At 39.9% G+C, this 64,388-nt stretch overlaps 1 protein-coding gene across 3 annotated transcripts; it reads right to left on the bottom strand.

The window, feature by feature from the left end:
- Positions 1 to 3,722: 3,722 nt before the first annotated feature.
- On the bottom strand, positions 3,723 to 36,166 carry RAI2 (retinoic acid induced 2). Of its 3 annotated transcripts, XM_044442562.1 has the most exons (4): positions 35,874 to 36,166; positions 12,185 to 12,305; positions 7,527 to 7,659; positions 3,723 to 6,695 (listed from the first exon to the last, which is right to left on the bottom strand). In XM_044442562.1, exon 4 carries the CDS (start codon positions 6,588 to 6,590, stop codon positions 4,926 to 4,928), a length of 1,665 nt encoding a protein of 554 aa, XP_044298497.1. In that variant the 5' UTR covers positions 6,591 to 6,695; positions 7,527 to 7,659; positions 12,185 to 12,305; positions 35,874 to 36,166; the 3' UTR covers positions 3,723 to 4,925. The 3 variants fall into 3 exon arrangements, with proteins under 3 accessions (XP_044298497.1, XP_044298496.1, XP_044298495.1); XM_044442561.1 differs by lacking the exon at positions 7,527 to 7,659; XM_044442560.1 differs by lacking the exons at positions 7,527 to 7,659; positions 12,185 to 12,305.
- Between the last annotated feature and the right edge of the window lie 28,222 nt (positions 36,167 to 64,388).

The raw sequence follows: 64,388 nt of genomic DNA, 5'->3' as shown, positions 1-64,388 counted from the left end.
GAAAACCTTGGATCACCACTACATGCTCAGACACCTAACCCAAAAATGGAAGATTTGACATCGTCCAACAGTTAATAAAGAACATTCTGTGTCTGAGTCTTCAACAGAGGATGAACTGCTCCTATTGTGAAGTAGGATTAGATCAAACCCTCATGTGAAGGATTAAGTCACAGCTCCCACTTTGGCAGTCCTCCCATCCCATCAACCGCCTCAACAAGACAGAATAGCTAAAGATTTGAGCACACACACCAATATCCTTACTAGTCCTAGAAGACTGTCCAGGTCCTTCAGCACAAGCTGAAAATTATCTATTATAGGAAAAGCAGCTGCAAAAAGTACATCAACTGCCTGTTAATGAAGTTGGCAAACATAAGAGTGGTTTATCCATGAAGTGGCTTACCAATTGGTCCCAATGGGCTACCAAGTCCAATGTTCCACTCCAAAAAATCTGTTGGACATAACTGTAGAAACAACGGTTGGAAAAAAATCCATTTTCTTCATTGCTACATTATCCAGAAAATGTGTGTTCTAACCCTGTTTGTTCCTTCATGGATCACTGCCTTGTGGCGAAGGGGCTTGTGTAGCTTAATGAAGCTATGAGCTATGCCGTGCATGGCCACCCAAGACGGACAGGTCATAGCAGAGAGCTCTGACAAAACATCATCCACTGGAGAAGGAAATGGCAACCCACTCCAGTATCTTTGCCATGAAAACCCCATGGACAGTACCAAAAGGCAAAAAGATACGACGCCGGAAGATGAGCCCCTCAGGTCGGAACATGTCCAATATGCTACTGGGGAAGAGCAGAGGGTGAGTACTAGTAGAGTCCAAAAGAATGAAGCAACTGGGTCAAAGCCGAAAGGACACTCAGTTGCTGATGTATCTGGTGGTGAAAGGAGAGTCCGATGCTGTAAAGATCTATACACCATAGGAACCTGGAATGTAAGATCCATGAATCAAGGCAAGCTGGATGTGGTCAAACGAGAGATGACAAGACTGAACATCGACATCTTAGGAATCAGTGAACTAAAATGGACAGGAATGGGTTAATTTAATTCAGATGACCATCAGGTATACTACTGCGGGCAAGAATCCCTCAGAAGAAATGGAGTAGCCTTCATAGTCAATAAAAGTAGGAAAAGCAGTACTGGGATACAATCTCCAAAATGACAGAATGATCTCAGTTCGAATCCAAGACAAACCATTCAACATCACAGTAGTCCAAGTCTATGCCCCAACCACTGGTGCTGAAGAGGCTGAAGTTGACCGGTTCTATGAAGGCCTACAACACCTTCTAGAATTAACACCCAAAAATGATGCCCTTATCATCATGGGGGATTGGAATGCTAAAGTAGGAAGCCAAAAGATAACTGGAATAACAGGCAAGTTTGGCCTTGGAGTACAAAATGAAGCAGGGCACAGGCTGGTAGAATTTTGTCAAGACGATACGATGGTCATAGCAAACACTCTTTTCCAACAACCCAAGAGACGACTCTACACATGGACATCACCAGACGGTCAACACAGAAATCAGATTGACTATGTGCTCTGCAGCCAAAGATGGAGAAGCTCTATACGGTCAGTAAAAACTAGACCAGGAGCTGACTGTGGCTCAGATCATGAGCTTCTTGTTGCAAAATTTAGGCTTAAGTTGAAGAAAGTAGGGAAAATGCTCCAGGTAGATGGTCAAATAGTGACAGATTTTATTTTCCTGGGCTCCAAGATCACCGCAGATGGGGACTGCAGCCAAGAAATTAAAAGACACTTGCTCTTGGGGAGGAAAGCTATGGCAATTCTAGACAGCATACTAAGAAGCAGTGACATCACTCTGCCAACAAAAGTGTGTATAGTCAAGGCTATGGTTTTCCCAGTTGCAATGTATGGTTGTGAAAGTTGGACCACAAGGAAGGCTGAGCGCAAAAGGATTGAGGCCTTTGAATTGTGGTGCTGGAGGAGACTCCTGCGAGTCCCTTGGACCACAAGGCGATCAAACCAGTCCTAGAGGAGATCAACCCTGACTGCTCTTTAGAAGGCCAGATACTGAAGATGAAACTCAAATACTCTGGCCACCTAACGAGAAGGAAGGACTCACTGGAGAAGAGCCTAATGCTGGGAATGATGGAAGGCAAAAGGAGAAAGGGACTGCAGAGAATGAGGTGGTTAGATGGAGTCACTGAAGCAGTTGGTGTGAGCATAAGTGGACTCCGGGGGTGGTGGAGGACAGGAAAGTCTGGAGGAATGTTGTCCATTGGGTCATGATGGGTTGGACACAACTTCTCGACTAACAACAACAACAACCCTGTTTGATTGGCTCAGTCACGAGTCCCACTCCAGTACTGCTGTAGTCATCTCTCCATTGATTTCATTACTGAAAGATTTTCTGAAAACAAAAGCATTACCTTGATTTTATGGACAGAGGACATTGATGAGCGATCTTTATAGCAAACTGGAACAATTGGAGCAGGTTCTCAATAAGGCTATCAGCCATATTGGTAGAAAAATTTCCCAATACCATCAGGAAAGCTTGAGATCCGTAAACCTCTGAGGGTGGTCCACTGTAGCTGGACCCACATATTTTAACAGATTGGTGGCAAGTCTATACAGTACATCTTATCTTTCAAAGAAGGTTCACAGTGTCACTCTTATTTATGGCTCAAACAGTTAATAAAGCTACTAGTATGAGAACAGTGCCTCTGAATGCAGGTGATGTACCATTATCTACAACGGTAATTTAATTATTTATTCATTGTATGGTTTGCCTTATAGCTGAAGCTCTAAGAACCATAGATAATAAAAACAAAGCCAATGATGAAACACATTAAATTGGGAAAAAACCAGTGATAATTTATAATAGTTCTAAAAGAGTGATTTAAAAAAGTGTTGGCAACCTGTCTCAAAGACCAAGTACAAAGTAGAGGTGGTCTGAGCACCAGCACACAGAAAACCTACACCAGATAGTAAACTTTTTCCCTTTCCATTCCCCTTCTGCCAATCAGCTCATTCTTCCATAAAGCTTTTCTCTCTCTCACTCACTCTGGATCATCACCCATACATACCTTTCCACCCCAGCTCACCACCTGTAAACACACACTCATTCTCTCACCCTTCCCCACACACCTTTTCTTCTCAATTTCCTTGCAGCAGAAATAAAAAAGAGCACTCTTTGCAAGATGTCCCAAGATCTGCTCTAAACCCTTGCTATCGCCTGCTTTCTCACATACATGCAGCCTTCTACCCACTCACTTGTACAAGCCCACAGCCCTCCATGCTTGCCAGGTGGCTCCAACTGACTCCCCGTATCTCTTACCTCAGGCTTCCTACTGCCTCCTCGTACAGCTCAGGTGGCTTTTTCCCGCCCTTTCTTGCTGTGCCATTGTTCCCCACAGCCTCAACCCAACTCACGAGACAGATGTGGTAAGAATAACCTTTCCCTTCTCTTCTTGGTGGCTGGGTGCATCAGCCTATAATTGCCCAACATCTGAATTCCCTAATAATGTTTCTGAACCTTGTATGTGTCCGGCAGCCATCCAGAGAAAATGAAGGTGACAGAGGCTGGCAGCTCTCTCTCTGCTTTGAAGCAATCCCAGCTGCCAGTAAAGTTTTTAACAGGGAGGGTACAGCAGCTCAGTGAACCCCCCCACCCCCTCCACACACACTTTACAGGCTTACAGTGGCATGCATAGGCACCATGTTGGTCTAGAATATAAAGATGGCATTGGACATTACTATTCAGAGATTTTATGCTGAAATTTACCTTGTACACAGTATTGCTAAGAAACAACAGTAAATCTGACTGAAGCATTGGAACCCATTTTACAAGAAACTTTAGACTGACTTAAGCGTTTGGGAAGATGCACATGTATGAAGCAACAAAAGGAAGGGGTGGTCTTAGAGAAATGTTTCGCATTTAAAAAGAAGCCACAAGGATTGAATCCTTGCTATTTGTGAGGATGTCAAGAGGACTACTAAATGAGTGGGGCCTGGCTACAGAAATATCACACTTTGAATTACTGGACTATTTCTTCTGGTTTTTTAGCCATTACAAACAACACAATATAGTAAGTTTAAAAGCAGTGCACTTACCTATACACAAATCCATCTGCCACCATTTGAGTAGGCAGCATTTATGTTGAAAAAAAATACATGATTAACCATTCTTCCCTTCCACTGGCATAAGAAATCGCAAAAATCCAAAATGAAAATAATGACTAAAACATCTCAAAGTCCTATTTTTGCATTCAAAATAATCCATGTAATCTGAACAGACTTTTTCATAGGACTAATTACTATAAGGGTAACACTTGTTGGAGTTCATAATGAGTATTAGTATCATTCATTTTGTTTTAGTAAACAGTTCAAAGTGCATTGTTATTAAGTGTGGGGAGAAGCACCTATGATGCAGATCTGAAAATAATTTAAATTAGCTTGGATTATTTTAACAGCTGAAGAAATAATATAGGTGACTGTTACAATTTTTAGACTTGTGCCACAATGAGTGCAAATTATAATAGTACAAAATACTGCAACCAAACTAGCACATACAAACATTTATTCTGAAAGTTTCATTCTACTCACCATTGCTCAGAATTACATCATCAAAGCACTTTATGGCAGTGAAAATAGCTCTTCCCCCTCTGACTCACTCATCCATTATATTCCATTAAAGCTGCAAAATGTGCAATCTGCTTGAAAAATATGTTGCTTTTTATTCACTTTTCATGAAAAGTCAGAACGAAATAAAAGGGCGGGAGCTGTTGTACTGGGAAGATATACCCAGTTTTCCCCTGCTGTCTTCCCTACCCCACCCCACCATCCTCCATCTCCAAATAACTTAAGGATAGTTTAAAGTTTTAAATGTAATTTAAAATGAAGTGCATCTCTTTATTCATAATAATTATAGTTAAAACATTCTAAAACCTCATAAATTACTTTCTTGGAAAAAAGGCCGCAAGCCGCTGCTTTTTGATTGGAAGAATATGTATTTCCTGTGAGTTCATTTTCTTTAATTTGACACTCCTATTTTTGATAGGTTTCCTAAGAGCTTCTCCATTATCCCGGGCTTCTGGCTGGTTCTTCACATCGTAACACTGCAGCACGGAGTCCTGGGGCATGTCCCTTTTGAAGGAAAAGTTTTTTGTGGAAACCCCCGAGAGGCCTTTAATCTTGCCACAGAAAATAGTAGGGACCGCATCTTTGACAGAGACTATCACTTTGGCAGTCTGCGAAGTACTCACAATTTCAATGTTATTGCCAGCTGAGGGTTCACAGGGTGCTATACTAGTCTGCTCCACCAGCCACTTGGGCTGCTGTCTCAGGAGTTCAGATGAGCTGCTACTGATGGCTCTGCTTTCCACCTTTGCTGAGGACTCGTGGGGTTTTGAAGGAACAAAGGGTGAAGCAGCTGCATTAGGAAGCGTTTCCACTGCAGAATGAGAGGAGCCATCCAAAAGGGATCCAGAATGAGTGGTACCTTTGTTTTCAGGGCTGCTTCTCTTCCAACAAGAAGTAACTGACAAGTCCAAAACACCATCTTCAGGTGAGAGCTGGGAACTGTCATCGTTTTCCTTAAGCAAAGGGGTTGTTTTCATTGACAGGTCAAGGACTTCATTCTCATTACTCATCTTGATGACAGTGTGGCGATTTAGCTGGGAAAGACCCCGGTGGTGGATGAAATCAAGTGGTTTGCTTTCTTCTTTCTCCAAGGGAGTCTGGGTGCCTTTGCAGGAATGCAAGATGAATGAAGCAGCTGGTTTAGAGCAGTCAAGGTTGGCCTTAGATTCAGTGCTATGGGGCACTGGGATGGGGATGGGGATGGGGACTGGCACTGGGACTGGGAGAGGAACAATCACTGGATATGGTACCAAAAGTGTGGCTGGGGGGACCAGAGGAGACAAAGGGGAACTGAAGGGTTGTGGAGGGACAGAAGAGCAGTCTGGGGGCGGCTGGTAGGGTGATGAACCTAAGGTGCCTTGTGAGGGGAAGAGGTCCTGTAGAACTGCAGCAAATCCTGGTGTCTGGAACAAAGGAGGCAAGACAGACTCCTGAGCGGGATTGGATGGCTTCTGATCTAAGAGCTGTGGCTGCCCAATCTGGGCAGGAGAGCCTTGGAAGAGGTTGCTGTGAATGGGGTTGCCAGCACAGGGATTGCTCTGAGGTAACACCAAAGGGGAATTTAAATGCTGAAAGACATGCTGTTCCAGGAGGACAGGCAGTGGTACTGGACCTTGAGTGGTCATGACGTATGGAGTGTTACTGTTGGGAGTAATCTGGGGGGCAGTGCTCCCTGCTACTTGCAAATGTATCGGTAGGACCACTGGACTGTCCCCTAAACAAATTGGCTGCAGTACTGTGGCAGCAACCTTGAGAGCTACCCCGCTTTGGGACTCTGCTGGTGGAGTCAATATTGATGGAGCAGGGACAGTTACTAGTGGCGAAAGTGCTTTCTTCATCAAGTCTGATGAATTTATATTCCATGCTTCTGCTGTTATCAGTTGGGCAACTCCATTTTCTAGTTTGTTGTTAGCTATAGCTGAGGGTGAGTTGGTAACATCCATGGGCAGGTTTTGTGCATCCTTATACAGTTCTTCCATTTTACTGGATTTCTGAGGCTTTGCAGAATTGCAGTTTACATAGCTGTCAATGGCATCCACTTTATCTCCAGGCTGCCCAAATCATCCACATCAACACTATTCCGCCTGCAAAACAGAGACATGTCTTCAGTACTGCATAAATCTGTTGCTTAAAATAATACTTGCAATTTTTTCAAGTAAGTATCACCAAAACAGAATGTTAAATGTTTCCACATTTTTGGGACAAGAGGTTGTTCTATCCTACTGTGCTCTTCCTATGTATATAGAATATCCATATATACAGAACATATATCTCTGGAGTGTTACATGGACAGTCCTCACAAACTCAAAGTTAGCTATAAACAAAGATAATTTAAAGACTGAAACAGCTACAGACAAACACTAGAACACAGAACAAGAATTCAGGCTGTTAAACTTTTAAACAAAGCTTCATGTAATTTTCTCATTTGACAAAGGGAAGCAGTGGCAATGTTTACACTCAAGAAGGGCCCAAAAGTGAGATGTCCTAAAAATAACCTATGATAAAATGATGTAATCTGAATTTGGAAAGCTTCACTTAAATCAAAACAATCACATAATTTCTGCTTTTCATGCTGCTAAGGACTGCCAGTCTGAGCAAACTGCTTTTGGATACATATCAAACAGGACCACAGAACCCCCAAAGTTCAGCAATGCACACACATATTTTGTTCATGTGTTCATTTTGTAGGCTTTGTGTCTAGCCAGGTTTAAAGGGAAACTTGCTCTGCAGAATTATAGATATAAAAGGAGACTTCTTTTAAGCAATTAAATACAAAAGACATAAGCAATTAAAATCAAACACTGTGCAGCATATAGTCTGTCAGACTGATGTTGAGTGCACTGATGACACCAAAAAGTACTTTTCTGCTGTAAGCCATAAGAGATTTAGCACACCACTGAGAACATTTTGCTCACCTGAAAGGCAGTAAATAGAAATCATTCTTGCCATGAAAGCTTCAACACTCAGAGATACTAACAGTGTCAGATTCTCCTTCTGCATGTCCCAGCATGTCCAGAAGGACTTTCTAAGCATGCGTAAGATTGTATCCTAAAAGGATATTATTAATGCAGTTATGCACAATATGTTAGTTCCTCACATTTTGACCCTCCATCTACCTTTTGTCTGGGAACAAAATGTATTGCCACTGTCATATGAATATACCATTGACAGATTGTTTGTTTTAGTCTGTCAGATAATAAAAACAAATACATAATCCATACTGATGACATTCACTAATAATCTGACTGATATGTACATTGACAGACATGACAAAACTTTCCTCATTCAAAATTAAATCATTTTCTTTACCATTGGATGATTCTTAATGAAGAAGTCAGTCAAAACACTTTCTTCCAATTGTTTAATCAACCACTTTACTGTGCAATTACCCTATATAATCTTGCCTTTTTGTTAATAAGCAATCTAGAGGAAGAGTCTTTAAATATTTTGAACGTATTTCTTTTGGAGGATTTTTTAAACTAATAAAACCTAACAAGGATGGGTTGGGATGGTGAAGAAGCCAACTGTAACCCTAAAACAGGTCTGGGTTGCTCAATAATTCCCCAATGAACTACCTGTACATGTAACAACAACCTACAGCCTGCAGCTGCTGCTCAAATATTCAAAATGGCAACTATTTCTGCAACAAGAAGCCTCCTGAGGGAATGTGGTTTCACATTACACATGGATCAGGTCAGTTACCAGGTATACACAACAGACAAACCATGTTAATTACCCATGGTAACTTGTTAGCTACTCTTGCATGTATTGATCACATTCCAGTTCTTTTGCTTAACTACCAGCACTAGGTATGGATTGTTGTGACAGCTGAAGTCAGCTGAAGCATGTATACCTGGCTGGCTGGGTTGGCTGGCTGGTTGCCTAGCCTTGCCCAGTCACCCACTCTTGCTCAGTTCAGAGATCACAACAAGCCACATCTGGTAAGGGTAATTAGTGAACTGAGTTAGCATACAGCCCGCACATGCAGGAGTGGGTTTACAAGCCACTACAGTTTGTTAACCTTCCTTGTGTTGTGCAAATCAAGCCAGCATATTTGAAGAACTAACACCAGTCTTCCACTGACATGGTAAAGAGAATACCCTAACATTTGGAGCTCTGCTAAGAAACTCTTGGATATGCCAGGCCAAATTATCTACAATCTGTTTCCCTAATTAACAATTGAGAACCCTGAGTTCTTGTTTCACCTTCCAAATAACCTTATCATGTACCTCTCTAGAGTCAAATACACCGTATTCAGAATAAGTGCAGTTGCAAAACCATTTTGTTCACCTCAAAATCCAGCAGCTGCCCTGGTTTCAGTTTTCCAAGACTATTGGTATTCTTCAACTTCTGAATCCAAGGTCCTCCAGTTTTGTCTGAGCTTCCTGGTACACGTACTGTATGAGCTACATATGCATGTGTGTACATGCACTCTCTGCCCTGAATAGCCTGATGTAATACCCGCTGTGCCTATTCATGGATGTGGTCGGCAGGATGCTATGGCTTGGCACCCAGTTTGCACCACTGTAACGTGATCCTCTTGGGTGCAACTATGCCATTGCTTGGGAATGTCGGCTGCACCAACTTCTGAATTTACTCTGCCATCTTTGCTCCTTCAATGTGCTTTTTGATACCAGTCAATTCAGTATTACTAAGCTATTTCTCTCTCTTTCACCATCCCCCTGTCCCCCTTAGTAGTTCTTTCAGTTTCCATTGCCTCCTTCCCCCATGTACTAAACCATCACAATATGGTTGCCATTAACACGCTAAGTCCTCTCCTCCTCCCCCAATCTTTGAAAACTCCCCATGAAAACTGATAGGAAAGTTTAAGAGGCCCGCACTGAGCAGTGTGCCCCAACTGCTCATCAGGGCCAATTACAGGGAGCACACAAATAAATTGGTTATATTCTTTTAAATATCAATGTTCTGGCCAGGGTGGATTTACAGGCTGGCATTTCTTACCGCATGTGCTAGCTATAAATTACACAGCTAAAGAACTTTTACAAGTGGAGACATCTGGGTGAACCTATATGTCTCCTTTCCCCCTTCCCTTGCAGGATTTAAAGGCCATTCCTGACAGAGGCCTGGGCCAAAGGGCAAGAACCAAAGGGCTCCTGGCATATGGAATCCCTGGGTAGAGCATGCTGGGCAACTGGAACATTGCTGCCAGAGAGATGCTTTTCATCTTTTGCTTCCAGAGCCTTCTCTGCCTGCTTGAAGAAAGATAAAGCTGAAATGCATACTTCATGGCCATTCAGCTCAATGCACAGCAGCAAGCAGTAAATAACAGCAGCAGAGGGCAACAGTTTCAAGAACAGGGAAGCCATTGCAGACATTCACCTGCTCTGTGTTAGTTATCGCACTGAGGGCCAGCACTCAAGGGGCCTCCCAGGCCATCTAGTCTGAGCCACGGCTTGAGTCTGCTCTATTCATGCAATCCCCAACATGTGGTTGTCCAATCTTTTCTTGAACACACTCACTCATGGAGCCTCAACCACCTCCCTTGGAAGCCCATTCCATATCCCAAGGGTTCTAACCATCAGGAAGTACTTCCTGACATCCAACCTGAAGTTGTTGTTATTGGAAGGTATATCTGGGAATTCATTGGATAAAGTCAAGGAAGGGAAGGGGATAGCCCTGTTAGTTGATCATGCAAGGGGAAGCTTGGCACAGGAGAAAGCATTATCAAAATCTGCAGTTCAATGTCATCCGTTTATTCATAACATCCAAATTTCCCCATCAGAGTGACAGGTTAAAAATGAGAACACTCACCATTGGTGAGGGATCTGCTTAGTCAGTTTTACAGCATTTTGATGCACTTAACCACTGTGGCACCAAGAGTATTGGACAGAATCATCAGTAAGGGGTGGTAGAAACTTCAGTAACTCAACTAAGATGGCCATGGCAGTGCTATCTATTGAAAAGAATGCACGAAGGTGCCTATGCTGATTTACATATGCTCTAAGGTCTTTCTCTGTGCTTTTTCAAATGACCTGTCTCCTTTTTGTAAAAAGGGACATATGTACAAGGGAGAGGAGAGCATTTGATTTCAGAAAACGAACAAACAAAGAAAGTGCAGGGAGAAAGGTTCATGACAGGGAGGCTACAGGAGGCAAAGAGTATGTGGGCAAAAATCCAGGGGCTTCAGGTGCAACAGAGATTGTCAGGGCCTATGTGTCTTTATTTCCGCAAATGTCATGGGCAGCAGGAAAGGTGGAGTAGATGGCCTCATGGAGATTCAGGTCTCCAGCCTTAGTGGGTGACCAGGTCCACATTGCATCTGTAACACAGGCTAGTTCCCAGGAACAAGTTGCATTTTCCTTCCTTAGCTTAGTTCTGAAAACTTCAAAATCCCATTGCTGATGTATAAGAAAACAAGCCCAAGTTTACAGTTAATTGCTAAAGTTTTCCAAAAACTGTACCTTTTTTAAAGGAAGACGTAAAACTTGTTTTGCATAGAAGATGCACCTACTCCCTATATGTGATGTGTTCTATGCTACAGTTGAACTGGTGGGTTCTTGCGTATTGCTGTGCATGGAGGACCATGCTTTTGGGTGGTAGCCAATTAAGGCTTCCCACCAATAAAACAGCTTCCTTCAGCAGAACAGGGAAAGGAGCAATTCACCCTCTCCCACACACCTCAATTCACTTCAAAGGGTTTAGGGACCCTCCAGAACAACGTTGAACGCCCCCAGTGAGTGAGAGGAGAACAGGATAAAGTTTTGCTGCATCAGCAAAAATTCTCTTCTGTGATGTTAGATTTCACCCTACAAATGAAGGGCTTGGATCTTCCAATCTCATTAGCACTGATTCTATGACAAAACAAAAGCTTCTCTTTTTCAAGTTCTCCAACATATTTAACATATAACAGCACTACCCAAAAAGATGAAACATAAGGACAAGCGGCAATGATAGAACTCTTTTCCTCTACATAGTCATGCTGGATTATGCCTAGAGCGAAGTATAATTATTTTATAGTTTATATTTTAAAAGAAATGAAATGTACATTAATAGTTTTTTAAACTGTTATTGGGTGCTTATGATGCATGCAAAAGACAGAGATGAATGAGTTTCTAGTTCATCTTACTCAATGAACACACTATTGTGCAACATACACCATTCACTCATGTCTTAACTTACACATTTGTTTAATTTTTAATTTCTTATGGCAATGAAAACAGATCTATGAATACTGTTAGGCATCCCATAATGGTAATGACAGTACTTAAGTGAGAGTACTGTTCAGTGATAAATGTTATTTCATTGAAAGCTACATGGAAATGCTATTACAGAAAGTGGTGATTAATCCCATCATGCATTTGGCTACTGATCGTAGTTGTGCAATTAATTCATGTAGCACAGTTATGTGCCATAAGTATAATCACAGGTTTCAAATCAGTGATATCACAAAGCATATTCTAAACCCCGAAAGGCATCCTAGAAAAAAATTTAGATTATATGAGATATATGTCTTTAGTATTGTACATACTTGTGGAAAATTCCATTGCTCCTTAATCTGCATTACTCTTTTTTTTAAACTCTGTCTCCCAGGAGTAGCAGTGTTTGCACTTACTTCAAGGACAGCTGTAACATGCACGATAGAAGTAGTGAAGTATCTTGGGAAAGGAGCTGATGACTATAGAAGTAATCCAGTAATCAGGATGATACAGGCTGCCAGAATAGCCTCTCAGTCCCTGAGAGAAAGGTAGCAAAATTTAGCAACCCATGCATTTTATCTGTGTCCTCAGCCATGCCTTTGAGACAGCAGTAATAATCTAGAACCATATCTTCAAACAAGGCTGGATGGGAATGAGATAAACATTTTTATAGGCTTAAAAATCCATGCTGTTTTATACTGATCATTGGGAAAGATTCTAAAGCTACTATCTAGTAATCCCACAAACTCCAGCAACGCAGGCCAGGAATGAGGGCCTCCTGAGTTGAAGCCTAAGCAATAAACAGAAATTAACTTTTCAAACACTGGTACATTTTACTGAGAATTTCAACAGCTGGATGAAATTGGCAGGTGCGTGTTTATTTTCAAAATGACCACAGCTGAAATAAGGCACTACTGAAATAAGGTTGGTCATAAATAAGACCTGCAAAAATGCAATACACATGACGTTACTGGCATTCCATCCACCATGCCCCACATGTTGCGCGCTAAAGCATGTGTAGCGTTTATATTTGAGGCTCCAATTGTTTTTTTTAAGGTCTAGTCATAAATAAAAGCACTGTATTCAGAGAAAGGCAGCATTCTAGTCTGCAGGCGATGACTGGTTTGAAACAATTCATCTTTTTAGAAATCTAGAGGTGATTATGAAATAGCAAAGATGAGTCGCCCAAACCTGTGATAGACTCTGCCAGGTAAAGGCCTCTAGGTCATGAAAGTTTAGGTCATAATGCCATTGTTATGTTTCAAGGTGAGTTCAAACAATAAAATTGAAGAGTTTTATTTAAAAATATTCTGTTATTTGTGCAAAAATATATATTTATTATTTGAACCCTCTGTGGAAGTTCCTGAATAACTGGAGAACTCACCACCTGAATCTTTGCTATTATTCAGTAAGGAAAACTAAAAGGACTGGTATAAATGTAATCTATAAAGTATGTAAAATATGACCTCCACTGAAATGGCCCCCATTGCAGTCACACAAGATACCTGCTGGATCAGGCACTTGGATGACCCACTAGTGAAAAACCTTGTTTATTTTTATGAGAACACACTGGTGGCATTTGGACAATCAAATCCAAGTCAAGGATTTTTGCTAACACTTTGTTGATACTTTTCTCCATAAAAGTTCTCCATAAGAGGGAAGGAAGCCGTAAACCATAGCTTTGCATTATGTCCAGACTGAGAGCTTTTGTTAATGGTTTCCAAACCAGCCAGCATTTAGAAGACAAGTTTAATTAATGGTTTCATATACTGGTTGGTTTGGAATCCAGTAACTATAGTTAATTGGTTCAGCCATAATGGGAAGCTATAGATGACTACAGTATTTTGTCTTGTTCACACATTCACCTGTACAGAAGCAAAGGGACAGTTTGCAGGTACATGAAGTATGTGCAGCTTCTGAAGTCAGGATTTCAATGTCCAAAGTGAGTGGTTTCAGATATTCATGGTCAGTGTGTTTTTCTTATACCTGAGTTTGTGAATTCCTTCTATCTACATGAAAGCCAGTGTGATGCAGGAGCACTGGGTTCTAGTCTCCGCCCAACCATGGAACTAACTGGGGGACTTTGGGTCAGTCACAGACTATCAGCCTAACCCACCTCACATGTTTGTTGTGAGGATAAGAATGAGGGGAGGAGAATTATGTAAGCCACCTTGAGTTCTTTGAAAGGAAAAAAACTAGTGAAGAAATTTAATTAAGGAAGTTGTCTAATACTAGTCATTTCTAGTTGAAACATAGACACCACAATAAAACCCCTCCCTGCTCTTACAGTTGTTTCCAGTAGCATGATACTGTTTTATGTATTATATAGAATGTGCTAATTATGGAAGTGAAGTATTTCTGAACTCACAGGTAATTTCAAAACATATTTTGATATCTATATCATTCTATCTATCTATCTATCTATCACTTACTTTTCTGTGCCAATGGTACACTTAAACTTAGTATCACAACCAAGACATGAATAATTTTGTAAACACACAAGCTTTCCTCTCCTTCTTCCTTCATCTGAGCTCTGCTTACTAGAAAATTCTACATAAATGTTAGGAATGGCAGGGGTGCGGACGGAGCTGTCACATGTTCCTGAAAATTAGACAAGTCTGAATTAAACTCCATACCCATGTCTTTCTACTTCTGGAAACGTAAGACGTGGGTGAACAATATGTATCCCAGATGAGGACCTGCATCTCCCATGATACCTCACTCATTACTACACTAGTCTGGCAGGTGAGAGTTGCAGTCTAACAACATTTGGAGATTTAGCAGTTGCCCAACCTTGTTATAATTAACCTGGGTCCCTGGTTCTATTCTCAGTACCAGGTCTCAGCTCTGGAAAGTTACACTGCTTGAATGAGTGTCTCATGATATATCCTGAAGGCTTCCAACTTACTAAACTTACTAGGGCCACCAAACCAGTTTTACAAAAATAAATTGTGCTCTGCCATCACCTCTCATTTTAGAAGTTAATTACTGTCCACCAGATGGCTTCACCATCTGGAGTGGCATCTGTCTGCCAAAGGGATAGACAGGGATTGGAGCGTGCATAAATTCATGTAGTGTATCTAGAAATTTTAGCATGTTTTCAGGTCCATTTCTCACCACATCTAGTAATTGATACAAATACTGTTGAGAAGAAAAGCTGATGTAGGTATGCCTATGACTCATGTTTAGGAAACCAGAGGTTGTTTATCAAAGCTGGGATATGTCTTCCTGCTCAATGCAAGAGGCTAATCACATTCTTAGCACCATAGCTTAGGTCTTTCATGAAGATATCCTGGTGATAGTTCTGTTTAGATGATTGCTTTAGGAATGAGAGCTTAGGAGGCGCATATAACTATGCTGATATTATAAGTCATTTTATACTGAAAGTTGATATTCTCCTAAGGGAAAATGAGTTTTAAACAAATTGTTCTGTTTATAATTAAAGGGTCCCTACTCACAGATGATTAAGCATCATTTTTCATTGATATTACAGTCCCCAGAAAAACAAAGAAAAATGAGCTATTATGAGAACATAACACATCAAAAACAAATAATAGTGTTTCGGTTTTTATATTGTAAATAACGATTGCATTTTGTTTCCTTAGTAACTGTTGTAACTTATATTTAAAATAAAAAATAATGGAAACTTTTGGTATACATTTTGTGGTTTCTGTAAATCATCTTTATCTGAACAGTTGCAGCTCTCATTATTCCTATGGTTAGAAATTTGCTCTTACTAGCAAGGCATTGGGACCATATCCTCAACTGTTTCCACCTCCTCCACCTTGATTTAATAAATCAGTTCCCCATTTCATCATCTTTTGGAGTAAGTGGCAATGGATTCAGTGGATATTACTTTTAATTAGACAAGCATAAGATTGCTCTGTGGATCACTCATTCTGCTTCCGTCATGGGACATAAGAGTATTTTAAATTCTGAGATTTGGAAGAGTTTTGTTTAAAGAAAAAAATTCAAATGCAAAAAAAAAAAAAACCCACTAGCATTTTAGATTTAAAATTTCAGTAGTATGGAATTGCATACTCTGTGTTACAATGGCTGGATTGTACCTCTGGCATCGCTTTTATAATTTTATTAGAAAGAGTTAAACAATTGGACCTCTCAAATCAAATAAGCTCTCACACTCTATAAAAATGCATATTTTTCTCGAGAAATTCAACTGTCATCCATTTCAGGCAATCTCCGGTGTGACAAAGGAGGCAGATTTTTCAATGGTAAAAGCTATTTTAAATTTTCAAAAATTTAAAGAATGCTTCAGAAAAAAATGGCAGCCACTATTAGAGCTATGATTCTCTTCTCCCAACAAAAAAATTAATCATCCAATATTGCTAAATCAAAATGATTGATTTCAAATTATGTGACAGCAGCTGAAAATGGATCTTTTGTCAGTTTTTTATAGCTTGGAACATGGTACTATCCCATAATAATTAGTAAAGTTTCTTATGAAAGCAAGCAGTAAATTATTTTAATGGAAGTGTTTAAGAGCACCTAGTGGATGGACTGAAGTTTGCTATCATTGTTAAAGAATTTCTGTTGTTTACATCTCTACTGACAAACCTTTTCACTGGCATATCAAAATTACTGACATTAGCATACCTACATAATCTGTCAAGATGACCAACTGAATTAAATAATTACAGCAAAGGAGATGCAAAAAAAAAAAAAAAGTCAGCCTTAATTTGGACATACATAGACTAAGTTCTTAAAGACTAAACTGAGATTAGTAAAAGAAAACATATACCATATAGTTTTGAACTCAAGCACACAACAGTTTAAATGATTTTGATATTTGTTTCCTCAGGTTTTACCCAGAATAAAATTCAAGCCTAAACTTTGTTTTACCTCAGGTTGGGAGATGGGCTCCCATTGGGTTATACGTAATAGTAGCATTCACTAGAGCAATGTTTCTGCTGCTTGCCGAATTTCCTTAAGCACCAAATCCAACACTAAAATTTATACTCTAACTAAAAGAATTCTATGCCAGCTAGCACTCACTGTAGCATGAAGATTTAAAGTGATATTTCTCCTGAAATGCATAGTATTTTATATTAAATTATCTTAATTTTCAGTAGAAAAAGAAAACAAGGGCAAATGAAGCTGAAATATTTTTCACATACTGGAATTTAAATGTACATGGTTCACTTGGATATTAGAGTGTAAAAATGTGTATGCATAGAACTGTCAAAGGAAATCTCTTATTCCCTTTCTATATAATGCTCATTATGAAGCTTAGGGGGAAAGAGAGGCCTATTTTGAGCACTGTCCCTTCAAGATATCTCTTTCAGTCAGTAATTATTTTCTGTTGAGAAGAGAAAGAAAGTCATATTAAACACCCTTTTCCGCTCCTGTCAGTGTACTTCCAGAATAGTTAAAGGAAACATACAAAAGCAAAAATTACTCTGATTTGTAAAATCAAATACATAGAAGGAATATTTAAATATAAAACACTGCTTCCAAAACACAGGGCAAGCTTGAATGCTGAATTCAATGGCTACAGTCAAGTACATTTCTTGCACACAATATATCACTTTTTTTTTATCCTCACACTGAACCACGTCATAGAAGATTACTAATTTTCTAAGTAATAAATAACTATGAATCCTGTTAAGCAGCATTTTGCATTTGTTACATAAGAATTCAATATAGTCTCATCCCACAACCCACATACAAGCACAGAAAAGTATGCTTACCAAACAAAAACCAAAAACTATGGCCAGTACCAAATACTTTCACCATAGTATCTGAGTACCAAGATGGGTTTGCTTTTCTTACCAGCTGACTCATACAAAAAGAACATATTTCTATAAAGAACACTGACATCCATGTAAAAATGAGACACTACACAAGCAAATGTATTACATTTTTATCTGACACTTTTCCTAGGATCTCAGGACATTTTAGTCTCCAATTCACCTCATCAGGTGGGCTTGGTGCAAAGTCACCTAGAGAGCTCCACAATTTTAGTCTAAGGTCCACACTGTATCTACTATACTGACTTGAAAAAGAGATTCCAACACTGTGAAGAATCAGTTTCCCCATTTATTTGAAATCATGTTCTGTTTGTGTCTATTTGTATCTTACGACAATAGAATCTGAACAATACACATGCCATCGCCTACTTCCCTGTGTGTTATTAATACTTAGTACTAGTCGTAACAACTATTGTTCATCTAGTCAACACTACAAGTTGGTAGCAGCGGTATTCATGATTGTTATGGTGGTCAGTGGTAAAAGTACTACAAAAGCATTAATATTATTGAACAATATACTGAGCAGCTGAGAGGAGAACAGACTCATGGCAGGCAAAGTCACCAATAGATGGAGAAATTTCCCTTCCAGGAGTCCTCACTCTGAATTGTGGAAGATGTTTGAGAATAGTTATAGGACTGCTTGTGTGGAGGGAAGAGAGCGAGAGACAGCAAAGTCATGTTTGCATTCATTTTATTTAAGAATCCACTATTGCAACAAATTCTGATAAGACATGCTCTTTCCCAACTTCTCTTCCTTATTAATGTAGTAAGATGCTAGCAGGTACTGAAATAACCATGATTTTCTTCTGCTGAAGTATAATTACTTCAGGACCTGATCTTGTGAATCCCTGGAGCCCAACCATCAGTAGGAAGAGCTACTCAGCATTTCACAGGGTTGGGCCCACTACTGATGCAGGAGAAAGCAGACAATTGCCTTGCAATTACTTGGATGTTCTTGTCACAAGAACATTAGGTTACAGAAGTCATATTACTATGATCTAGAGTTAATTACTTCCAGGCTATAAGTAGCAGCTGAAAAACCAGAAAGGAATAAAAGTGTAACTGTCATGTTTTAAGCCAATAAGTGCGGATCACATAACAGGCACCAACTGTGATAAATATTAACTCCAGTGAATGAAGAAAGAAGAACAGATCTCCTCCCTACTCCACAAAAAATATGCTTTGTTTTTTTGATGAATAATTGCCTTTAGTTATTTTAGAAATAAATACCATTTGATCAATTAGACAATGTGTAGCTTGTCCATCTGTTCTGTTTCTTCTCTTGCAAAATTAAATGTGATGCCAATGAAAACAAAGACAAGGCTGGAAACCTTGATATTTAGTGTTGTACGCTTTCTCCTGAGAGGTTCCATGTCTGTAACGGCTGCCTGCCAGGAAACAATTTAACATCCCTAATATAGTTCTCCCTAGCATATAGATCCATTGTGGGCAAATAAGCACCTATAAATTTTTCCCAATGAGATATAACACAACTTTAGATTAGGAAAACGTGGGTATGAAAAGAATTAATCCCCCCATTGTCATTCTACTCCTTCAGGAGGTTGTTTTTTTTACTTCATGTCTTTAAAAGAAAGATCAGTATAGCCATGGGTCTCCCACATCTCAAATAATGCGGACCCCAACTGACTAACTTGGTTGGAGATGTACAGCACATTTGGATACAAAAGTAATGCAGGTATGGATGGACAACGGCTACAGATCTGAGTTGGATGTAGATGTTGTCTATCTGCACCACATCATTTCTAATGTGATGCTCTTGTATATTCTGATCCACTCTGCAGCCCGGCTAATCGTGTGAAACTGTGTGTGACCACAGCTGGATCTGGGTGAAAAATGTACCAGGCAACCCTGATGCCAACAAGAATACCTGCACAGCATGGCAAGACAAGGGACAACTGGAAGGTGTTCTCTTCCCCCACCCACATTACATAACAATGGCTATTGCAGAAAAAAAGCATGAAGGAGTAGAAGGTAATTATATTTCTGTGAACTTTTTTCACACTATAAAATAGCAACTGTCACAGTAAAAAAAACACAATCTTGGGAAAATTTGATGGTACACTGTTCCGAAATAGAGAAGGGAAAGGACAACATTTTGACACCAGAAAGAAATCTCTAACATTGCTTTCAGTTTTGCCAAAACCAGAAAAGTGCAGTTGAAAAGATTTGCAACAAACCAGGATATTAAACCAACTTCAAATATTCTGGCTTGTTCCAAACCAGTTTCCTGGACTTCACAAAAACGGAAACTATTATCAATTAGAGTTTTACTGGTGTGTTAGTTCACAAGGCAAAGGAAAGAGCTATGTGACCAGGCAAACATTTTGTTCATATTGTTATTCATTTAAAGTGTTTCCTGACCTGGGCCAGCATACTAATTTTATATAGCTACACTTGCTTTGTATTGTAAATTCTAACCTAGTTCATGTACCCCAGAAACATACTATAGAATTAGTGATATTGGTATTTAATAATCTTGATACCATTTTTTAAAATCCAGTGGAAAAAAAGGAGGGAAGTGCTCTGATTACAGATGCACATTATTGTCTTTCAGCTAATTTTCTTATACTTGTGACACAAAAATTGCCTATGTGCAGAAAGGACAGATTAGGTATGAGAGAACATTAACCAGCTGATCTTTTTTTCCCCGGTCTCACTTATCGCCACCATGAGTACTAACTGCTTTTATCAAAACCAGACTTGTGCCTGTTTGAACAAATGATTTAACAAACAATGGCCTTCCTCAGTCCCTTGAACCTTCTGGGCAGTATATAGGCAGTTTCTTTCAGATTGTAATATACGTGCTTTGCTGGCATTATCAAGAGTGTTCTTGTATTGGCCAAGGTCTTCTATCCTCTGTTTTATGTTCTCATAGAACAGTTTAAAAATCCCTACTTCCATATATTTCAGAACAACTGCATTTGTGGGTTTAACTATTTAACTTTCTTTTCAGAAGCTTGTGCTCTCTATTTAAAATTATAATTCTATGGAAAAGTGATGCAATAAGATGATCTTGACTAATTATTTATGGCCATGTCGCTGTAATAGTGACATATTCAATTATTTGGCTGTACTTTTGGCTTCGTTTTCATCTGTGACTGTGAAAGGTGGTTGTTGTATTAACAACAAATCTGTCAGTACACTCAACTACCTTCTAGGCAATTCAACCATCACATTTTGTACCAAACACAATCAGGTTATCAAGCTATCTGAATAAATAATAAGTAGTTAACACAAAGGTAGGACACATTATTGTGAGAAAAACAGCATCCCCATCACTTTTATACTGCAACTCTTGCCCAAAAGACAGATCTGGGAATCTGCAGGTACAAACATCTTTATTGGGGTTCTACTCTGCTCCCCTTCCAGCATAACTCAATATGTTAAAATGCAAGCAGGAAACACCTGGAAGTAGTTTGATCAAGGTGACTTCATGCAGGAACATCATACTACTGATTGGTCAGTTTGAATTTTCCCTTCCTCTTAGGAAACTTGTCACCATCCACAAAATAGTCTTAAGTGCAAAATCTTTCTTCAGTTGCTGGCTGGGAGCCAAGTTTTATTTCTTTCACACAGACCCAGGTGGGCCTTTCCTCTGCTTATCTGCAACTTGCTTGAAAACATTACATTTCCTGGAAAGAGTTCATAGTAAAGTCTGTGTTTTGTTTTCTTTATAAAAGCAACTGTTTGGTTGTTTACTAAATACGTTTTTGGAAGCTGAAGCTGATTAATGTATTTTGCATAGCTTGGTTTGGTTCTATTAATGCACTAGACTTGTTCCATGCAGGTTTCATGGAGTTTTAAGAAGAGCCTGTAAAAATATCTTTTTTTCCCATAAGACTAAACAGCAAGTTTGAATTTCCTGCAAATTAAGTGTCAGATTCATTTTTGCAGGCGGTGGTCACAAATACTACATAGTAAATAACAAAAGATGTCTTGCAGCATATCCTGCTTTAAATGACTGAAAGTTCAGACTCCCATCCATCACAACTGAAATCCTATTGCTTGACTAAAATTATCTGAACTTGGACCACCACTTGAATTTTGACCCAGACCCTGCCCTCCTCTGTTGCACCATGCAACCTCTGCTCAGGAAACAGTTGAACAGAGAATAAGAAGCGTGTGGCTGTAATGTAGCTACATTTGTAATAAAAGGGAAGAGCAGAAAGAAAAGCGGTCCCCCACCACTCACTTTTTACTTATATATTCCAGCAGTCCAGAGAATGTAACCCTGAGCTAGAAGAAAATCTTCCTGCCCCTGCCCTATAAGGACATAATCTTGGAGTAGAAAGCACAAAGTAATAGCAACAAAAGTTCCATATCAAAGTGCCAGAACCAAGGATTTGCTGCAGATCCAGTTGATCTACATATCTTGATCACTATTGATCCTGATAATCGGCTTGCCGAAATGAAAAGTTAATCTCCTAAGGATTATGTCTCTGTTTAGGTCTGTTTCAAATGAAGCTATTTAAAACAATTTTATAAGAAGAAACAAACTGAGTTCCAATACTGGATTGTCAGCATTCCTTTTGCATCACCCTCAAGTATTAAAGATACTGACAACCGAAGCCCAATTAAATTGGCTTGGAAGCATATCTTTTAAAAACACATGCATATCTTGTTGCAATTTTCTTAGAACTTACTTTGCCTCTAGATATTCTCCAGTCAATGTTTGCATGTTTCCTGTCTATATATTTCTTCCTGAAAGTGATTGTGTGCCAGTGTTAGGCTTACTTTTGTTCCTGTTGTTAAATGTGCAACACACCCACAGGTGTCTATGCTTCCTAATTTGCTTGCTGTGTGTGAAGGCTGGAGTAGTAAAGGAGAAAAAAGGATGCGAAAGTTATCAATTAACCAAGGCTTATTCAAGATTAGAAAAACTCTCTCTTCCAAATGCAAAAAAGCAGGGAAGGTGGTTCTGCTTGTGGATGTTGGTGTATAAGTGAGCAGGAACATGCATTTTTTAAAGTGGTGAAAGGAAGGATAGACTCATCTAATTTCAGTACTTTTACAATAAAGCAATCCCATGGCCACTAGACAGCATCCCAGGGGACCAAGGATGCGATGGATCTCCTCCTCTGAAGCTAGAGACAGAGCTCTGAACTACTCTTAGCCCCTGTATGCCCTGTTCTTGAGGTTGGAACCCCAACTTTGGGAAGAGACAAATGGGTGTGGCAGGGATGTCTTGGTGGGCTAGGAAGAAGAAGCCACAGATCTAATGGATCAAACAACCTCTCAGTCCTCCATTCATGCCTCTGTCTTAGAGAAGATATTCAATGAGCTCTAAGGCCTACTGTTGTTATGCGCCAACAACCCCTCCAAAATGTCCTGTCTATGACAACCTTTCCTCAACTCTTGTAAAATCAAGGCTGTGGCTTCCTTTATGGAGTCAATCCATAAAGCCTGATAGCAAGAGCCTGGCAAGATGGGAGCTTCCAAGAACGGAAAGCTTTGCCATTTGGACTTCCCATGTATAGGACTGCACTGTTAAACGCTTTCATCGTATTTGCAGAAGAAGCATAGCACTTCAAACTACTTCTTGTCATTTCCACTTTTTTTTATACCCCCCACACCCAACCGAACACAAATAGTACTACTTCATTAAGAGAATCTCTTGAGAATTGCTACTACATAATATTGTGTTACTGATTGATTGATTTGATTTATATGCCTTCCGATTGGCCATAGGCTCTCTGGGCTGCTTACAATATAATCAATACAATACCATACAATACAATACAATCAACAAGTACAATAAAATTAATACCCAACCAAGATAAATAAACAATAATGATAATTAAAGAAAATAAATTAAATTAGATAAATTGAGAAGGGGGTACAACATGAAGCTAGTTAAACAACCAACAATACAATAGTAACTGTATAATAATAATAATAATAATAATAATAATAATATCATCTATAAAATCGTACAATTATGAAGTTATAAAATTGGGTTGATGGGGAGGACCTATGATTCTATAACCCTTCTGCATACAAAAATCCACCTATAAAGTTTTGGCAGGAACCAGGAACTAATAACTTCACAGAGTACAATTTGCATAGATGAACACTTATATTAAAATAGAAACACTGTCCTCTGCTGTAATTTCCACTATAATTCCATTTGCCATACTTATTATCTCTTTAATAAACAACAGCGAGTTCAGCAGCTTTTTATTTAATTCAAAGTCATTTCCCCCTTGCCCACATGAATCTTCTTCATCTTAGATCTTTCTGTGGCTGTTATAAAATGTGAAAATTCAGATTTTCATTGCTTAATCTTTGCTCCAGGCCATTATTAATGGCTATATCAACACAAGCCATGGTGAAGATCTTTGGGTAACCTTCCTGCTCAACTCTTTTCACAGCAAGAGTTCACCATGACTACCTTCTGCCTAATTCATTGCTGACTTCATTTCATGAAGAACCCGGATTAGTTTTAAAAAATTAATGACATTATTAAACTTCTCGTCAGTTGTACTGACCAGTTACAAAAGTAGAACTGACTTTACTGTGCACATATTTCATATATGACTTTTACAGAAATCACGTCTTAGAAACTTCCTTACTCACAAGACTAATACTGTGCTACTCATTCTCATGTCCTCGTATACACACAAACTTATCTTGTATATAGACACAAAACCAGTATAGACATTGTTACATTAAAGGCATAAATGAGAAAAAGTAGTTTAGCAGTATCCTATCAAGGTTATTTAAGACTTCCTGGCTGATGATACTAGGCCGTCCTTGACGATTCATTGGTATGTAAACTATTGAATTTTTCTGGAATATCTTCCATAAACACTTAAGTTTGAAGATTTCTTTCCAGAAAGAATATTCTTCTGCATATTCCTACATAGTGCACAAATGACACTCTTTCAAAGGCCTTCCCAGTAATTTGGCAGACTCTCAGTTTTCAAATCATTGAGCATATTATTAGTTTTAAACCTTTTGATAGCATTTCTCTCTTTCTTGACAGCAATCATAACCACAACGTAGTGCTGCCATCATTTCACTGCTTCCCTGCATGGCAAGTCCCTGAATATTCCATCCACATTAAATAACCAGATGGTTGGCAAAGGAAGAGCTGCCCTCCTTTGTAGCAACCCATTGTCATTTCCCCTCTGAAGAAATTCAGCTACAATCAAACCACCCACCCACCCAAACACACATGCCTGCATGCACAAAACATGCAGTAGGGCATTCGTATTGGAAGTTTATTTCATAATCAGATGTGATCATCATTAGGATAGGGCTGAATACCCAACCCACCATTTCTCATCTGGAAAATTATGCTTCATGAAAAGGTAATACTATAATGCCTCTTTACTTTTAATCCCACACTAGTTCCTTTCAGCTTAACTGGAATGATTCATTCTGGAGTACTAACCCTGGGTTTATCATGTACCAATAAGAGATAAATATGCAAGGTATTTATGCCCACATGAGCATTTATTTTGATGAGTATTAGCATGCTTCAGTGGGCTGAGATGAAATCTCTCTCTTTCTTGAACGTTTTTGGCAAGCTGCATTACAGTGGTTCTCTACTGAGGGAAGCCTCAAGTTCAAAACTCCCAGGCTTGAGAAGTAATGCATACAGATGAATGGTTAGATATTTATAAGCAAAACATTCCGACAATTTCCTCTTTCACTGCTCAGTGGAAGAGCAAGCAGAGGATTACAGGTTCAATCACTGGCATCCCCAGACAGCACTGGAAAAAAATTCCTCGCTAAGCCCTTATCCCCTGAAAGCTGTTGCTAATCAGTGAAGTATACAGACAACACTTGGTTAGATGCACCGAAACATTCCTATATGCAGAGCAATCTTTGCCCCATGAACTAGAGGATAAACATATTTACCTATTTCAGTTGTATGTCTTTAAGTACATTACAAATGCCCCATGCATAAAGTTGCTACTGCTTAATATGTGAGTATAATATTGTGATAATCAACTGTTCACCAAAGACAGGTAAAATGACATCATATGCACACCTAAGAACTTTTGCACATGCAAAGAACATTGCCAATTTATGTTTCTAGTATATTTGTGACACAGTATGAGTAGCTCCTCATACTGTGTCAAATACTGCACTGGATGGTCCCCTGCATAAGCACCTTTTCTACAAAAGCATGTTTTGTTTTTGCTAACAGGAACAACAACATCCATACATATGTCTAATATATTAAGCTAATTAGAGAGGTATTTAACAGCATTCATTGTAGGGATATTTAAGGCACAGAACTCTCAGGGAATGCTGGGAACTGTAGGAATCTTTTCTTATTCAACATGTATATGACTGCATTCTTATTTGTATAATTGTATAGTGGAGAATCAAAGGGTCAAGCGAAATGCTTTCTTTAATGGGATATATTAGTAAATCCTGTTTATACTGAGTTTATAAAAAGGCTGAAATATACAGAATATTTACAGCAATTCTATTACTTATCTGGTTTTCAAAAAATGTCCTTTCCCAGAACAGAATGTGGTTTTACACAGGCAGATTAGGCCAAGGCATTTCACAGTGGTTAGTGATCAATTCTGCAGTGGGTTTTCTGTAGAAATGCAGCTATATATAGTATATTCTGAGTGCATACACCAGACTAGAAATAGAGACAGAAATCTCCAGTGCATTATTTGAAAATTAATGCACAAGTGTCATCAAAGAAATTAAAAACAAGAACTTCACACTTGACCTATATGTAACACACAAACATAGTACAGAGGACAAATAGTAAGAATTGCAAAAGACTAATTATGAGAAAATACAAATCATTTTTTGCATATCTATATGTATATATTGAGGCAAGTGATCTTTCCAACTGCTAAAAATATTTCACAGTAGGTTTCCACTAACAGTCATACACTTACTAGAGAAAAAGAAAGCAAGCTTAAAATTGCCCTAGGTATTAAATAATATTTATTGCCACCAATGCTGAATGACATTATATTGTGAGAGGACATTGCTAATGAGAGAACAATCAAATTGCAATAAAAACATTACAGCATTCCCACATCAAAACATATATTGTTTATGTCACTACGTTGTGTGGCTGTTTGTCCTTTTCTGCTCTACTCTTATTTTGTAACCATGTCACTTCTTTTAATACCATCCTTCCTTTCCCACTTACATCTTGCTACTGACAAGTTATTGCCTTCCCCCAAGCCATGCTTCAAAAGTGCTTACTTCCCTTTAATAGTAAACATTTAATGGGCAGAATACACGCAATAGATGTTTGGTATTTCGAAAATAAACATTTGCCGGTTTCTAAATAACTGTCTCAACTGCTTGTAATATTTTCACCAGAAAATCTCAGAACTTCTAATAATTATATGATTGCTAATATATTTTGTATCTACATGGATTCAATCAAGTCAAATTCCTGGATATGAACCAAAAAGCTGTCCTCCTTTACTAGCACCAAACTATGTTAGCATTACGAACACCTCTACTATGTCAAGCATACTGAAGTGACAGAGGATCATAAACATGCAAGCTGCTGTATTAATATGCTCTGATCACTGAATAATTCATACTAAACTGCTGTGCAGAAACAGGGATCTTATTGCTAAAATTTCCTCTCAGAGAAGGACATTTTTTAACCCAAGAAACATAATGGAATATTGGACTGTGCATGCAACCGTGTAAGTCCTACAGAACTACTGTCGCTTTAGATGTTCTTGTCTGATGGATGAATATGCATTGAGATACCAATGCCTTCCTATACCAGTTTATTTGGAACCAGGGAACTGCCTAAACAGATGACTCCCTGGACTGCACAAGCTGATTCATGCAAGGATAGACTGAGGAACAGCGTCCTGATTCACTGATGCAGCACATGCTTTGCATATTTAAGGAGCTGAATTCAATCCATGGGATATCAGGTAGCAAGGATCCTACAGACATCAAATGTATTGGCCAAGAGTCACCAAAACTGTAAGACAAACTTCACTGTAAATGCCAAATACCAATCTGCATTATGAGACTGCCTCTTCAGTCCTTTGTGCAGAGCCTACTTGAATGGAGATCTCTGCTCGCAGGAGGCAGTATTGTGGGAGGTCACTAGTAAGAAAATGCCTGTGCAAAGAGGGGCACAAAAGGAAAGGGTGGGGAGAATGAGGGCAAAATGACCAGATCAGCATCTATCTATTTTAAACAGATGCACAATACGGAGAGTTTCAACCATAGCTTACTATGTTACTTAGGTTACTTAACATACTTACTATGTTACTTACATTGTTTGTTTATACACATTTTTATAGGCTGCCTATAACTGCTGAGGTCTTCTTAGGCTTACAGTTTACTATGGCACATAGTTTAAGTAGTTAGTAAGGCCCAGCTAAAGGGAAGTAGCATTAATTGGAGCACCGATCATCACTGCAGCCACAGTAAGGCCAGAAATAAAAGGAAGAGGATAAAATGTATGCTGGGGGAAAGTGCCTATGTTCCTGAGGCTGGATGTGATATGGAACCCACAGTTTTGAGGGAGCTAATGTTATATAGGTACTAGGTCTAATTCTGCAACTTCCTTCATAAGCCTCAGCTCTGCGTTTAATTATGAAACAGCTTCCAACAGAACTATCATGTAAAAAGTGAAACAAAGAACAAAGCACCAAAGCTGTGTTTAATTTCGCACCAATTATTAGAAACAATAGGAAAAAAGCACAACTGATGTATTTAATGATTAAAAGTATGCTCTATATTTGGATTTTCAACCACAGTACCTACTTTAAAACCCAAGCAGGTCAAACACCATAAGGCTAAATGTCATGAAAGGGATAAATAAAGGAAAGAAACGTGTTTTGAAATCATGAAGAGCACTGTTAAGCTGAACGGAAGACGCTACCCAAACAGGAAGAGTATCTCCTTCCTATTCCACTCTATGTTACTTCCTAACACCAAACAACTTCTTCTGTCTTAAGGCCTTATTCAGTTAAACTGCTCAGTAGGAAAACTGTCAAAACATTCAGTGATAACAGAACACTCGGAAATATGAAAGGCAGACTGCATTTAAATCTAATGTTGTCTTTCAAGTGCCTTTTTTCTAGAAAATGTGTAAAAGTTACTCCTTCTCAGCAGCTCTGTGAATGCTATGCTTTAATTTTATATCTTGTGTTTAATTTTATGTGCCCTAAAGCATCACCCACATGCTGAGCTGGAGATTGCTATTGCAACTGTAATATATCAGCAGTGCTGTGTGGCAGAGGTTTCTGCATAATTCAGTGTTCTTGCCGCCTGCCCCCCCCCCCCCCGTACTGACATATATTCACTTGTTTGGGCCAAATGGATAATTTTATTAAACACCCTACAGGACTGATAGCCAACTGTACCAAGGGAGAATATCATTCAATTGTCACCAATGCAGCAATCCAGGCTTAAGCATGATAGCAACCCCCACCCCCTGCCCTACATTGAACCAAATCATAGATAGATCCAAAATAACAACAACAAAATCCTAAGTCCAGCTCGCCTTCCATCCCAAAACATCCCATCTCTGCACATGAAAATAACATTTTGAAAAAGCAACAATACTGCATTGGAACAAGGGTGGTGAGATTCCCAAGATATTATGACATTTCCAGCCCTGTTCAATGAATAAATTAGCAAATAAGTGAATCAATTTTTGGAGTATTTCAAGTTATGATATATTTTTGTATTTATTATGTGGCATTAGGTGAAAAACAGTAAGCTTTAATCTGTCCAATGTGATTTCATCCCTTCTGGTTTATAATCCATGTTCTGGTTCAGACTTCTGACCTTGCTATGACCTCCAGAGAACAAAATGACTCTTCTCCAGATGACATCTGTGGAACTTTGCCATGGAAAGCACATTACAGTGTTACTGTATACACCAATGTACTGTACACACTGCCGTGAGAGGATGTCAGCTCTTCCTTCCATTTCAAATCCTTTAAAACTGAGGAAGAACAAAATGAAGACTGACTTTATGGTGGTTTTAAAAATTGCTAATGTTGCATGCAGCTTTCCAGGGAGAAAACCTAGCACCAACTTTACAGATTTCTTTTAACAGAAAGGACTGGAATACAAATCTTCACAAAATTTCAGAAACTGCATGAGAAATAGTCAATGTAAGCAGCAAGTATGTGAATGTGTTTTTAAAGGGAGAATAAAGTAAACATTTGCTTAATTAAATTATAAAAACATGATCATCTCAACTATATTTCTTGTTTTCCCTTATCTGTTCAGTACTGCCAAGGCTGATAGTCTGCTTAACCCAATTAAACTGGTTTTCTGAACATTTCTGGCCAATCTGTGCAGAAGCACACTCTTGCAATGCCTCAGTGCTTCAGAGAATGCTTAGGATTCAAATCAAGCTCACAGCTTCACTCATATCTCCTGTAGGATCGTGGGGCACATGTCTCCCATCTCTCAGTACTTCATTGCTGCCCCAGGTAGATGTACAAGCGCACCGTGGATGTGAAATCAATGTCAAACCCTACAATACTAGTAGAAAATATAATATAATCTCTGAATGTTGACAAGGTAATTAAAAGCAATTGTGAGAAAAAGAAATATTCTCTTACCTGGCACCTTTTAAAAATATATCAGTGTATCATTAAACTGAAAGTGGGTTACAACAAACAAAGCTTGCTTCCCATTTTTCCAAAGCTGAAAAAGCATAAGCAGATGCTCTTAGAAATTACAGAAAAACAAAAACAAGTTCCTTTAAAACAGCCTGCAAAGTCGTCGCTGTTTTTTGCAGTTTGTCAAGAAGAAGGCCTGCATTCTTTTGTAGAGGTAGTATCTGAACGCTTGACACAATGTAGTCTGGTAGGAAAATAAAAGCATCTACAGCTAAACCAGCCTATTTTCTACTTATGTTCAACATGGAGAAACACACAAATCATTTGTCAATTACGCTGTCATTACAAGAACATTTGTTGGTTCCCATTTTACTTCTCTTTTTTCTTGTTTAGTCACTGTTGAAGAAACCATTTTCACTCTAACCGCATAGACTTGCAAATGCACAATGCCCAAATACCCTTAATTCTAAATGTTTATTTATATGTAAATCAGTTAATTTCACATACCTAGCCGCCGAAACCTAAGCAGGTTTAATCAGACTTGCCGATTTCAATGAGCCATAATTCCTACTTATATATTTCATTCATGTTATCATTAAGTATTTTCAACATAAAATTGGAAACAAAATAACTAACAAAACATTATCTTGTTTGAAGATTCATATTTCTGAGTAACAAATGCAATTGTGTGTACAAGCTGGTGACACTTTGGCCCTACTGAAGGCAATACAAATGGTCTTCTCATATTCCCTAACGTTGCTTCCTCCATTACACATAACTCTCAAGACACAATGCAAGCCCTTCCTTTTTCCCTGTTGATCCTTGTTCAGAGAAAGGCTGCCACTAGAGGATAATGGGAATTAACAGTGGAGGTTGCTGACTCCTGTATCAGTAGGCTCCTTATCCATTGTAGCCTTCCAGATGGAGCTTTTTAGGAGTTATCCATAGTGCTGAATTGTATTCACAAAACAGATTTGCTACCATGGATATCTCCCATAAAAGCTCAGGCTAATAGCTGCAATGGATTGGGAATCCCAATGGCACAGCCTTGCCTGAGAATTAATGCCTTTCTGCAGTAGGATGGACCTCTTTCCTGTCATCTCTCATGATATTTCTGCAAGATCAGTACTGCTTTTAAGGGGTTTTTTTTAAAAGTGAGGGGAAGAACCATTTGCCTATATCTGTATAGTAATGAAGATATTGTGTGGTTGCAGTAGCAGAACTGAAACTTTTGGCAACAACCAGATGAGACTTCTGTGGCTACCATGGGCCAAGCTGCTCCTATAACAGAATGGTGTAACAGGAAGAAACAGGCACGTGTGTTAAGATAACCAGTCCAGGGCAGCCGGGTGGGCAGAAAAGGAGGTCTGGAGTAGGGTCTAGATTAGACCACTGAGGGCATGAGCAAGAAGAGTCCATGGCTGCATTCCTACATAAATTCACATATGTGAATTTTGACTAATCATGAGCTGTGCTGTGAGAAAGGGAGGCAAAGTGGGAGCTTGTAGGTAGATGGCCAGGAGCTGTAGAAGATAAATCAATCAGCTGTTATCAACCTGGACACTAGCACTAATGTACTTCGCATTTAGTTACTGTAAGAGTTCTCTGGCACAAAGCCAATAGCATTAACTGGCATGACAGATTTCTGGGGAATATGTACCCAGCATCACTGGTATTGCACTAGAGGTCCTTTACAATAGCACAGTGTAATTTACATTGGTGCTCGTGTACCACTGGATACTGTCCATTATATGGAGCTCACATATTAGTTTGAAATAATTAGTGTGAATTTCTGCCATGGATGTCTATTCACTTTAAAGCCGCATACATCAATAGCACGATATAGCTGCTCCTGACAGTCACTTACATGATTTATGCAAAAGTAATTGAGGTTAAATTATTTGTCACATAAAACTCCTCACATATAATTTCAACTTTGCAACCTAGAAGCATTTGAAATAAAGAAACTCTCATGTCATGTAACAAAAGCTGGACAGCTGGGCCTGATTAGGGGTCATTTTATTTTCTTGAAGAATTGCAACCTACTATCCTTAGCTCTTTAATCTAAGATAAATACCCAGCCATTTCTAATGACATCAACAACATAGCTACTGGAAGTCTGGTCTGCTATTACGGGTTTTCTCCGGGGGAAGGGGGAGTGGGCATAACTTTACCTAAATCTGCCCCTTGTTTTAAAAAAGAAAGCACTATCTGAATGCCATTGCTTTGACTTATCTTGAATGCCTAGTTTGACATATTAAACCATAAAAGTACATACTGAAACAACTCTAAAGCACACAGACACCCTCTAATACTTTGCACATGATTGAAGCAAACTGGAAACATTCACTTTGAGTTTTTAAGGAACTGTGGTTTATTTTCATTATGGTTTGAGCCTGGTTCATTTGAACTAAACATTGTTAGAATAAAACCACAATTTTTCTGAGCTGAGTTTATTAAAAAATGCAAGTTAGAACACCAGTCTTTTCCAACTTGTAGCTTTAAATTCTGTATGCCATCAAATGACCATTGGCCATGCTATCTGAGGTAGATGGGCCACAAGCTGGAAAGGAAAAAAGGAGATTAGGAGAGTCAGGGACCCAGTTCACATGCAATGGTAGCAAAACATGCTTAATTAATGCATAGATGTTCATGGTACAAGCCATTCCATGACCATTGAATATTGTTGCTACATATTGTCCAAATCTTGGCACTATAAGTTAATTGTGGGTTAAATAACCCACAGTTAACCTACAATGAATAGGTAATAACCTACAATGAATAATTAATTGTGCCTCACTTAACCCATGTTTAACTTCTGCTACCATGACTTGGACATCATATAGCAACCACTATATGCAAACATCCCCAGAGGTTTACTGTGACTTAGCACAGGCTTCTCCAAACTGGTATTGTCCAGATGTTCTGAATGTCAATTTCTGTCAGTATGGCCAACAGACAGGGATGTGCAGGTGTTGTAGTCCAAAATCTCCACATGCCACCACAATGAGGTCAGCCGGTTTATTATTGCATTTAAAGCTTGTCTAAGGATAATTTTGATACTGCTGCATCTAACTAATTTTGCAGCAAAATATAAATAGGAAATTTTAATGGATGGCAACATATTAACAAAATTTATATTTCATTTCTATTTGAAGAACCTTCTGCAAAAGTTAGAAATCTACTGTTTCAAAGCATTTGTAAAATCCTCCTCATATTCTAGATATTAATTAGTCCAAAGCCCACTCTACCTTCTCCCTGTGCCACCCAATAAATAGTTTTTGGGATAGTGAAACCACCTTAGATTTCCAAAGCAGAACTTCCACTATTTATGAAAGACTGAGGCCTCACCTTTTGTTACTTAGCGAAGGTTGTTTCCTTTATATTTATTTTAAAAAAAGAAGAAACTAGCTACAACATGTGGGTTTGGCTGTCTCCGTGAGGCCCCTAGTGGAGATCTCTATCACTGACAAGTACTATAAAATTGATGTGATACTCAGCGTCAAAGATATTAGAGCTAATGAATGCTGCTTAAGAAGGTGGCTTTTCCTCTAGCAGATTCCACCACAAATATGGTGGAACATAATGTCTGGATTTTATCTGGCTCACTAAATTCCTCCCCTGTTCTGAACCACCATTTCATTTTATTAAAAGAGAGAGAACTCCTTTCCTTATGTGAATATATATTGGACCAAAACACAAAGAAATAAGCCAAACATATTTTTGGAAAGAAAAGGGTCAGCACAATCTACTAAAAATAGGAACATACAATTAATCAGCATGTGGCATCCTTATTTTAAACCATTTCACAAGAAAGATCACATTGAAAAGGGAGAGAAAGCTACAAGTTTATTTGAAGAATATATCAAAATATGTTCTTTTAAAAATAGTATTTATTTGCATTTATACACCAAGCAATGTAAAACAGCAGCAAAACTGAGTAAGGTATAGCTCAAAAATTAAAGACTTGACCAAAGATGTGATTAGATGCAAGTGTTTTTCCCCCACAATGTATATTATGCCAGGTAGCACTTTTGCTGATGTAAAATCTTCACTGAAATGTTTACACATCTTCTTATAATCAAGATGATAATGCACCTTCAAAGCCAGAAATTTAAAAACCCCCACAAATCTACAATTACCTTCTCTAAAACCAGCAAATGCACCAAGGATGAAAGAGAAGCAGAGCAATTATTTTTCTCCTAAGTAACCTTAACTTTTAAAATCTTTTAAGTATTTTAAAGGGTTTCACATAAGATATTGTTCAGCAGTGATTACAAATACTTTTTAAATCATCCATGTTGAATCTCATTATAGCCACATTGCTTTGAATTAGGCAGTATTCCAAACCAATTGAACCGTTGCTTGCAAAATTGCTTAACACTGAAAGAGTTTGCCATTGAAATATTACTTATAATTTTTAAAACGGTTGCATATTTCCTGAAATCCCCAAACCTATGATCTATCGCTACCTTCCATTGCTTTGAGAAGTTTAACAGGGAGAGATCAACGCACCCATAAATCTGCACTTGACCCTAGTACCCCTCTTCCTTCATCATTTACACACCATGTCACTCCCTGTCCGAAACCTACTCCTGGGACCACAGCAATTGAAACACAAAGCAGCAGCTGCTTGGCAACATTTCTAACTCTGCACAGCAAATGCAATGAGATTTCATTTCACTAAACATACAGACCTCCTTCAGTGCTCAGTGAAACAATAGCCAGTCTTTTATGGGAGAAATCGGGGTGGGGAAACACACCCAAGCACAAATCTGCTAATTCAACTTTTCCACCCAAGTAGGAAGGCCACAGAATATATGAAATGTCAGCACCATACATTGGAAGATTATTCCCATAAATGCCGCACAGTCCTTGGTATATGTGGTTAGATTCTTAGATTCTTTCATCTTTTCTCACATTATACTGGTTTCCAGAATACAAGAATGATTCTCTTATGGCCCAGAGCGAAGGCATAGTGCAGGTCCAATTTGGGACTGCTACGTAAAGTCACAAAGAAGCAGATGCTGTCAGTTGAAGACACTGCTGGGATCAGCTCCCTGCCTCTCCCTTCAATGAATTGGCAAAAATAGAACCGCAAACCCTGCCAAGTGGGGACTTAAGAGAGCAGCCACAGCCTTTCTAAAGCATCCCTTTAAAGTAGGAATCAATTCCTTCCGTGCAGTCAAACCCATCAGATAGCAAAATGGATGCTTCGCGACAACCTCAGTCTCCTCCTCATGGACCAAAGTGGATGGAAATTAACCCTAAACTACCGTGAAAAGGCCTTTCACCCCCCCCCCCCCCGGGCTCTGCCTTATCATTACAACACCTTCAACCCCTCCATCCCAGATCACGCCGCCTTCCTCATTTGCCGCACATTAAAAACAGCCGACTGCCTGCAACGCATCCTCTCGGAGCGCCGGGGACAGGCACCTTCGCCCCGGTAGCTGGACTGCTCGCTCCTCCCGGGGCTCAAGCAACCTGTCACCCGGCTCGGCAGCACGCCTCACCGCCGCGCTGGCTGCAGGGCTTGCCCGGTTCAGCCGCCAACTCCCGCCCCTCCCCCTTCGCCCCCCACCAGGCAAGCCCGCGCCCGCCCCCTCCCTCGCTTAACCTTCAGCTCCCGAGCCCTCCTCCCAAGGCAGGGCGACGCGGGGGGAGGGAGGCGGCTGGCTGGCTGGCTGGCTGGCTGCAGCGTCTCTCCGTCCTCTCCTCTGCCTATGGAGCTTCCTCCATCTGTTTCCGCTCAGGGGGATTTTTACCTCGGTCTCTTCGCCTGGCGTTGCCTCAGCTGGGCTCCATGGACCGGGCAGGCTATGCAGAAACAGGCGCTCGGCGCTTTCTCTCCTCCCTTTTCGTTCGGGTTGCCCCCGCTGCTTCTGCTGCCAGCGCCGCAGCTGAGCAGAGAGACCCTTCCCTTGCCTTCCCCTCTGCGTCCTTGCAGCGGACGTAAGTGACAGGCTGGGTTCACGCTCCGCTCCGCTCCCCTCTCCTCCGCCCGCTTGGCAATAAGGAACCGCTGTGCAAACCGCTATAACACGCCCTGCCCTGCTGCTGTCTGGCGTCGGAATAGCCCCGCTCGCTCGCTCGCTCGCCCTCGCGCGCGCGCGATCGCCCTATTGCGCGGGCACGCGCGCGCATGCATTGAAGTTGCGGTGGTGTAGTGGGGGGGGAAGAGAGTCGAGGGGCGGGACTGTAAGAAGCTTAGCTGTGCCCGCCTCCAAATTGAAGGGTAATGCGCATGCTCGACGGAAGAGGCGTCGGTGATGTAGGTCGGACATAGCCTGGCTTGTGTCCGCCCGCGGTTGCTGCGCAAAGCGTGCAAGCTAGCGTGGAGCGAGCGCATTCATGTTTTAAAGGGCCCTGCTCGCTCGGTGGGCGCTTCTCGGGGTGGAAAAGAGACGGCGAGGGATTGCGCCTAGTTTTCTGACAGGGACGTTGGGGTTGTGGAAAGGAACAGAAAGGACATCTGCCCAAGACAGGCGGAGGCGGCCCCAGCAAGGGGAACAGAATCGTAGGGCAGAATGGCCATAAAGCAGGAACCTAGGGAGGGAGCACGGCAGGAGGCGTTTAGCAGCTTTCTTGTTAAAAATTGACCTCGGAATAATTCAGTGGAACTTCGTGGGGGGGGGGGACTTTCTGCAGATGTCGCAGCCCGTGGAGGACACGGACTTGCTGGCTTGAGTATCGCCTCGACAAAATGCCTCTATTCCGGACACTGCTACCCGGCAATGTACAGCAATGTCATGTCACCCTCGAAGGTTTTCTGGCCTAGGAACAGGTGCAAGCATAGGAAAGTGAACATGAGCGACACCATAGTACGTTGCTTGTTGTCTGCATCAGCTGCATCATTAGTGTTACATCGCTGTTAACAAACATGGCATTAGGAAGTATTAAAACTAAGTCCCTGCTTTCAACTAGATTTCAATCAAATTTTGGGCACAGTGGAGGCAATAGTGGACAAGAAGGAGACAGAAATACATGAGAATGTGAAAATACGTATTTGAAAGAAGTCATCTTGGAAATCTTCTGTCAAGAGCCATGATAGGTTGACAATCCCCATATTTTAAACATGCTCAACATACATTACATCTTTGACTTGAATACCCTCCAAATGTCCTGTCTTTGACAGACTTCAGCTTTTGTAAATTCAAGGCTATGGCTTACTTTTTGGAATTGATCCATCACATAGCTGGTCTTCATCTTCTGCCTTCAACTTTCCCTAGTATTATTGGCTTCTCCAGTGAGAATTGCATTTCATGATGTGTCTGAAGTATGACAACCTCAGTTTCATCATCATCATTTCCTGAGAAAGTTCCAGAAAGTTCTTCATCTTTCTGTTGGGCCTGTATTCTCCCAGTACTGTATTTCAAATGTATCAGTTTTCTTCTAGTCAGCTTTCTTTACTGCCCAGCCTTCATGCACACATACAAAGTGATTGAGAATACAATTATGTGGATGATCTTGGCCTTTGTCTCCAGTGAAATGTCCTTATACTTGATCATATGTTTAGTTCCTTCATGGCTGACCTTCCAAGTCTCAGTTGTTTTCAAATTTCTTGGCTGCATTCTCCCTTTAAATTGATGACCAAGGTATGCAAAATATTTCATCATTTCAGTTTCTCCATCGTTGACAGTAAAGTTCTGTCAGATGACATTGCTTTCTTGGATCTTCTAGAAGTCTTATTTTTCCTCATTCGTGATTCCCTATTTCTTTACACTGGTAAGTGAAATAGTTCTTTTTGCCTCTGTGTGACAGTTGATGAAAAGTTGCATTCAGAATTCTGAACCTATTTCTATTACTTTTTTGCTTCTTACCTGACCTTAGCTACTGTGTTTCTTCTGTTATCCATCTAGGGTTTCTCTTGCTTTTTGCTAGAGGAATTGTCTTTTTGCATTCTTCCTTAATGTCTCTGATTTCATTCTACACTTCTTCTGGTTCATGGTCAATTGAATTCAGTAATGCAAAATTTTCTGTGGACTTTAAATTCCTCAGGAATGTTATTTAAATTGTAAGAAGCACTGTGCTTCTGTTAGCGAGCTTTTTTGGCTTTACAATGTTTTTTTGATACTGAAAGTTAATGGCCACTACTACAATCTGCTCCTGGTCTTGTTTTGGCATATAGTCTATTAGATTTCTGTATGGCCATCTGGTGATGTCCATGTGTACAGTTGTCTAATCAGTTGCCTGAAGTATGTATTTGCAGTAAACAGATGGCTGGCTTCACAGAATTCTGAGAGTTATTTTCCTGCTTCATTTTTAACCCATAGGCCAAATTTTCCCACAGCACTGGATTTCTGTTTTGTATTCCATTCACCTGTGATTGACATTGTGTCTTGTTTTAGTGTGCTATTTATTTCATCTTGGTCTCCTGCATAAAAGTTTTAAATTTCTTCTTCAGTATCTGTTGTTGGAGCATTGACTTGAATCATGGTTATGTTGATAGGTTTTCCAGCAAATCTGATATGTTTTGGTCAGACTTTGCATTATAGCCCCTTAACTTCCTGTGCTACATCTTGCTTAACACACCAAATAACAAGAAGTTAACAATTTCTTTTCTTTCTTTACTGTTTCCAGTTTGCCTCCAGTTTGATGTGTTGTGTAGCACTGGACTTTCGTTTCTGTGCGTGTCAGCCATTAGACTTCTTACTTGTCCTTGTCCTTTGCTTGTTCTTCCTCAATAACTGGTTGAGAGTCTTCACACCTGGGAGTTCATCTTCTGGCACTCTCACTTCTGCTGATACAGCAATTACTGCAGAAGTGGGTGGCTGCTTCTTACTCTGGGGGCTGATTGTTAATCATTCCATCTTGGGTGACCCTGCTAGGAGACCAGCCTCGTCAGAGAGTCTAGTCTTCAAGTGACATTTCAGTTGGCTTCTCTGATACTCTCAGATCCCCTCACCTTGTTAAGGTGTGCATCCAAGAGGAGGAGCATATATTATACTTTAAAAAATCTGTGGTCTCAATTCTGAAATTCTATACTTCCATCCTTCATTTAAGAAGTACTATTTAGCTCTAGCACACTGTTTTTATATTTCTGTTAGGGCATTCAATTATTTATATGGCAGTTCAGTGCATCAAGCATGATTTTTGTTTAATATTATGGCATCTGAGGGGCCATAGGAAGCTGGGGGTTTCCTCTCCTAGGCTGTAAACAGAGCTATGGAGAGGGAAAACTGAGCAGGGATTTCATACAACTCTGAACTCAGGAAGGAAAAGTGGGGTGGGTGGAGCTGGTGATGTGCTGGTGGGCAGGTGGGGAGAGACCATGGATCTGATGACTGTATTAGTTCCTCAAGGCCTGTTCCTGTTCTTGGCAGCAGAAATTGGCTAGATGGGCTCAGAGGTTCAAGCCTTGGTTGCTCCTCCCACTCAGCTGACCGAAGCCTGTCAGGGCAAAGGATAACCGGAAGTCTCCAGTTTCACAGTTTGCATTCATTCTGGCGTAATTCCATGAGGTTGCATGCTCAATCTATGCAAATATATATATATATACAAAGTTATTTTAGGACTCTCTTGGGTACTATCTGTATGAAAAATATTTGCCGTTCTTATTTGCTGTGCTATTTAATCACCAGATATCTTACAGTGCACTTTCCCATTTTTTAACCTTAGCACAGGAAGATTAGCAATGGCTTGGTCAGGTGTGATACCAACTGTGGATCATGATTAATCAGCAATCTAGCATTATGAACCTTGAATTGTGGTAAAGCTACAATTTGTTGTGATATCTGATTTGACAGTTCAGGTTTATGGATGTTACTGCACTGTAGAAGTCACTGCAGCTAAAGTAATGAGCAAACAGAAAATAAAAGCAGGCAAGCAAGTATAAACAATTAGGTTTGTTGTATTGTTAGGTAGAACAAACAATTCAGGAGTTTGTTTTTTATGGGGAGATAAACAATCCAATCCAGTTCTAACCCTGGATTGTCTTATGTCCTGTCACAAGAACCTACAGTTATGGGTTCCACATTATCCTAAGTATATTTACAGCTTCCATATAGCTTAATGTGCTTGATCTTGCCTAATGCTGGAAGCTAAACAGGGTCAGGCCTGGTTGAAATATGGATGGGTGACTTAAATGTTGTGAACTGCTCAGAGAGCTTTGGTACAGGCAGTTTAGAAATGTAATAATAATAATACAGTGGTACCTTGGCTCACCAACTTAATCCGTTCCAGGACTCTGGTCGTGACCCAGGTCAAATTTCCCCATAAGGTACAATGTAAATAAGGTTAATCCGTTCTGTAACTATTTTTTTTAATCAGAAAAAATGTGAAGCAAAGTGACAAAGAACAAAGATCGCGGCCATCTCCCCTCCCTCACCCTGAGCACGAGTGCAGCCATCTCCGCGCCCCGCCAGCATGACCGCGATCACACCCATCATCCCTGCATGTGCTTGTCATCCCAGCGCGCTGGGGGGAAGAGACGGGCACAAATGCGGGCACTCTGGGGTGGGGGGAGATGGCTGAGATCGCGGTTGCACTCATAAAGGAAAGATGGGCGCAATCATGGGCGCGGTCGTGCAGGAAAGACAGGCGCAATCTCTGCTATCTCCCCCCACCCCCAGCACGATCGCAGCCATCTCTGCAGTCGGGGGGTGGGGTGGGGAGATGGCAGCACTCACGGTCACCACCCAATGCGGAGTTTGTGACCTGTGTCAAAATTTTTATGAAATTTTTGTTCATGACCCGATTTGGGCGTGAACTGAGGCATTCATGAGCCGAGGTACCACTGTAATAATAATAATAATAATTTCTGCAGGAGGAGGCAGGAAGGAGTCAACACACTTGGTGCTCCTGCTTGTTCATGAGTATTTTATGGGTAGCTGTGATGTGCCAAATTGATCTTAGTTTGGAAACTCAAAACTTTTTTTAGTATAAATTATGGTTTGGTTTGACGACTGAATTGAGTTGTTTGTTATTGATTTCTTGATTTTAGGACTTTAAAGCCAAACCTGAATGGCAGAAGATATAATCTGTCTTTTAGGATTCCCCATAATCATATTCTTTTATCAGTAAGCATAACAGAAAAGGCTTCGATAGGATATCAGTCTAATAAAGTTCAAAGCATGTATGTAGAGTGGTATAGAGACAGATAAATCTGACCATTAGGAACTTACGAGAGGATATATTTATTTATTTATTATTATTTATTTAAAACATTTCTATGCCGCCCCTTCCAACCGCCCCTGCATCCTTCCAACACTTGTTTCTGCTATGCATACATTGGGGTTAACATTGGTTGAAAATGAAAACAGTTTCAAAGTAGTGGACCCACCTGGACCTTGAACTTAGTAAAGTAGATGCTGCTGCAAATGTAATAGCAATATATCCAGTTATTAAATTGGGTTACAGCAGATTGCCAGAAGGACTGTGGCTATGTTAGGGTTTTCTGCACATGTGATAAGTTACAGGGTCACTGCTACATCAGATATCCTAAACTGTTCCCCATAAAGAAAGGAAACCTAAAACACACTTGAAATATGCCACAAATAATCAAATCTAGCTGTGGCTCCAGGGACCGTGACCTTAATTTAAAATCAATCAAAAAGCCTTCTGTTGATGGCAGCTGGTTGCCCTGTTCATATGACTAATGCTGACGTTCTCACAAGCCTGCCATGGTCAATTTCATTACAAAGTTGGGCTGAAATGCTGGTGTGTCACTTTACTGTAAATCTCTTGAGGAAAGAAGATATTATGGCCTCAGGCTTTACATACATAGCAGACAGTGCATTGGCACACTTATGCACATCTTACATCTTTTAATTTGAGGCATTTCTTATTTTAACTTAAAATGTTAGCAGGCCAACCTTAAGTTGAGTAGTATCACAACACATTGAACTGAAATCCCAGTTTTGTGATAGAAATGAATTATGAAAGTCAAGTAACTTTACACCCACCTGAAGCCAGAGGGATATGCAAATACAGAGTAGGTCTCTGAAATTGAAACACTTCAGAAATGGAAGCCCCATTTTTAGTTGGCTACTCCTTGAAAGTTTGTTTCCTTTAAAAGATACTTATGCCTTGTTCCACAGATGCATGGCCTTCCCAGTTGATGTCAGTTGGTTAGATCTTGACATAGATGCATTTAATCAATGGGATTTGCTAATTATGACTACCTCAAATCCTACTGGTTTCATTTATTATACTCATAAGGATAACTAAGTCTGAATTTATTTTATTTATTTAAAATATTAAATGTGCCATCCTAAATCGCAAAAAGCCTCAGGATGGCTTACAACATGAAATAAATAAAATCCCCGCCCACACTGGCTGCAATTAAAAACATAGAAAAAACCATATTAAGACTTATTATTAAAATATTGCTGAAATGGATCCAATCCTTTATATTTTACACCTGGGATGTATAATTATGGGTAAGGAAAATTTCCCATTGAAAGAGACTTCCCTTCCTTCCACAAAACTCACTGCAATTTTGGAAGAGGGACAGAATTTTTTGGTAAAGTAAATGAATTGTTTGTTATCCAAAGGTCCCAGTGGTGGGATACAAGGCTTTGTTATAGGTAAGGTTTTAATTGTAAGTTTTTCTTTAGTTGTATTTTTTTCTTTTGTAAAAATTGAAATTATTTAAAAAGAAAAAAGATTTTCCTTTTCTAACCAAATAAATGAAGAGTTCCTAAAACATGTTGGACATATAGGCTTGATCCAAAGTAGCAAATGTAGAAAAGCCTGGGCTGTTATCTGTAAGGAGAATTTCTATAAGAAAACCTTACCAGATGTTTTGTAGGGAAACAGTTCTCTCAAACTGAATATTAACTTTTTAAAAGGGCTTTATATAGCCAACTCAACTGTCATACCCTCACATAAGCTGCAAAAATGTGTACAGAGTCTGCTCCCTTTTGTATATGCTTTGAGTAAAAAAAAGTTTAGGAGGAATTAGGAATGTAAACTATTCAGCAGAGTTCATACCATCAGTTATGTATCCAAGATAACAAACAAAGAATGTTATAGCTTCAAAGACTAGACCAAAATGTTCACAAAATATGCCTGCCTCAGAAAGTAGGTCATTCCCATAGGCCAGAAAACATGTTGCACATCCCAAAATCAACTGAAAAACCTGGGTTAGATTCAACAAACAAAATGGCATGAAGTGCATTTTGTGCTTTAAGTGTTTTTTTTATTAGAAACCACTATGCAAGGGTTGTGTTTTGAATAGATAAACATTTGCAAGGTCTTTAATTGTATCCCAAAATGCTCAGAAGTATGTGTTCTGCTTTCCTATTGCCCAGCCTGGAAATCATCTGAACCTGTACAATTTAATTTTAAATGGTTTAATTCCAGTGGCTTCAAATCCAGCTACTCTGTATTAACAGCTTTTCATGTTTTTTAGATTTCTGAGAAGGTGACCAGTTCTGGCTTGATTCTATATGTCTATATCACACCAGATTCTTTTTAACTAGAAAGGAGGAAAATCCCAGGAAAACAAATGTGTGCCAGAAATATCCCTGAATGATTAAAATGTCTATGGACACATCATGCCAAAAGCATGATTACATTTAAATAAAACTTTTGCAGGAAAGATGATCAAATAATATTGATAATGAAAAGTAATTATCCTTCCAGCAACACCTGAGTCTGTGCTGTATATCTCTGTGGTACATACTTTTTATGTTCCAGCACATTATGAGGAATCTATTAGTTTAGCTCCAAGCTCCTTTGAAGTTAGATTCTTCATTATGTGCTCTGCAAAAATGGGGTTAACTATTACACAACGCATGGTCAAAGAGATTATCTTCAGTTGGCTCAAAAACAAGCTCTGGATAAAGTTGAAATACTGCTTGAAAGATCACTGAATTGTATCCAGCCTTTCTGAGATTACAAGATTTGGTCCAAAACAATTTATTGCAATTCCAGATTGGCCTATAAACTCCTCTTGTATACTGTTTTCAATTACTGTAGTCATAATACTACCTACATCCAATACAGAACATCTATAACCACAGTTCTCATACTGCCTTGGTCTTTACAATTCCACTATGATTCAGTTCTACAATAAAGGATAAGAGGTATTAAAGCAAAGATGTGCATCTTGTGACCTTCCAGCTGTTTCTGGCCTACTACTCCCATCATCCTTCCCCTTTTTTCAATTCTAGCTAGAGCTAATGAGCTTTGTGGGGCCACATATTACCCACCACTGTAGCAAAAGACTTCCTGCATACCATCTTTCACTTACCTGTCTGGTATTTTTTGCTGGGTTGAGTGGATCACATGAAGAGGCAAATCCTAAATGGCACCCACATACATGCATACTGCTTATGTCCTCAGCTTCCCTGTATTTGAGCACTAAATATATACATTAATTCCCGTTATATGGAGGTTCGTAAGGCATTGAGATGTTTTGTGGTTTTGGTAAGAGAATAGAATATTTGACAGTACTCGTACCTGGTAATTTGCAATTAAGAATCTATGAATTTGTTCAGCATATGCTTTACATGCTGCCAACAGCTGCAAAGTTATGAAAATACTTTAAACAACTATGCTGGTCATGCAGGTGTTAATATACATTAGAGAAATGTGTGGATGATCTTGAACACTTTGGATGCTGATGATTCTCTCATGTGACCTTCTGTGTTAAGCAAGCTGAGCGCTCGGAGTTTATATAAATTACTCACACATGATGTAACACTTCTATTACATGTTGACATCTTTTCATTAGGAAATTATAAATATATACTGGTAGAACAGGGTGGAGAAAGAAAGCAAACAGAACAGGCCTGAAAGGAATCAGAAAGTTGGTCAGCTTGGCCTGACATGCTGGCCAAAGGACAAACTAGCAGCTGTCAAATAGCAGAGAAGCTGGCTGTAGTAAGTTTTTTGGTTTAATGAGTGGGTTTATTAGCTCAAAAGCTTTATCGAATATCAATTGTACAACATGCACACGTATATTTAGGGAGCTCTTCTAGGCAGCTCTTGATCAAAAAACTCATGAGCCAGCTTTCTCTACCAACCAAGAATATGGTAGCTGGAGTAGAGTTTGGGTCCCAATTTATCTGTCAACTACTGGCCTACCTGCAACAATTATAAGCACGATGGAAACACGTGCTTGGGTGTTCTCACTTAACAGAGGTGCTGTAAGAAATTTGCTTATGAATTTAAACTGTTTACTGAAATGAGAGTAAGAAATCAGAAGCAATACTATTGTCTCCTGGAAAAGCAGCTTTATTTACCAGTGCTCTAACTCATGGGACTGGAAGATCTGGCACTGCCCACCAACAAAGAGTTTGAAGAATCACAAGCTACTGAGGGAGAAGGAATGCATGAAGCATTACTGTTGTATCAATAACCATCTTCTTTCTTAGCCTTTCATTTCTGTTCGTCAGATGCCTGAAATGCTTTCACCGCTGCTTTCTGATCATGCCTCTTTTTCTAAATTGCTTTTTACAACGTACTGAAATTTCTTGAGAGAGGCTTCTGAAAGGCTTTACTATTCATCCATGCTAGCTTAATGCAACATCAAGGAACATTTTTTAAAATAGAGTACTACTAAGCATGTAAATGAAATGATTTTCAAGAACTGTGAACTGCTTCTTGCAAGTGCTCAGACATCACATTCATTGCTTGTTTTGAGTCATTAATGCCCTTCTGTTCTCGGTGTGCAGTCCTGTGAAATGGCTATTACTGAATATTATTCCGTCAAATAGCATGCTATGGGTATACTGTGAGAAGGGGTATGGCTCACAAAATAAGGATCCCACTACACACAAAGTAACTAAAGCAAAGATTATTTCTGGCACCTCTGTCCTAATCTATTTCTTTACTGGGTTGCCTGTCAGTCACACTGGCAGCCAAGTTCCTATATTTTTAGAGTTCATGTAGCAGAATGGAATTCCAGAAGGCACAGCTATTATCATTCCTATATTTCCTTTTTTTTTTTTTTTTTGCTTTTAGACAACTTAAAGGCAGAGGAACTGTGAATGAGAAAGCCCACAGTAATGTTGCCCGCTTCCATAAACCTGGCAGGTTGCCTTAGGGTTCATTGACTAATGAAATTAGTTCAAAATAACTGAGCATGCTAATGTGCCAATTCATGAAACAAATATTATTAATTTATTATATTTATACCCCACCTTTTTCCCCTTGCAAGTAACCCAAGTTGACTTACAGACTCCCCCTCTTCCTCTTCAGTTTAGCCTTTCCAAAGACAGACACCTATCTTCCATTTTGTCCATAATATGGAGGGTTAGCATCTTCCTTTGAAGACTGATGTATGAATCACTCAATTTGATCATCATTCTGTGTCAAACACTTTCATATTTCTCTGTGCTGGGCTGATAAGAAACTGGTTTTGAGACATGTGTAAGCCATAAAGTAGGTGAAATGTATCTACTAGATATACAACCCCTTGACATAGGGGTGTTCACACATACAAGCCATGTGGTTACTGTGTGGCATGTTATCACTTTCTGTGCTGGGTTCACACATTTGTGTGGTGACTACTCATAAGTAATTTTCACCTGCCTCCCTATTCCCTGCCAATGGTGGCATGCATCTCATCAAACCCTGTAGCTGGGAATCATTCCCAGGGTGTACCACTCCTGCCTGGGCTTCCTGCCTCTCTTCCATTGGCCCATGTGCTCCAAGGCTATGAAAAGAAATGGAATGGAATAGAATAGAATAGATGTAATCAAGGCCTATTCAGCTCATTTGGAGTTTTGCAATTGGAAAAGGGCAGTAGATTGTACCCAGTTCTGGCATCCAATAGCTAGCACTATGCTCACTTACTTTAAAGTAAGCCTACTGAGCCCAAGAGAACAAGCACGTAAGAATGCTCTGCCTTTAAATTGCTACTACTTTATATTTAGGACAGTTATTTCTCAGCAGTCATTTTTTCTAATGCGATTATTATGCTTGGTACTTTACAGGAAATACTGGGATAAATGGTTCAATGTGCAAATCATACATGTAAATTAGTGAGAGTTCCATTTCACAGCCTCAATATGGATTAGTCCATCAGTTTATTATTTTTCCATCCATGTATATAAAAATCCCTCAGAACTTATGCTTGAAATCTCAGGATGTGCAGGCGCCAGTGAGCTGTTCTGTGACAGCTCCTACAATCAGGGCAGCATCCAAATGAGTAATATTCATTGCTGCTAGCAGCTAATGTCATGGTGATGGCACACGACATTATATTATGATGCAAATCCAGAATGATCCAAATAGCTCATAATATATCAAATGTGTAATGTATGTAAGAACAATCCCAGTAGCACATGATATAAATAAATTTGTTATGACTGAAATGATATACAATTTAAATGTCACATCCATTCCAGAAAAATTGAGGCTGGAAGACGGCGACCTTTTTGCATGGTGTCCCAATCATCCCTAGGCACACTGTATCTTTATGAATTTATTATCATGTTGCACTGTGGTACATAGCCCAAGAAAAAGAAGCAAGGGACCCATGGTCTAAATTCCTTTTTTTAACAACATTATAAAAATAAAGCAATATCAATATTTTATTCCAAAGCAATATGATAGCAACCCACTCACTGCTTGCTCTAAAATTCCATTCAGCTCTGTGAATCTGGCCAATCAATTTGTGGATTCCTATCTTTATAATTAGAAATACCATTTAACCTGATGGCTAGCATCTCAGCAAAAGGAGATTTGGGTAACTGAAGAACAGGAAATAGGATGAAATCCAAATGTTTACCTTTATCTTTTGTTCACTGATACAGTACATATTTACTACTGACATCTGCTTAGATAAGAAGATGCTGTAGTAAAGTGCAGAGCCACCCAACAAAACAACAGAATTTAGAAAATGGTGTTATTGTGGTGAGCAGTGGTGGTGGTCACCCTATTTACTGACCCGCTTTTCACCATCACTGTTAGAATAACAATTCACAATGGCCAGTTGTATGCCAGCAGGATTGCGATAATTTTCCTAGCTGGCACAGCTCCCCATGTCATTCAAATCCAGGTGGCATCACTTGTTTGGAGATGAGGAGCAACTCTCCAAGACTCGAACAGGAGCCTAGGGCTTTTCGGAGGGTTGCTGTTGCCTCAAACAAGGCATGTACCTGGGCTCAGACAATATGGCAAGCTGTGCCAGCAATGGCAATTGGGTTGGGAACTCCATCCAGCATGCAAGCAATGAGCAGAAAGGGAAATAAGCAACAGTGGGAATAAGCCACCATGCTAAGAAAATACTCCTTTCGCTCACTGCAATTGTGTGAACTGATTCAGTATGTCAGATGAATGTTCTTTAGATAACGCTAAAACCTATAGGCCGCAGCAAGTGAAGTTTCCCAGGTACAAAATTCTGTGCAATGTGGATAGGGGTGAATAATTGGCCTCAGTGACTGTATAATACTGTGCATTTATGAAATTGTGTTAAATTATATAATGCAGCCTAAGACAGTAAAGCACATTTGGCCATGAATAGTGGCAAAGGAGGCAATCAGAGTAATGTAACAGATTGGATTGTAGCAGCGGCTAGTCACAGTTTCAGAGGTGGGTAGACTGGCAAGAGACTGGAAGAATCTTTTTGGACGATGACTAACAGCTAAATGGCTTTCTTTACTTATCCCAGATATTTCTGGTGACTTCTTATAGCAATCTTTTACCAGAACAGTAAATAGTAACTTCTGTTTTATACTTTTGTTTGTTTACTTATTATATATGTATACTATTTAGGGAGATTATACAGTCAAGAACAATGGGGTGGGGGGTGATTGCACATTCAGGCTCAATGGGCCAAGAGAGCTGGGGAGATTTTTTGTTTCGGATGGAAAGCACCCATCCCGGGGGACAGCCCATCTGGATCAGTAGTTGGAGGCATTGCACTACAATTGCTCTTACTTGCATGGCCAATTGCAAAAGGTAACTTGGGAGATTCTAGCTTTGTGGGCTTCATGCTGTTCAACATCTACATTAAACTGCCAAGAGCTGTTAGAGGTGTGGGCTGAGGTGTTATCAGTATGCAAATGATGCCGGGTCTATTTCTTCTTTTCATCAAGTCCAGGTGACATTGCCACTTAACCAAGACACTATCCAGACAAGACAGAAAAACTGCTAGGGGGTGTTCATCTGTGCAGCTAAGAGATCTTCAGCTTGCTGTGGGGAGGAGAAGGGGCTTGTAATGTGGAAGTGCTCCTGGATCCATCATTGTCACTGGACTCAGAGGTGGACTCAGTGGCAAAGAAAGCCTACATCATCTGGACAGAGATAGCCTAATTACAGTTATTCACACTTGTAACTTCTCACTGCAATTACTGCAATATGTCATATGTGAGGCTGCATTTGAAAGTGATCTAGAAACTTCACCTGATCCAAAAGAGAGAGATCTTTAAAGGGGACTGACAAAAGTGATTATCCCAAGGCTGTATTTTCCATCTGCACTACCTGTCGGACAATTTCTGGGCCTAATTCAAAATTCTAGCATAAGCATTCAAAGCCCTAGATGACTTGGGGCAAAGTAACCTAAACAATTGTTTCCTTATACATTTAGCTGCCTGGTTTGAGAAACTTTCTTCAGTAGCCCTTTTCCGGGACCCTGGAGGAAAGACAGATGTCTACTAAGGCAAGGGTCTTTTCCGTTTTTGCACATCAGTTGTGGAATGAGCTTTGCCTTGTGCCCATATCAGGTTGTATTTTATGATTTTAGGGCAGTTTGGCTATTGGGATGCATAGAAAGATAAGAAATGAATGCATGGAGAACCAGTGTGACATGGTGGTTAGAGTATTAGACTGGGAGTCTGGGGGCCCTGGGTTCTAATCCCCACTCACTGGGAGACATTGGGCCATTCATTCACTCTCAGCCTAACCTGCCTCATAGGACTGTTGCTATGAGGATAACAGAAGAGCAGAGAACTATGTAAACCATCTAGAGAAGAAGAAAAGAGGCAGGCTTATAAATATAATGTAGCAGCAGCAGCAGCAGCAGCAGTACACAAATGTAAAGCTGCCCTATGCTAATCGTGTCCAAAGCCAAATAACTGTAAGAAGAGAGAGCAGAAAGTTTAACATAGTCCATTGACATAAACACTTGGGATGTCGACTAAGAAGTCTTCTTGCTATGGTGAGATGTACTGTATTTCTATTTAAATTATAAATCAGCATATTTACATTTTATGCAAATATCAGCCCTCTTTTCTCGTCTTTATGGCAATATGTTTCTTCTTTTCAGCTGTGTATAATGTCCACTGTATCCACCCCAGAGTGTTGCCTAGCAAGAGTCTTGGATCAGTCACGAGTCCCCTCTATGATATTCATGAAAATAATGCAGATGTATGTTCTCCAAACTTCACAAAGTTGGCCCTGACAGCCTTTGAGAACAGTGTGACGTAGAAAAGCTCTGTGATTTACAGAATTGGCATTTGTTCAATGTTGTCAACGAGACATTTTTGAAAGCATGAAGAAGCAATTTCATGTTGATTTTTCTTTATTCATTCACATCCACTTTATCATCAGAAAATCTAAGAGACATCTGGAGGATATTTTTATACCAGCTTCCATCCCACATACATGATTTTTTATGACAGGCTTACACTTTTTAGCTGTTTTAAAAGTCTGATCTCTTTAAATGTAGTCTTTTAAAATGTCCATGGTATGTCACAATCAATATGTGTGTGTGTGCGCTCTCTCTTGCGCGCTCTCTCTCTCACTCATTTATATCAGTCTTTCCATCCATCGTGATGTTTACTATTCATGTTGGCTCAGGGTGATGGAAGTTGTAGTCTAACGCATCCAAAAGTAACGAAATAGGAAAGGCTGATATAAACAATCAGAAACATCTTTGTGAAAAGTGGAAAACAACAACAGGAAGACACGCAAACCTTCTGGAGACAAAATACTAGAACAGCAGAGGAAACAAGCAACATGCCTATTGTTTGCTTTGCTGGTATACTAAATAGATTTTATGTCTGCTAAAGTTCTGTGACAAACTTAATGCTGCTAAATGGTGCACAAAGCCTGTCATATAACCTTAAAATGAACTGTTCTCAGATTTTGTTTTTGGCTGTTTCCGAAACAGCATTAAAACACACTAGCTTTGAACCATCTTCAAAGAAAACAGCAACAATAAGCACATACATAAAACGAATGGCATCAAATAAATAGAAACAGTGTGATAAATGCATAGTCCTGACCCCAGGTATAGCTTTTATACTTCACCACAGATACCTAACTGAATGCTCTTGTGGGACATGGTGTACAAATAATAGTATAATGAAACACCCCAGAGGTTTGATATCCTGGTCAATGTAGAGGAGAAGACATTTTCTGAAGTAACTCGGCCCTAACCAATCAGGACTGTAGAGGCAAAACTGGCATAATGAATTCTGCCTGCAAGGCTGCTTGGAAATGCTGCAGCTATGGTTGATCACAAATTCAGCAAAGAACGCTTGTAGGGAAGGATTAATATATAGGGCTATGACAAAAGCAATCCAGAAATGATCATACTGTCTCCGTCTAACTGCTCTGACACAAACACAATGCCTAAGTGCTGTGGATGGCAAGATGGCACATTAAAAGAAAAATGTGTCATAATGCAGCCCAGGAGTGACAGTTTTAGTCTTGTAAATACAGTCTTTAAAGGATATCTTAAAAATATGTTACACAGTCCACAACAGCTGGTGCCTACAAGCGCTCCCCCCCCCCGTACTACAGATGTGCTGTAGTTCCCAAACTGAGTGGGGAAGTGAGCATCCCTTGGCTTTTCCCCGGCAGACCTTTCTTCCTCATTCTTCCCCTTATCCCCCCCCCCCCTTCCCTATGGATGTAACATCTTCCATGTAAGAAAGACTTAACATTTCAGAAGGCAGTGTGAATGCAACAGTGGGAGGCGAGCAGGGTGCACGCTCCCTTCCAGCTGGAAGCAGCCTGGTTCTTTTATTTAATTAACTTGCACCTGCTGTCTTATTTCTGTGGACTGTGCCTATTTGTGCTCCAGACCAATAGAGAGACAGCAAGGTCACGTTGCAAAAGCATACCCCTATCAAAGAAATGCTGCAAAGCTTGCCTCTCCAGGTCCTGCCCCAGGCGTTGTTCATGGTGACTCTGTCTCTATGTGAAAAAGAAGGAATGCCTTATGTTTCAAAAGCTAAATGTGGCTGTGGAATTAGAATAATTTGAGCATATTAACAGATGCATTTTTAAAAGAAATGGGTCTTGCTAAAGCACACGAAGCAGTCTTTATCCTTTTGCAGCATGCTTGCACCATTATCCTGCAATTGCAAACCCTAATCACATGCCTGGGAATACACTGCAATGAACTTAGGGGGAATTATTTCTGAGTAGTCATGCGCAGGATTGCACTGCAAGGTAGCTTTCGTCCTGGGAATCTTCATGCACAGACGCTTTCACAGGAATCCTCTCACATGTGTTGAAAGGATGTGCAAGTGGAGTTGTCGGTCCAGGAGGGCTAAACCCTCCTCTTGGGTTGATACCTGGTTGATCTTCTTCAGTATAAAATGTCTGGTAGGCCAGTGAGGTACCGGTTTGTATCTATATGCAAGGCTCAGAAGAATTTCTTCCAGCAGTTTATTTCTTCCTCCTAAAAGAAAATTCTTGAAGACGACAATAAATTAATGTGCGTATTCAACTACTTTTGCCCTTTCTTCTGAAATACATGTGCAAAAAGGTAATGTTATTACTCTCATGTCGCAATCTGTGGCAACATCAGTATCTTCCAATAGTCACCAGTAGCCAATTGCAGAAATCTCTGATTTAACAAAAGCAAAGTTGTAGCCAAGCTACCTTGCAATCAAATTAAGTTATCTGTTCTTCCAAGTACATGGAGAAAATGAAATAGTAGAGGATGTGCTCATGATAGTTAACGACATTACAAAAATTACTATAAATATCACATGGAATCACATCAAATACAATAAATCAAATGCACTGAAGTAGCAGATGCATTACATGCCAAGGGGAGGAAAGGAGAGACAGCCCCATGGATGTGTGATACCATGAAATTACATTTGCATAATAGAACGTGAATATTAGTTTCCAGAGCTTAATGATACTATCTTCATACACTCCATCTCAACAAAAATGGCATCTGAACAGAATGTACAGCATAAACCTAGTTGTGTTTCAGAAATAAGTCCTACTATGGCTAATCAGACTTTCTTCCCAGTAAATGAATTCAGGATTACAGCCTTAGTCAATGATTTTGTGCTGCTAGATTGTCTATTATTGCTTATTAGCACTGGATGAACAATTTGCAATGATAAGCTTATTAAACCATTTCCTTTTTTACCTATTTTTGTCTTTACCTTTTAAGCATATGTATGTGAAGGAGCAAGCAATTTACCTCTCTTGTATGTTATAATCAGACTAAATCTGAAATTAGCAGCCCCAGACTATGGGATGCACTCACGTGATCCACTTTGGTTCTTAAACCAGAACTTCACTGTCACTAGAAGTTTGAGCTGATCTAAAATTAATCCATTTGCTATGGAATCTCTCTGTCCCTTCCATTTCTCTCCCATTTATCAATGTATGTCAAGGGATGCTGCCTATCGTATGGAAAACATTACCCATGTTTCCTGGATGTGGCAGGTGATCTACAGCTCAGGATGAGCAGAGATGCCCCTGAGCTCCCATCAAAGTCCTGATTATATCATCAGGGCCAAAACAGGGTATAGAAACCTTACTAGTTCAGAATTGGTTCAATAAAATCTGATCAATGCATATCCTTAAAACTTTTATGACTTAGTCAGGTCTTTAATGAATTTAGACAAGGAAGGAGGCTATCCATCACTAACTGGATAAACAATCCAATACAAATTCAATGATTTAAAAACTGCCAGCAGTTTAGGACCAGAATGTTTATTGTTATTAATTTCATTTCTATATCACTCAATGGCCAAAGCTCTCTAGGCAGTTCACTATAATTTATAAACATAGGTGCAATAATGAAAATATATGGCAATAAAAATACCAATACAGCAAAATACAGGGGCTTTCTCTGTGGTGGCGCCCAATCTATGGAATGCGCTCCCCAGGGAGGTCCGCCTGGTGCCATCGTTATTTGTTTTTCGGCGCCAGGCGAAGACCTTTTTATGCAAACGTGATTTTAACTGTTAATACTATTTATTTATTTTATTCTTCGGCCAGGGCGACTTATTTTATATTGTTAACTTGTTTTATATTTTTATTGTATAATATTTTAATTGATATATTTGTGAGCTGCCCCGAGGCTTCGGCGAATGGGGCGGCATAGAAATTTTCCAAATAAAAAAATAAATAAAATACAACATAAAATGTCAATATAAAATTTTTAAATGGTTTAAGTTGAAACTATTTAATAAAAAGTACTTTTCTTAAAGCAAACATATTCCACCATAAATTGTTAAGTGCCTGGGAGTAGAGGGCAGTCTTAACCTGGCCTTGCAAAGATGGCAGTGTTGGTGCCAGGCAGGCCTCAATGGGGAGATCATTCCATCGTTGGAAGGTCATGACTGAGAAGGCTCCGCTCCTTGATGTCTTCCTTTGGGGAACCCCTGGAGGGAGGCTTCAGGTATAGTTCATAGAGTCCAGGTACTTTGAGATAAGCAGAGGTGTCCATCCAATATCGCCCATGGGGTCAAGCATCATAAAGTCAGGAAAGTAGAAGCTTAACATGCCTAGTAATTATTTATAATTTATGCAATGTCACAAATTGTGCTTGCTTACAAGTTTCTTTTCCTTCCCTGTACCTGCACTTTTTCTGGATCTTTCAGGCCCAAATCCAGGTGGGGGGGGGGGCGCATGAGGAGAATGGAGTACCTGGGACCAATATAGATGCTCTACATTGTCTTAGTTCTGCATTGTTCTGTACTGACATTAGGACTAATTTGAGCTTTACTGTATTGCTAGAGGAACCCTCCTGTGAGTGGGCCCATACCTCTTTACTGCTTGTAAGAAAACGCACTGCAGCACTGATAACTGTACATGATCATCACTGATCAAGTTGCAGGTCTGTTAAAACATCAGGCTAAACTTCCAATTTCCTGGTTTGGTGGAGCCCGAGACAGGACCTTATAACCTGAACTTTGGACTTAAACCAGAAGCATTTTTTTATCATTGAATTTCTCCACTTTTAAAAAATAGTACTAATTATTACACTGTTTGAAAAGCAAATACCAAAATAGTCACTAACTGAGTAGATGTTTTCAACTGAATAAATGTGTTCCTGTATGTTCAGAATACCGTACTTCTGAGTAAGCCGGCTCAGGATTCTAGCATAGCCTTTTCCATTTCTTCCCTCTTTTCATCAGTAATATGTCAAGACAATGGCAGAGATTCCCCCAGTCTTCAAGATTCCCCTACTTTCCTCTGCTGGTAGTCCCCTGGTACCCCATGCACACTGTCCAAGTGCTGACACAACAGCAACATTCAGAACACTGCAGTACTGGCAGTGTTCTCCCTACAGAGTGAAACTGAGTATGTGCATAGTATGTATGCATGACTACTTTATGTCGGCAGCTATTGCTGCCAATATGTTTCCACAAGGCAGAACTCCTTGATAACGTTTGAAATGTTGCTCAGAATTCCACTGAACCAATGAAGGTGCATCTCTTCAACAAGCTGGTAATAGTAAATTAGTAGTTTCCCTCCAGATTTGAAAGAGATATGGATATGGCAAGTTGGAGCTTGAATACAAGTAAAAATGTGTCAATTTTCAGCAGGTTTTGGCTTGCTGTATCTTTGGCAATTATCGGTTCAGTCTGAAATTTTGCCTGATTGTATACCTCATTAAGTAGGTGATGGATGCTTAGTTTCAAGGTATTAGCTCTATGGGTATCATTTTTAGAAGCAGTATAATTTTGCAGCATGTAATGATGGAACCTGATTTTCATCTTAACTAAAGAACACTCCTTTAATATTGAACAATAATATATTTCTGATACTATTTTTTCACTGAACACATTGTTTACTTGGTGTAACTTTCATTTATCATTGGAGGTGCAGAGTGATTATTCTAGTGTAAAACTGCTCAAATAAAAACCCAACTGATAACTTTATTAATTCAAACTTATTACCTATTGTCTCCTGCAGTAGCAACATGCAGAGGTAGCTTTCCACATTCCACTGAGAACCCTGATAGAAGCCAGTTATGGGCATCTCTTCTAAACTGAAATCTGAGAATGTTTTGTCCTGAAGCATGTGGCCAGGTGGAAATAGGAACTATAATCTAAAATGGCAACAATGGAAAGCAATAGATAATACACTTTCAGATCTAGGCTGGAGAATATATATCTATTTCTGTCTCTTCGTCGGTCTCTAGGTTAAAAAAAAAAAAACGCAATCTTTCAACAGTAACATAAGAACATTGTTCTGCTGGATTAGCCCGAAGGCTCATCTAGTCTGGCATTCTGTTCCCACGTTGGCCAATTAGATGCCTATGCGAAGCCCACACGCCAGGCCCAATGCAATTGTATCCTTCCTCTCTTGTGTTCCCCAGCAACTGGTATACAGCTGTTGCGTACAGCCATCATGAATAGTAGCCATTGATAGGCTGCTTTTTATATATTTGTGCAGTGCCTGGACATCTGGGCCACAGGGCCAGGCCAGTGAGATGTAGATTTGGGGCAACTTGAAAGGGCAGCACATTGTTAGTTATTTAATATGTTAGAATTGTACTGCCAAGGACAGGGAGAGGTGTTTGTGGGATTTTCCGTCTCATTGCCAAAATACCTCGCCTACTTTTGGCTACTCTGCATCCTGACGTGAGTGCTGGTGGGGCACCCACTGCTGCTCTGCCTCAGGCAGCTAAATATCCTGTGTTGACAATGCTGTGCTTGGCAAGCCGCTCTGTGGTCACTTGTCCCTTACAAGTATAAACATACGTGAAAACTGACTAGTTCCAGTATGTCTCTCCCTGGAAGGAAATGGAAACCAACACATAGTTTTTCTTTCTATGTTTTATGTCATGAGTAGAAGCACCACAGTAAACACATAACAAAAAGAATATATTATTTTTTGTGGGAGGAGGGGGGGCGGTTGCATTAAACTTTCCTATAGGGCCTAGGAAAGTACTTTTTGAACAATGGTGCTTTTGAAAAAGCACCAACATTTTCTGAAAAGGAAATGATTGCAACAAATCAAATTATTAATGCAGTTAAAGGGTTGTTTTAAAGCTGCTTGGACTGAATCTTTGACCTGTTTTAATGAGGTTAAGTTTTGCGATAAATGCCATTTGGAAACCGTGCCACTCTTTATTCCCACTGGTTGCCCTTCTGATAGGTAAACAAGTAGTTTAGTTCAGTTTTTTAACTGAATCAACCAAACCTCACTGCAGAATCCAGAATATATACCCATGAGTGCCCATGCTGATGTTCACAGAGAGGGTTTGCTTGCAGGTAAAGGCTGCCCCATTCATCTCAGTGGAAGCAGCAAAGCCACAGACAGAGCCATTACTGAAGTTAGTGAAGGAACTCTTGACTGCAGTCCTAGAAAGGAGTAGAAGCAAACGCATCCAGCAGTGTTTTTGAATGTTTACCAGGAACCAAACACAGTGGAAGAAGCAATTAGCTTCAATGTTTTTCTATTTAAAAAAGAATTGCCTGTTCAACTCAGTGACTGGATGCTGTAAAACCTTTAAAATATCCTGAGCTGTTCAGGTGCTTTTCCCTCAGCTGTCTAGATGTTGGTCACTGAGGACAAAGCTGCTCCGCATTTATTGAGGCTCCCATATCTGAAAGAATTAACAGGTTAGTGTTATCTACTTCCTTCCTGCCCCCACCCCCGTCCCCACGCCTGGAATACACTATTATAGGTCTCAGTAGAAAGCATACATTGGATTACTCTGGTGCATTAACAAAGACATTAAGTTTGCCACACTTAAAAAAAGAGCTGTCTTTATTACAATCTCCTTGTTCACTCTAATATTCTACAAAGGTCATCTGCTCTCTAGTGGGCTTCCTGATCCTCATAATAAGGATCTGTAAATCAATATTTATTTGATGCTGTGCAGATTTCCTCTTAGGCCACTTCCTTAGCATTATGTCCATACTATTTATCCTTTTGACATTTTTGTTACTATAAAAGCTATATAATATAATAATATAATATAAGCATCAGTTATTTTCAGATTGATTATAAACACACCCTGGCATACAAACCTGATTTTGTTAACAACTGCCACTATAGTCAATGCCTGTAAAAGAAGAAAGAAAACGGAGGTGGGAAATTCTCATTTGTTGCGGCTGCCATTTTGTTAAATGGCCACTATCCCATTGTTTTAGAGTGTGTCTCCTTTTCTAACAAAACTAGGACAAACAATATCCAATTTCAGACATGAATTTTGAAAATGGCAACCATGGCTCCCATGTCTGAGGTTTGCAATTAAGAAACAAAAAGCATTGTAACAATACAAACAGAACAATGCTTGTTTTAATCAATTAGGTCATACAGCTTGAATAACAAAAACTGACTAATCCAATCCAGCAAAACTGATGCTTATATTCTTATGTTCTAGTGTAGTTTTCTCCAACTGGAGGCCTTCCAAATTTGTTGGACTACAGCTCCAAAATCTCCATCTAGTATGACCAGTGTGGGATGAAGATGATAGGAACTATAGTTCAACACATCTGGAAGACACAAGCTTCAAGGTCATTCAGACTTTCCTGGAAAAAAGCCTCCATAGTGGAGTATGAAAATGATCAATGTCCTTAGATAGTTAAAATCTAAGGTCATACAAGGAGATCCTTAGCTTTGAGTTCCAGCCAGTCTGAGGGGCTCACTTCAGAGTAAATATGGGGGTGCTGGCAGCTGTTGTATTTTTCAGCCATAATGAACGTTCATAAAATGAATGAACAAGCTCAAGTCTTTTTGTCCTTGTGCAGGCTTATGTACACTCTGTCTATACAATGCTAACATGTAAATATACATATTTGCTGGTTCTGCACTGAATGAATGATTCATCTTGACAATAGAGTGAGTAGTCTGTGCATCGTGGCCTCTATAAATAACCAAGTGTTATCTTCATATTGAGGCAAGGAGGATGTGTAAAACCTTGCTGTCTCAGAGCCAGTTTTGTTTTAATTAACAAATTTAATTTGAACTATTAGGCAATGCAGGAATAAAATAGAATACCGTGTGCCTTCTTACATATTATTGTTATCAGTGGCCCGGCAGGGCTCTCATTGCCATTAAATATGAACAATGGGTAAGTTGAAGGAGCCATTCACCATGCTCAATCAGAAGGAAAGCTTTTGGCTTCTACCTGATACTGTGATGGGGGGAAGGGGAAATCCTTTGCAAACTCTTCAAAGTGTAGAGAAACGTACGAAGTAAACTGTACTGATTACTAGGCTCAAAAAGGCTAACATGCAATTTGTGTTCTTTTTATGTAGATTAAATGCATTCACCACAGCTCACAGAGCTTAGATTCTCAGCAGGGATTCATGGGGTTGAGTATCAGTCAGCTACAGTCAGCCGTTGAACCGCAGGGTGGCAAAATTTGCTATTGTGCATTAGAAATAGTCACTTAATCTATCTTAATGGGCAAGGAACCCAAGGGACAAGTAGGCATTAAAACCAGCAAGTTAGTTGTGACATATTAGGAAAGCTGTAAATATATTTTTTGAGATAGCACTTTGAAAGGTTATTAATGAGTCTGAAAGTCTCTCAGTGGTCTCTTTAAAATGTAGCTAGCTATGGAATTAACTCGCCCCCCTCTTAGGACTGGCACAGGGAGGAGAATTCAGCATAAATGAAATAAATAAGAGAAGAATGAGACAATCTTTCTTCAGGCAAATAAAGATGAATTGTAATTGATCCTGCTTATGTTAAACACACAGGATATACTGCTAACCTTTGCAATGCACATACAAATATGTGTAAGCGAACATATGAATGGCTAAGTGAGCATGATGGCTTGTTGGATCAGTGGCACAGTTGGGCGTATTAATCCTAGCCTTGGTACAATCCAGCATGTCAGTGAGTATATTCTCCTGCTCTAATGAGATTACAGGCCTTTCTATAGAAATAGCACTAGAGGCACAGTACACTGATCATGGGATGCAACCACAATGCATGACTACCTCACATAATTTTCTGCGGCTGATCTCATAAAAATGCCAGCATAAATTAAGAGAAATATGGCAGTCTAGCAAAACAGGAGATTGATTTTAGGTGGTGCAATAGGTAAAAAGTTAAGTGAAACCAACTTAAGTGGCATTACCGTGCAGCTGGTAGGAATGGGAGCCTGTGAATGGAAATCCAACTTCATGTAATAGGAAATCAATTCCCCTTGTGGTAGATTCAGTCCCAAATGCTAAATATGTTGTTTTCCAAGGCACATAAAATACAAAATAACTGCGCTGGCCCCTAGAAATGTATGTGGGAGTTCCAAATCTAGGACAAGAATGGCAACACTAACAGCAAATCACAGTCAGGCAATACCTGTATTAGGACCCATCACCTTGCCTCGGTCAAGCAATTTCTCCCACTCATAACCTTCCCATGTTTTCCCACCACTTCTGCCATTTTTGCTTACTGTAGAATATTAGTTAAGGACAAAAGAGCAGAACTGCTGCATGGTGCCTTCTGATTGATAGCACAAGCAGCCCCTCATCTCGAAACACACTCAGTCTGATGTTGCAGCCATCAGACTGCAACAAACCAACCCAGCTTGTAAGTGCAAATGAAAAGCAAGGCGCATGGAGCAACTATTTCTATGATCTAAGTCAGAACTGGCCCTTTCATTAGGCAGAGGGAGGCAGTCGCCTCAGGCAGCCGGTGCTGGGAAGCAGCAAGGTGTTGGAAAAGAGACCATGGCTGCCACATGACCAGTCCTTTGCTCTCGGGGGCAGGGAAGGATGCAGTCCCATCAAGCAGCATGGAAGACAGTTTCAGCTGCCAGTTCAGTTGCCTTTTGCACATGGAAGGGGAAGAGGCACCACCTTGTTCTTTGGCCTGATCTAAGTTTTGGCACAGGGAAACAATTCTGACTTCTGCCGACAGTAATTAAAATATACAGGTGCTAATTTGCATCTAAGTACTGTGATCCTTCTGGCATATACCTGGGGTGGAGATACAGGAAAAAGTGGTGTAGTGGTCACAGCAAACAAGTGTGGATTTATTTAAAACAATGCTAGCAGAAACAGAAGGGTAGAGTTAGGCCTATCAGCCTGATGAATTGTGGCCAGATCCATTCTTTGGAAAGAGTAAGCCATTAGTCTAACTTAGGTTGGAACCATTCCAATACACTTGAACTATGACAGAACATAGAGAGTATGCCATAACATTTCAGTTCTTGAACTAACATTTTTTTGTAATAGAAGACAGGCAAGGCGGACATATCCTAGCAAGGAATTAATCTGCAATGCAAATGAGAGCATGCATATTGAGAAAAAAGGCAATGTATATGCTGTAGCAACAATCACAATGCAGTACATCAAGCAATTTCATATCTTTTTATGTGCATCACATCTCTGAAGGAACAATTTAGTTGTAAAATATCTGTACATTTGCACATCAAGAAATGCATTTGATAAAAAGGAGCATGCATTTAGCATTTTACTTATCCATCTCTTCCACAAAGCTTTAGTGTTCAAAGGCATGTGACGTACTCAGATACCCTACTTGTTCTGGATAATCTTCCTTATGTTATCCCAGTGACCTCTGCATACGATGTCATGTCTACTAATACCACACAATGCAGAGTGAGTTCTTTCCCCTGACTGTGCTTATTCTATTTAATTTTTTTATAAGAGATGGAGGCCACCTTTTATTATATAATATTGTATACATTTCCCATTTTATACTGTTGCTTACTTATAGATTGCATATTAAGAAAAATACATTTCATGATACATTCATACCACACAGACTACATTGTTTTCCTATGTGGTTGTATAACCTTTTAAAGTATTTGTTCAAAAGCTTTCACAAACACTAAGCCAGTTAGACCTTTGTGATGTCTGATTAAACACACTCATCTCTGCATGGATTGGTCAGTCAGACTGGCTGCTGGTTGCCTGCATGACAATTCCAGCCATTTCTAGTCTGCCTCATTTCACGAATGTGGACATCTTGTTTTACAATGGCACAGTTCACCAACATGTAGAAAACTTAGCCAGGAACATGCTGATTGTAGCCTGAAGGCCTGAAACCCTGATCATTTCTTGGCATCTCTTTTCTTAAAGCATCTCACAACTTAAGTAGGTACAGACTTCATCTGTCTCTCCTTGAAGAATCTAGAAACTTGGTCGACTGAGGACCTAACAGGTTGCCCATTTATTTGCAGTATACTCACAGTCTTGTAGTGTGTATGGTGCTACAACTAATCTACAATTATTATTTCTTAAGCATATTTTTAATCATGTGAAAGCATTTATGGAAAGGGTGCTTGTTGGCACTTTCCCCTTCCCCTTTCAAAGCAGGGACTTTGGGGAAATTTCGCATGCTCAGAATTCCTGGCATTTAAGAAACAAATTTGATTGTCCTTTACCAATTTGCCCAAAGCAAACAAAATGAAAAACTTCTGAAGCAATAATTTACAGTGTCTTTTCCAATTCACCGAAGCACTTATGAATATAGCCCAGAGTCTTCTGACATTAACTGCTTGCTGTTATACTACTGTTTAGCAAAGGAACTGCTATTACAGCCTATAAGTGCTACACAATTCTTCCCACTGGGGGTTAATGTATGATGCCAGAGTGAATGTGTGTGAGAGCTTTACTCTTGTTTGGTAGCCCACCCAGAGACACAAAGGACTAGGGCTCAAGAGACCGAGACAGCACTACCAAAGCCGTGCATGGGAATGCTTTTGGGCGAGAACACAAACTGCAAGAGTGCATTGCTGTGGGGGAGGGGGGATCATTTTTTTAGGTTGCGTCCTGCTTAATTTTAACAATGGATAGAGCCAAGTGTCCCCAGTCTATTATCGTGTAGTGCTGGTGGTACCTGAAATTATACGTTTGTTGAATGATCCCTCTCTCAGACAAAACCAGTGAATACATAAATGCAGTTTTTATCACTACAAAACTAGATAAACTTGAGTCGACAATCCTAGTTGCAAGTGAAGCTCCGACTTGATAAGACAGAGTGGAAAATTCTTATATTTAGAAATCCACGATCACATGTGAAAAGATACTGGAAGAACAGGTAGAATACCCATTTCTGACACATTTAAAATTACTACAGATAATCATATGTGTCTCCCAGCCCAGATGCTATGTAGTTTTTCCAAGAGGTAGCTATTTATATCTATCTATCTACCTATCTAGATGAAGACAAATGATGTATCCAGACTTTGGCTTCCTGCACAGATTAGCAACAGCTGGAAACAGTGAATTTATTTTGGCATGGAGCAGGGAGGTCTGCCTTGTGGAGACATCTCAGGTCCTGAGTGCTTCTGTTTAAAACTACTTTGGATAATATCCCAACGAAGGACTGCTTCGAAAGGAAAGAGTAATAAAATGGCAGAGAAAAGGACATCCAAAGATAATAGGCATGGATGTGTGTCAATGGATAAGCCACTGCCCATATGGAGAAGGGCAGGGTGCTGAGCAGGATGTGCGAGGAAACCATCTGGGTGTGGAAACCCATCCGATTCGCTGGGCTCAACTCCCTGGACTCTAGTCCACTTTGCAGCACTTCCGAGTCTGCATCCCTTCCGAGCACACCCAGCTTTCACAGGGCACTCACTGGGAGCTGAGCCCCACGCACGTGCAAGCAGGGCCCCTCTGATGCACCCGCGGCAGCCACTGCTTGCACACCGCAACTGATGGCACAGAAGGCTGGTCATGAGGCATTTGCCGGAAAAGCACCGTCCACACCCGCTGCACAAGCAGTGTCCCGAAGCAAGCAGCATCCATTTTAGGCTGTTTTGACATCCACTGGGTGTTTTCCGTGTTCTGACAGTCACTGGGTAGTTTTTCACGGGGTCATATGTCCCAGTCCAAAAACATAAACAATAAAAAAGATGAGCAATAACCCCTTGTCCTGTCAACCCCCACTTTTTTCAGTGAATCCAGAAAAGGACAAAGGAAGCATCCTCGTATTTTGTTAAGCCCTTAGAATCTTGGGGAAATGTTTGTAGTTGTTCAAGTGCAGTTTTGTTTGTTTAAATAAAAAGAATCCTATGTGCTCAAATTTTGTGTGTCCAACTTTAACAAAAGTGAGTTTTAAATGCAAAAAAAGCCACAGGAACTGAAAACAACTCTCCATTGTGGTAGGGAGGATGGAGGCCAGTACTAGCCATCCCTCAAGGGTACTGGTGGAGGAGCCAGCTCTGGCAGCGGCCAGGCTGAACTCTGGAAAATGGCAATGGCTTTTTGCTGCCCTTGCTAGGTGAGTTGCTCAGTGCT

Source organism: Varanus komodoensis, unplaced genomic scaffold, assembly GCF_004798865.1.
Source record: "Varanus komodoensis strain SLA01 unplaced genomic scaffold, ASM479886v1 scaffold4, whole genome shotgun sequence".
Classification (NCBI taxonomy): Eukaryota; Metazoa; Chordata; class Lepidosauria; order Squamata; family Varanidae; genus Varanus; species Varanus komodoensis.
The sequence above is the reverse complement of the archived record's forward strand: the minus strand, read 5'-3'. Positions and strand labels throughout refer to the sequence as shown.

Coding starts and splice junctions, on each gene's coding strand:
- RAI2 (XM_044442562.1), bottom strand. CDS start 6,590: ATGGAAGAACTGTATAAGGATGCACAAAACCTGCCCATGGATGTTACC.